The 57,063-nt window shown below is 39.6% G+C and overlaps 2 protein-coding genes and 1 long non-coding RNA gene across 3 annotated transcripts; all 3 read left to right on the top strand.

The window, feature by feature from the left end:
• The first annotated feature begins 15,045 nt into the window (after positions 1–15,045).
• Positions 15,046–15,638, top strand: LOC105440683. Its single transcript, XR_971760.2, has 2 exons — positions 15,046–15,088; positions 15,567–15,638. It is a non-coding gene; the product is annotated as an uncharacterized LOC105440683 (long non-coding RNA).
• Positions 15,639–27,380: 11,742 nt separating this feature from the next.
• On the top strand, positions 27,381–33,850 carry LOC100890943. The gene is made up of 6 exons (XM_030986015.1): positions 27,381–28,152; positions 30,744–30,865; positions 31,396–31,788; positions 32,521–32,881; positions 33,289–33,638; positions 33,815–33,850. Exons 1-6 carry the CDS (start codon positions 27,846–27,848, stop codon positions 33,848–33,850), a joined length of 1,569 nt encoding a protein of 522 aa, XP_030841875.1. The 5' UTR covers positions 27,381–27,845.
• A 199-nt stretch (positions 33,851–34,049) lies between these two features.
• On the top strand, positions 34,050–36,499 carry LOC115924162 (the record flags this gene model as incomplete). Its single annotated transcript, XM_030986014.1, has 2 exons — positions 34,050–34,314; positions 34,772–36,499. Coding segments are annotated over 2 exons (642 nt in total), but the record flags the coding sequence as incomplete, so codon positions are not given.
• Positions 36,500–57,063: the final 20,564 nt, after the last annotated feature.

Genomic DNA, 57,063 nt, shown 5'->3' with positions numbered 1-57,063 from the left:
CTACAACCTCGAGTCGTGTCATTGTGTTCTGGTATTGCATTCTTCCTGACAACCGCCCCCCCCCCCCTTTCTCTCGACTTACCAAAATACTACAGTGGTGTCAGAAGTGGGATTGAACTTGAGCTACAGCGACGAGCATCGGAGGGAAGATTCGCTGAAGGAAGATACGACTTGGAAAACCTCCAGACTACAGGCGATGTGGCAGTAAACCATTAAATACGTTTATCAGGGATGTAAGCTTTTTACAGTAAACGTAGTTAAAGTTTTTGTATTGAAATATTGTTGTAAATGGATTTCTTTTCACAACTGTAAGCCAGCAGGTTCTGTCAATAGATTTCTTTTCACAACTGTAAGCCAGCAGGTTCCAATTGTTTTGAAGGGTAGTCAGCATTCAACAAAATTGACAGACGTACACAAGACGCAAGATGCCAGGTGGTGTTGAAGATGACCCAACTACGTCGGCAGGAGCTTCAGCTCAACCTCCAGGCCTCGCTGAGATGGTGGCAGCCCTTACAGGGGCCTTTCAGAACTTGTCGTCCCCAAGAGGTCTGCCAGCTGTGAAGTTAAGTAGGTTTAGTGGATTTCCCCATAAACAAGGAGACCCGACAATCAACGAATGGCTGCAGGAATTTGATGAGTACTGCAGTTACTACAAACTAGGAAGCAGAGAAGAAGCGAAGGTTCTGCTAACCCATCTTACAGACTCAGCCAAAGATGAAGCAAGATGTTACGACTCTTCAGTCAGGGAGGATAGTAAGGCTTTAAAAAAAGCATTGAAGTCACGTTATGGCCTGAAGGAAACGGTACAACCACTCAGCACAGAGTTACATGCTAGGGTGCAAAAGTCGGGGGAGACCTTAGCGGATTTCAGCAGTGGGCTTATTCGCCTTTACGACCGTATGGAGTCGGCAGCAAGCGGAGATGAAAGAGCGGCCCTGACCATGTTGCGGGACAACACCCTTAAGGAGCGATTTGTCACTGGAGTGAGGGACAAACAAATCCAGAGGGAACTCCGTCGCATACTGTTTTCTGCTGAGGGCAAGCCCTTCATTGACATGCGGAAGGAAGTTCTCCAAACGTTCCAGGATGACGACACAGTGACGTCAAGGCCCAGTATCAGAGAGTGTGAGGTAGAGACAGCGAGAGCATCAGTGACGGCTGAAGACCAAACTATCAAAAGCATGAAGAGTGAGATCACTGAGCTAAAGGAGACTTTGAAAGAGGTAGTTCAAGCCATGAGAGGAATGACCAACAATCCTAGGCAGAGTTCCACATCATTCTGCTATAACTGCAACAAGAAAGGGCATCTAAAGCGAGAATGTAATTCACCTACTCTCTGCTACGGATGTAAACAGACAGGGCATATGAGGAGGGATTGTCCAAGGGAAGTAGGGGTTCGACAATCGCCAAGCACTCCACGGATACAAGACACAACATCTCAAGAGGACCAGATGCAAGGGAATATAAGGAGCTTAGACGCTGGTGGGAGCAACAAAGTACCTAGCTTGGTGTCTACAAGTCCCAAGTCTGTAGTAGGAATAGCAGGAGTACCCACAGGCTGTATTTTAGACACCGGAGCAGAGGCTAGTTTAATTCCTGTATCCTACTATGAAGAGCAGTTGAAGGAAGTTCTTGGTCCCCTTGATGGTAGTGGGGCTGGAATCAGAGTTGTCGGCATCAATGAGAGCAGAGTGCCAGTGATTGGGTACATCCACACCTTCATCACTTTGAATGGGCAGTCCATTGATGTTGGGTTCCTAGTGATCAACGATGAAATGCATACCAAGAAGAAGACCGACTATCCTGTTCTCCTTGGATGTAATGCCCTCCGGCCAGTAATACGAAGGAGAGCTTTTAAGGATGATGACGAAGATTGGAGACTTGTCGAGATGACCCTCAATCTGGCACGTGAAAACGAGAGCACTGCAACTCAAGACTCACTCTTGTCATCCAAGGAAAACAAAGTCCTTCCTCCACTGACGGTTCATCGAGTGGAATGTTTGATAAATGATGCACCCTCCTTCAATGAGAATATTCTGATAAATAGGCCAGATGAACAGGACAGCAGTGTAAACCCTCTAGTGCAGAAAGGACTGGATGTCTATGACACATGTACCAGAGTTGATGGACCAGACTTCCAGGTTACTGTTGTAAACAGATCCACCCAACAATTAGAGATCATGGAAGGTATGGTTTTGGCGTCTGCCACTGAGGTTAAGGAACGCCATGAGATTATTGTGCAGGAAAAAGATGGGGTCGTTGAAGTCGATGTAATGAAGATAATGATTGAACCTGGTGCTGAGGTAGCTAGTAGTAGTACACAGAATGACTCTCAAACTCAGACTCCCCAAGAAGGCATGGAGCACACCTGTATGGATGGCGAGAGCATTGAATTGCCAGTAGGTGTGAAACTGGATCATCTCTCGGGAGAAGAAGCAGACTCCATAGCCCAACTTTTAGCTAAGCATCGATCAGCCTTTGCCAAGAGTGACATGGACCTCGGAAACTGTAAGGTGATCCCACATCAGATCCGAACATCGGATGGACCACCTATTCGCCTGCCCTATCGTCGAATTCCCCCTAACCACATGCCAGAACTGAAAGCCCTGCTGCAAGAGATGCTAGAGAAGGGAATCATCAAGCAATCATGCAGTCCCTATGCGAGTCCGGTAGTACCAGTGCGTAAGAAGGATGGATCGATGAGAATATGCATCGACTACCGGCAGCTGAATGCTCGTACAGTACGGGATTCCTTCCCCCTTCCGAGGATTGAGGAGACTCTGGAAGCCCTTGGAGGAGCGAAATTCTTTAGCTCTCTTGACCTCGCTAACGGCTATTTCCAAATAGCAATGGATGAGAACTCCATCGACAAGACAGCCTTCAGAGTTCCATGGGGTTTATTTGAGTTTTTGAGGATGCCCCAAGGATTGGTAAACAGCCCAAGTACCTTCCAGAGGGTAATGGAGCTAGTATTAGGAGATCTCAACCTGACCCAATTGGTGATCTACCTCGATGACATTCTTGTGTTCTCAAGTACACTGGAGGAGCACTTGACTCGACTGGAAGCAGTTTTTAGACGACTAACAGAGTATGGTCTGAAGCTGAAAGGAAAGAAGTGTCAGTTCCTTCAAGAAGAAGTCCACCACCTCGGGCATGTCGTCACTGCCTCGGGCATATCCGTTGACCCTAAGAAGATAGAGACTATCAAGACATGGTCCGTACCCAAGACTACTTCTGAGTTGAGATCCTTCCTTGGACTTGCGTCCTACTATCGTAGATTTGTTCCAGGATTTGCAAGCATTGCTACTCCCATGCATGCTTTGATCGGTCATTGCCAGCCTTCCTCTAAGAAATCCAAGAAGCGACACGGAAGCACTTCTAGTCACACAAAAGAGTTTGTTTGGACAGAAGAGGTGGATAAGGCGTTTTGTACGCTGAAGGATGCTCTAACGACCACACCAGTCCTTGGATACCCACAGTTTGGCAAGAAGTTTGTGGTGGAGATAGATGCCTCCCTCAAGGGACTAGGTGCATGCTTATCACAACACGGAGAAGATGGGGGACTACACCCACTTGTATACGCAAGCCGAGGACTTCGCCAGGCTGAGAGGAGTTATCCCGATTACTCAAGTTTCAAGCTAGAGCTGCTTGGTCTGAAGTGGGCGATAGCTGATAAGTTCCGGGAGTACCTTATAGGAAGTCAGGTCGAAGTACTCACTGATCATAACCCTCTAGCACACCTAGGAACTGCAAAGCTAGGAGCAACAGAGCAAAGGTGGGTTGCTCAGTTAGCCCCATTCGACCTACAGATCAGATATCGACCAGGAAGAACTAACAAGTGTGCTGATGCTCTCAGCCGTCGACCAGTTGAGTCAGAGCATGAAACCATGGAGCCATTGGTTAAGCAGGTTCTTCACTGTTCAGTGATGCCAGTTGAAGTAGAACAGAACATAAGTAATGATCAGCCAGTATCAGAGATGATGACACCTGGTGTGCTCCCATCGTATGACCTTGAGCAATTGTCAACACTCCAGCAGGATGACGGAGGGCTGAGCGTTGTGTTGAGTCTATGGAGAGCTGGATGGAAACCAGGGGAGTTGATACCAAATAACACAGCTGAAGTGAGAGGTTGGCTTCGAGAATGGACACAAATAGTGGAGAAGCAAAAAGTGTTATTCCGACGAGTTATGATACAAGGGGATGTTGTTGATCAACTCCTTGTCCCAGTTAGTATTCGACAGACTATCCTGCAGGCCGTGCATGAAGGATGGGGCCATCAAGGTGTAACTCGGACTCTAGGCTTGTTGCGTTCAAGATGCTTTTGGCCAGGTCTACAAGGCGATGTTCGTCGACATATCAAGAAATGTTTCAACTGTACAGTGGTGAAAGCACCTACCCCCACAGTAAAGACACCAATGAGGCATCTGCTCGCATTCAAACCACTAGAGGTCCTTGGAATTGATTTTCTCAAGATGGATCGGGGAAAAGGAGGTTATGAAAACATACTCGTCATGTCAGATGTATACACCAAGTACGCGCAGGCTATCCCTTGTAGGGATCAAACGGCCCACACAGTAGCTCGAGTCCTCAGAGACAGCTGGTTCGTCCACTATGGAATACCACTACGGCTCCACTCAGATCAAGGGAGAGATTTCGAAGGAAACTTGATCCAGGAACTATGCGTCTTGTATGGTATTAAAAAGTCAAGGACTACGCCTTACCACCCAGAGGGAAACGGACAAGTGGAGCGTTTCAATAGGACATTGTGCAGCATCATCCGATCGATGGAGCCATCAGATAGGAGGAAGTGGCCCGAGACATTGTCCCATCTAGTGTTTATTTATAACACCACACCACATCGATCCACTGGATATTCTCCATACAGACTGATGTATGGGAGAGAACCATCTCTACCCATAGATCAACTACTGTCTCGTACTGAGCAATCATGGGATGAAGACTTTGTCGAGACACAGGCAGCTGCATTGAACAGGATGAACAAACTTGTTGAGAAGAATCTTAAGGAGATAGTGTTAGGGAATAAGATCAAGCATGACAAGCAGGTGAAATCTTCTCCCTTGGAGGTTGGGCAGCAAGTATTACTGAAGAGGATGGCCTTCACGACGAGGCATAAGCTAAAGGACAAGTTTTACCGAGATCCGTATGTCATTGTTGATGTCAATAGAGAAGGTGATGTCTATAGTATTCGTCCAATTCATGGCGGGAAGGTAAAGACGGTAAACAGAAAACTACTGATCCCTGACCCAAGGAGTAGTAACGCAGTAGTTGAACCTCCCATTCAGATATGGCATTCGAATGATGAAGATAGAAGCCAGTCCAGTGATAGTGGAACTGATGAGTCCAGCAGTGAAGAGGAAGGACATGATATATTCCAATTTTATCCTCTATCTTTAAATGAGCAAGAAGCAGCATGTCAAGTACAGGCTCAGAATACTCGTCGTTCAAATAGATTAACAAAGGGGGTACATGGGAATCCTTACCATCTTCCACGGTCAACTCTTCCTAACAGTTGAGATATATATCACTTGTGAAGCATGATTTTGTACATTGTATAGTTTTTGTGCTATGTTTTGATATTTTGTGATATTCCAGCTATATAATTTTTGCTTGTATAAATGATGTATTATTGAGGGCAATAAGTGTTTGTCAGGATGGATTGTGGTATAGTGAGAAAAACTTGATTTGTTATCTTTAAGGCCACCTTAGACTAGACAGAGAGGGGCCTGTGTACTTTGCCTCATTACACATATTCAGAACTCACATACTAAATAGTTCAAATTGAGAGAGTTGTAATTATACTGAATCTGGATTGTTTATGGAAGTGTAGGTTATTGATAGTATGGTTTGTTAAACATATCTTTGTTTAGACATATTAGGTTGCAGAAAGACTAAATAATTGATTTAGGCGGAAGGATATTAAGAGAGTGATTAGGCAGTTTGGGAAGAACTTTCTTGTGTCTACAGAAAGTTTAGTGCATTGTTCAACCAACTCGGTGAGGAGAGCTGATTGGCAATCAGAGTTTCGGAGTAGAGTATTCAGAATATTTCATGTTTCTGTCGAGGTATGTTAATTGATTTTTGTTATAGTGTAGAATAAGGACTATAGTCATGTTATTCTTGATATTGAGTAGAAAGAATGAAGGAAAATGAAGTATTAATAGTGAAGGGATCGCATCACTGGTTAGAGGTCATGAGCACATACAGTGTATGGCCTAGTACATGATACACAATGTACACACGTGTAGTTCGTTGTGCATGAATGACCATGCGTCATCTCGTTGTAGTGGCTTTGTAAACGATGTAAGGCAGAGGATCTTATGTTTATTATAATGTTGATGAGTGTAAATACACATTTAATTTACTTGTATAGCTAAGTGTTATTTAGTTATGGTATTGAATAGTGTAGCTTGAGTATAGTGCACTGAGGGAAGTTTGGAGGGATTTGATTAGATAGAAATGTTTGGGTAAAAGTCAGTTAAGACTGTGTTGTGCTGTGTAAGCAATATTCTCAAATAAGAGGGGGTACTCCATTGTAAACAAATAAGATGGCAGCCTCCATGGGAAGGGTTTATGGTGCAGTTAGTTAAAAATAGGAGTCTACTTATTTCAGTAGATTGGTGTTGGTGCTTGATATAAATTATATCATACTATTATTAGAGAGTAGAGTTTATTAAGAGTTGGTGTATTATTCATTTAATTGATAGGAGTTCCTTTCGTGGATGGAGCTAGAGGTTCAACAGTTGTCGAGGTGTCGCTGATTGACCACATTTCTGATTGAGAAATATAGTTCTGGTGCTTGTTGGAGGTATGACAAATTGAAGCATTTGTTTACATTTCTGTTTCTCTTAATCTAGATTCTTTAATACTCAATGTCTGAAGTTGAAGTAATATTGTCATTTTACTTAACGTTTGACTCTTTTATTTCATTGGTTTGAGTCTTTGATTTAATTGGTTCAGTTATTTTATAATGAACAGTGACAATTTTAGTAGAGTATAGATACCACATTATTCATCTGTGTATTGATATACTTGATGCATTTTTACCTTTATAAATAGGACTTAAATTGTCATGATTACATTATCGCATTATAATGGTTTTGATAATAACAATTTGATGATATATAGTTGACTAGTTATTCATGGCAAGTAGTGATATTGTCTTTGTTCTAGATTCCAGCGTTTGAGTTGAAGAAGCTGGTTCCATTATTGTGTCGTCGTAGCAACAAGTAGTTGTTTAGCAGTCCTAGTTGGGTGAGTCAGGATGGTAGAGCGTGATAGATAGTTTTGAACACGAACACTGCTTGTTATATTACTTCTGTTTCAGGTGTTGATAACAATGTGTTATAACGAATTGTAGGTAGGCAGTCAATGTACATTAATTAGACATTAATTAGAATGAATATCCATGACTATGCATATTTCAGGGGATTATTTTGATGTTAATCTTTAATAGAGTTGATGCTTTCATATTTTGGTGACCTGTATTCATACTTTCAGTGAAGAAATTAGTTCGTCATATTTCACACCAAATAGAGGGAATATTTTGGAATGATAAGAAATACATTTTCTTCTTTTACATTGAATTACTCACTCGATGAATATTGAAGTATCATTGACTTGGTGTTAAAGTGATGTACATTATTGTTGACTCTAAATTGTTGCATGAAGAGATTTTGAACATGTAGTTACTGATGTTCTTTCTTTCGTTGTTTCTTTTCTGCCTTTGCAGAGGTTTTTCTTCTTGTATCACACTTTATGCAGATAGCTCAAGTGGGAAATAAAATCCCGCTCATATCCTACAACCTCGAGTCGTGTCATTGTGTTCTGGTATTGCATTCTTCCTGACAACCGCCCCCCCCCCCTTTCTCTCGACTTACCAAAATACTACAGTGGTGTCAGAAGTGGGATTGAACTTGAGCTACAGCGACGAGCATCGGAGGGAAGATTCGCTGAAGGAAGATACGACTTGGAAAACCTCCAGACTACAGGCGATGTGGCAGTAAACCATTAAATACGTTTATCAGGGATGTAAGCTTTTTACAGTAAACGTAGTTAAAGTTTTTGTATTGAAATATTGTTGTAAATGGATTTCTTTTCACAACTGTAAGCCAGCAGGTTCTGTCAATAGATTTCTTTTCACAACTGTAAGCCAGCAGGTTCCAATTGTTTTGAAGGGTAGTCAGCATTCAACAAAATTGACAGACGTACACAAGACGCAAGATGCCAGGTGGTGTTGAAGATGACCCAACTACGTCGGCAGGAGCTTCAGCTCAACCTCCAGGCCTCGCTGAGATGGTGGCAGCCCTTACAGGGGCCTTTCAGAACTTGTCGTCCCCAAGAGGTCTGCCAGCTGTGAAGTTAAGTAGGTTTAGTGGATTTCCCCATAAACAAGGAGACCCGACAATCAACGAATGGCTGCAGGAATTTGATGAGTACTGCAGTTACTACAAACTAGGAAGCAGAGAAGAAGCGAAGGTTCTGCTAACCCATCTTACAGACTCAGCCAAAGATGAAGCAAGATGTTACGACTCTTCAGTCAGGGAGGATAGTAAGGCTTTAAAAAAAGCATTGAAGTCACGTTATGGCCTGAAGGAAACGGTACAACCACTCAGCACAGAGTTACATGCTAGGGTGCAAAAGTCGGGGGAGACCTTAGCGGATTTCAGCAGTGGGCTTATTCGCCTTTACGACCGTATGGAGTCGGCAGCAAGCGGAGATGAAAGAGCGGCCCTGACCATGTTGCGGGACAACACCCTTAAGGAGCGATTTGTCACTGGAGTGAGGGACAAACAAATCCAGAGGGAACTCCGTCGCATACTGTTTTCTGCTGAGGGCAAGCCCTTCATTGACATGCGGAAGGAAGTTCTCCAAACGTTCCAGGATGACGACACAGTGACGTCAAGGCCCAGTATCAGAGAGTGTGAGGTAGAGACAGCGAGAGCATCAGTGACGGCTGAAGACCAAACTATCAAAAGCATGAAGAGTGAGATCACTGAGCTAAAGGAGACTTTGAAAGAGGTAGTTCAAGCCATGAGAGGAATGACCAACAATCCTAGGCAGAGTTCCACATCATTCTGCTATAACTGCAACAAGAAAGGGCATCTAAAGCGAGAATGTAATTCACCTACTCTCTGCTACGGATGTAAACAGACAGGGCATATGAGGAGGGATTGTCCAAGGGAAGTAGGGGTTCGACAATCGCCAAGCACTCCACGGATACAAGACACAACATCTCAAGAGGACCAGATGCAAGGGAATATAAGGAGCTTAGACGCTGGTGGGAGCAACAAAGTACCTAGCTTGGTGTCTACAAGTCCCAAGTCTGTAGTAGGAATAGCAGGAGTACCCACAGGCTGTATTTTAGACACCGGAGCAGAGGCTAGTTTAATTCCTGTATCCTACTATGAAGAGCAGTTGAAGGAAGTTCTTGGTCCCCTTGATGGTAGTGGGGCTGGAATCAGAGTTGTCGGCATCAATGAGAGCAGAGTGCCAGTGATTGGGTACATCCACACCTTCATCACTTTGAATGGGCAGTCCATTGATGTTGGGTTCCTAGTGATCAACGATGAAATGCATACCAAGAAGAAGACCGACTATCCTGTTCTCCTTGGATGTAATGCCCTCCGGCCAGTAATACGAAGGAGAGCTTTTAAGGATGATGACGAAGATTGGAGACTTGTCGAGATGACCCTCAATCTGGCACGTGAAAACGAGAGCACTGCAACTCAAGACTCACTCTTGTCATCCAAGGAAAACAAAGTCCTTCCTCCACTGACGGTTCATCGAGTGGAATGTTTGATAAATGATGCACCCTCCTTCAATGAGAATATTCTGATAAATAGGCCAGATGAACAGGACAGCAGTGTAAACCCTCTAGTGCAGAAAGGACTGGATGTCTATGACACATGTACCAGAGTTGATGGACCAGACTTCCAGGTTACTGTTGTAAACAGATCCACCCAACAATTAGAGATCATGGAAGGTATGGTTTTGGCGTCTGCCACTGAGGTTAAGGAACGCCATGAGATTATTGTGCAGGAAAAAGATGGGGTCGTTGAAGTCGATGTAATGAAGATAATGATTGAACCTGGTGCTGAGGTAGCTAGTAGTAGTACACAGAATGACTCTCAAACTCAGACTCCCCAAGAAGGCATGGAGCACACCTGTATGGATGGCGAGAGCATTGAATTGCCAGTAGGTGTGAAACTGGATCATCTCTCGGGAGAAGAAGCAGACTCCATAGCCCAACTTTTAGCTAAGCATCGATCAGCCTTTGCCAAGAGTGACATGGACCTCGGAAACTGTAAGGTGATCCCACATCAGATCCGAACATCGGATGGACCACCTATTCGCCTGCCCTATCGTCGAATTCCCCCTAACCACATGCCAGAACTGAAAGCCCTGCTGCAAGAGATGCTAGAGAAGGGAATCATCAAGCAATCATGCAGTCCCTATGCGAGTCCGGTAGTACCAGTGCGTAAGAAGGATGGATCGATGAGAATATGCATCGACTACCGGCAGCTGAATGCTCGTACAGTACGGGATTCCTTCCCCCTTCCGAGGATTGAGGAGACTCTGGAAGCCCTTGGAGGAGCGAAATTCTTTAGCTCTCTTGACCTCGCTAACGGCTATTTCCAAATAGCAATGGATGAGAACTCCATCGACAAGACAGCCTTCAGAGTTCCATGGGGTTTATTTGAGTTTTTGAGGATGCCCCAAGGATTGGTAAACAGCCCAAGTACCTTCCAGAGGGTAATGGAGCTAGTATTAGGAGATCTCAACCTGACCCAATTGGTGATCTACCTCGATGACATTCTTGTGTTCTCAAGTACACTGGAGGAGCACTTGACTCGACTGGAAGCAGTTTTTAGACGACTAACAGAGTATGGTCTGAAGCTGAAAGGAAAGAAGTGTCAGTTCCTTCAAGAAGAAGTCCACCACCTCGGGCATGTCGTCACTGCCTCGGGCATATCCGTTGACCCTAAGAAGATAGAGACTATCAAGACATGGTCCGTACCCAAGACTACTTCTGAGTTGAGATCCTTCCTTGGACTTGCGTCCTACTATCGTAGATTTGTTCCAGGATTTGCAAGCATTGCTACTCCCATGCATGCTTTGATCGGTCATTGCCAGCCTTCCTCTAAGAAATCCAAGAAGCGACACGGAAGCACTTCTAGTCACACAAAAGAGTTTGTTTGGACAGAAGAGGTGGATAAGGCGTTTTGTACGCTGAAGGATGCTCTAACGACCACACCAGTCCTTGGATACCCACAGTTTGGCAAGAAGTTTGTGGTGGAGATAGATGCCTCCCTCAAGGGACTAGGTGCATGCTTATCACAACACGGAGAAGATGGGGGACTACACCCACTTGTATACGCAAGCCGAGGACTTCGCCAGGCTGAGAGGAGTTATCCCGATTACTCAAGTTTCAAGCTAGAGCTGCTTGGTCTGAAGTGGGCGATAGCTGATAAGTTCCGGGAGTACCTTATAGGAAGTCAGGTCGAAGTACTCACTGATCATAACCCTCTAGCACACCTAGGAACTGCAAAGCTAGGAGCAACAGAGCAAAGGTGGGTTGCTCAGTTAGCCCCATTCGACCTACAGATCAGATATCGACCAGGAAGAACTAACAAGTGTGCTGATGCTCTCAGCCGTCGACCAGTTGAGTCAGAGCATGAAACCATGGAGCCATTGGTTAAGCAGGTTCTTCACTGTTCAGTGATGCCAGTTGAAGTAGAACAGAACATAAGTAATGATCAGCCAGTATCAGAGATGATGACACCTGGTGTGCTCCCATCGTATGACCTTGAGCAATTGTCAACACTCCAGCAGGATGACGGAGGGCTGAGCGTTGTGTTGAGTCTATGGAGAGCTGGATGGAAACCAGGGGAGTTGATACCAAATAACACAGCTGAAGTGAGAGGTTGGCTTCGAGAATGGACACAAATAGTGGAGAAGCAAAAAGTGTTATTCCGACGAGTTATGATACAAGGGGATGTTGTTGATCAACTCCTTGTCCCAGTTAGTATTCGACAGACTATCCTGCAGGCCGTGCATGAAGGATGGGGCCATCAAGGTGTAACTCGGACTCTAGGCTTGTTGCGTTCAAGATGCTTTTGGCCAGGTCTACAAGGCGATGTTCGTCGACATATCAAGAAATGTTTCAACTGTACAGTGGTGAAAGCACCTACCCCCACAGTAAAGACACCAATGAGGCATCTGCTCGCATTCAAACCACTAGAGGTCCTTGGAATTGATTTTCTCAAGATGGATCGGGGAAAAGGAGGTTATGAAAACATACTCGTCATGTCAGATGTATACACCAAGTACGCGCAGGCTATCCCTTGTAGGGATCAAACGGCCCACACAGTAGCTCGAGTCCTCAGAGACAGCTGGTTCGTCCACTATGGAATACCACTACGGCTCCACTCAGATCAAGGGAGAGATTTCGAAGGAAACTTGATCCAGGAACTATGCGTCTTGTATGGTATTAAAAAGTCAAGGACTACGCCTTACCACCCAGAGGGAAACGGACAAGTGGAGCGTTTCAATAGGACATTGTGCAGCATCATCCGATCGATGGAGCCATCAGATAGGAGGAAGTGGCCCGAGACATTGTCCCATCTAGTGTTTATTTATAACACCACACCACATCGATCCACTGGATATTCTCCATACAGACTGATGTATGGGAGAGAACCATCTCTACCCATAGATCAACTACTGTCTCGTACTGAGCAATCATGGGATGAAGACTTTGTCGAGACACAGGCAGCTGCATTGAACAGGATGAACAAACTTGTTGAGAAGAATCTTAAGGAGATAGTGTTAGGGAATAAGATCAAGCATGACAAGCAGGTGAAATCTTCTCCCTTGGAGGTTGGGCAGCAAGTATTACTGAAGAGGATGGCCTTCACGACGAGGCATAAGCTAAAGGACAAGTTTTACCGAGATCCGTATGTCATTGTTGATGTCAATAGAGAAGGTGATGTCTATAGTATTCGTCCAATTCATGGCGGGAAGGTAAAGACGGTAAACAGAAAACTACTGATCCCTGACCCAAGGAGTAGTAACGCAGTAGTTGAACCTCCCATTCAGATATGGCATTCGAATGATGAAGATAGAAGCCAGTCCAGTGATAGTGGAACTGATGAGTCCAGCAGTGAAGAGGAAGGACATGATATATTCCAATTTTATCCTCTATCTTTAAATGAGCAAGAAGCAGCATGTCAAGTACAGGCTCAGAATACTCGTCGTTCAAATAGATTAACAAAGGGGGTACATGGGAATCCTTACCATCTTCCACGGTCAACTCTTCCTAACAGTTGAGATATATATCACTTGTGAAGCATGATTTTGTACATTGTATAGTTTTTGTGCTATGTTTTGATATTTTGTGATATTCCAGCTATATAATTTTTGCTTGTATAAATGATGTATTATTGAGGGCAATAAGTGTTTGTCAGGATGGATTGTGGTATAGTGAGAAAAACTTGATTTGTTATCTTTAAGGCCACCTTAGACTAGACAGAGAGGGGCCTGTGTACTTTGCCTCATTACACATATTCAGAACTCACATACTAAATAGTTCAAATTGAGAGAGTTGTAATTATACTGAATCTGGATTGTTTATGGAAGTGTAGGTTATTGATAGTATGGTTTGTTAAACATATCTTTGTTTAGACATATTAGGTTGCAGAAAGACTAAATAATTGATTTAGGCGGAAGAATATTAAGAGAGTGATTAGGCAGTTTGGGAAGAACTTTCTTGTGTCTACAGAAAGTTTAGTGCATTGTTCAACCAACTCGGTGAGGAGAGCTGATTGGCAATCAGAGTTTCGGAGTAGAGTATTCAGAATATTTCATGTTTCTGTCGAGGTATGTTAATTGATTTTTGTTATAGTGTAGAATAAGGACTATAGTCATGTTATTCTTGATATTGAGTAGAAAGAATGAAGGAAAATGAAGTATTAATAGTGAAGGGATCGCATCACTGGTTAGAGGTCATGAGCACATACAGTGTATGGCCTAGTACATGATACACAATGTACACACGTGTAGTTCGTTGTGCATGAATGACCATGCGTCATCTCGTTGTAGTGGCTTTGTAAACGATGTAAGGCAGAGGATCTTATGTTTATTATAATGTTGATGAGTGTAAATACACATTTAATTTACTTGTATAGCTAAGTGTTATTTAGTTATGGTATTGAATAGTGTAGCTTGAGTATAGTGCACTGAGGGAAGTTTGGAGGGATTTGATTAGATAGAAATGTTTGGGTAAAAGTCAGTTAAGACTGTGTTGTGCTGTGTAAGCAATATTCTCAAATAAGAGGGGGTACTCCATTGTAAACAAATAAGATGGCAGCCTCCATGGGAAGGGTTTATGGTGCAGTTAGTTAAAAATAGGAGTCTACTTATTTCAGTAGATTGGTGTTGGTGCTTGATATAAATTATATCATACTATTATTAGAGAGTAGAGTTTATTAAGAGTTGGTGTATTATTCATTTAATTGATAGGAGTTCCTTTCGTGGATGGAGCTAGAGGTTCAACAGTTGTCGAGGTGTCGCTGATTGACCACATTTCTGATTGAGAAATATAGTTCTGGTGCTTGTTGGAGGTATGACAAATTGAAGCATTTGTTTACATTTCTGTTTCTCTTAATCTAGATTCTTTAATACTCAATGTCTGAAGTTGAAGTAATATTGTCATTTTACTTAACGTTTGACTCTTTTATTTCATTGGTTTGAGTCTTTGATTTAATTGGTTCAGTTATTTTATAATGAACAGTGACAATTTTAGTAGAGTATAGATACCACATTATTCATCTGTGTATTGATATACTTGATGCATTTTTACCTTTATAAATAGGACTTAAATTGTCATGATTACATTATCGCATTATAATGGTTTTGATAATAACAATTTGATGATATATAGTTGACTAGTTATTCATGGCAAGTAGTGATATTGTCTTTGTTCTAGATTCCAGCGTTTGAGTTGAAGAAGCTGGTTCCATTATTGTGTCGTCGTAGCAACAAGTAGTTGTTTAGCAGTCCTAGTTGGGTGAGTCAGGATGGTAGAGCGTGATAGATAGTTTTGAACACGAACACTGCTTGTTATATTACTTCTGTTTCAGGTGTTGATAACAATGTGTTATAACGAATTGTAGGTAGGCAGTCAATGTACATTAATTAGACATTAATTAGAATGAATATCCATGACTATGCATATTTCAGGGGATTATTTTGATGTTAATCTTTAATAGAGTTGATGCTTTCATATTTTGGTGACCTGTATTCATACTTTCAGTGAAGAAATTAGTTCGTCATATTTCACACCAAATAGAGGGAATATTTTGGAATGATAAGAAATACATTTTCTTCTTTTACATTGAATTACTCACTCGATGAATATTGAAGTATCATTGACTTGGTGTTAAAGTGATGTACATTATTGTTGACTCTAAATTGTTGCATGAAGAGATTTTGAACATGTAGTTACTGATGTTCTTTCTTTCGTTGTTTCTTTTCTGCCTTTGCAGAGGTTTTTCTTCTTGTATCACACTTTATGCAGATAGCTCAAGTGGGAAATAAAATCCCGCTCATATCCTACAACCTCGAGTCGTGTCATTGTGTTCTGGTATTGCATTCTTCCTGACAACCGCCCCCCCCCCTTTCTCTCGACTTACCAAAATACTACATCGCAATAGCAAAAAGTAGGACGGATGGACAGACAACCCCAAAACATATTTTATCCGGCGCCACCTTTGGTGGGTGGATGTATAATTACAGTTATCATAATGGGATGACGCAAAAGAATATATTTTGTTTGTAGAACATGTGCACATTAAGAAAGTTGGCATACATTGATTTCTGCTATCACTAAAAGAACTTGAACTATATTGGTGTCCAGAAAATATCTAGGATTAACAAAGTTAAATTAGGGAATTGTAAAACATGAATGGGGTCTGATAAAAAAAAATTATTTCTGTAAATTGTGGCAAATGTACATAGAAATAGAGCACTCACTATCTCTAGTAAAAACTTCAGTTTTATGCACAGTTTTCTATATATCTTCTGGTGTAGAAATAATTAGTATCTGTTTACCTGTGCTGTTGGGAGTTAGAGGTTCATTGAGTAATCTGTCCGATAAGCCACCCAAGTCAATCTCTCGAAGTGCATCTGCCAAAAGCTGTCGTCTGTTTGAATGTGGAGGTTGCTGCTTGACCTTCCATTTCATGAATACTCGCAAAAATGCATTGGAATAGTTATTCGACATCTGAATCAGGATTGCCTGTATCTGAGCTGAGGGGATCCCTAGAGATATCCCTACAGCATCGTAGTAAGATGGAGGGATAGCATGGGCCAGCTTCAGGAACTCCATATCACTGACAGTACTGTAAAATGAATAATAAATCAATTGGGAATGATAGGATATTAGCTAGAGAGCATCCTATTGGCTGATAAGCTATCATGTGACACTTAACAATTTTTATTATGTGCTCGAGCGTGCAATAAAACAGCCGAAGGATATCAGAATACATTGACGGTGATATTAACATTTGAAACAGTTTGGCAACCTTGATTTCACTGAGTCACAACATGGCGTATATTCTTTTGTTTTGTGCTTGCCGAACAAAGCAGTAGTCGTCATATTGTGTCCCAACTCGAATCGGGTTGGCCAAACTCTGTGTATAGATGGCTCTGGCAGTGTAATACAATAATGATGGTGATATAAGAAGAAAAGGATTACTAAGTACTTTTAAGAATAATAATAATAAGGCCAAATAACAAAAATAACCTGTTTCTTTTCCGACTTTTCCCGCAGTATACTATTTACTATTTTGCGATTTTTTGCTTTTTTCCCAAGATGGCTGTCATGCTAATTATAGCTGGCTAAGCCTATTTATTGACAGATATTGTGCTTTGTGAGTATAATAATGATGCAATGTATGAAAAAACAAATGATTTGTATCACTTTAGAAGCTTTTAAAACAAAATGTATATATCCCAGGCTTCTCTTTTGTGAGTGGCTTTATTTGTGTGGCTTTTTGGGGGGTTTTGGGGGCCGTTTTTCTTCTGAATAGTAAATAGTAAAAAATAAAGGAGGCGGCGGGGAGGAGACGAGAAACACTTCATTTTGGTTACTTGGCCTAATAATAATAATAATGTTTAAATTATTATTATTACTAAATTAGATGATGATAATCATGATATCATCATCATCATCATCATAATTATTTTCTGTATCAAACATAGTCAATGTAATTGGCTTACATGTACTCTGAATCATCAGGTCATCGCGACAGGTTTGGTTAAGGAGCCGACCTTTTGTGAAAACATGCCTCTTTTTATTTACAAAATGTCAGAGACTAATGTGAAATAAACCCCTCTCATGTATAAATAGTCTGGTTTAATTTGCCAGACACTTTGTGAAAACCCTACAGCAATGTACGAAAGATTTCATCCTGAACGTGCACCTACAGTCCTACATATGATCTTTTGTTTCACGAAAGGTTGTGTAACGTAATCACCCGACCAGATGCGACGACCCGATGAATCGAAGTAAGCCAGTACATGCATACCTTTCTGCAGTGTCAGGACCTGGATTGGTCTCTACATCACCAGATCTCATCAAGAGGATCAGGAGCAGATAGAGAAGGCAGAATCCATCCATGGTGTAAGATATCCTTCTCATTCAACAGAAGTTTAGTTCTCTGGAAAATGGTGCTGACATAGGCTACAGTACCTGAAAATAATATTCAGAAATATCTACATTATATACATAAAACAGATTGAATACAGATTCTTGAAATTTGCAGCCGTATTTTAAACTGTTACTGTCAATGGATGACGACATCTTCCTTCATGCGCAGTAACAGTTTAAAATAAGGCTGCAAGAATTTCAACACGGAGATCAATTTTGACGAAGGAAATCTGGGAAAAAGACCCTTAAACGCATCGTACAATCAACCTGGTAAGTGGAAACGGTGTAGTTTAACCCAAAATCATAAATATTGGAGTATAAATGCATCGGATATGCATCCGCTAAATTGAGTATTTTGGGCAGTTTTGTGGCCAGATCTAGCCACAATGTTTGCACATTCTGTCTCTAAAGAGAGGAGCGTACCCTACCCAAATAAGTGGCTAACAAACGAAAGAGACAGAAATTCTCTGTCTAGGGGAGACCAAGAATCACTTTAAAAGTATGTTGCTGGTACCGGCTGCCAGAGCTAAAGCCAGGGTAGGGCATAGGGAAGTATATCCATGGCTGTAAACTTTGGGGAACTGCTTGGAGGAATTTTGTTTTCTTCGGACGAACAGCGCTCTATATCATGAATATTCATATTTGCTGCGCTAATACCGTGCATGCGTACTGTCTCTTCGCTATGTTGAATCGAATCCGGGCTAACTCGCCCCACGGGACATCTCGCCCCGGCCTCAAAGACTGGGGCGAGATGTCCCGACAAATTTAATCGATCGAGAGATACCAATGTGTATATGTTTGTGCTCATTGTGACTTAATAATGCCATTTCCAACCACAATCTGTAATGTAATTGTGTTAAATGATACTATTGAAGACAATCTATAACTTCTCTTTAGGTAAAATGACCAAAAAATGGCATTTCGGACAATTTACTCACAGCTCGCAAATCGCATTGCCGCACGTACATTAAATGTGCGTTGTATCGACTCGGACCACTGAAATTCGAGCAGTGTTTTTGTCGGTAAATCACTGCAAAAATATCATTTTTATCTCGTATGAAGGTCTATTTTTATTCCTGACACAGATTTCATTATTGAGAAGTCGAATATAGTACATTTTAGACGAGATGGTTGATGTTTGTTCACATTCTTTCGTCCTGGCCGTAAATTAGCAGACTACTGCCTAGTGCTACCGCAGCAGCTCAGCTCAGTGTGCAGCTAGCCGTACAGCGCCGCCGGCCGGGTCGGCGGGGGAATTCACTGACTCGTGCCGGGCTGCTGCACTGCATTGCATGATTGTACTGCCCAATTTGATCGAGTGATGTGTGAGTATAACTAATCAAACTAGATCTATATCTACTGTATTATCATTATTCATTCCGAGTAGAATATCCAATTTGATTTAAACTAGACCTAGACTCTAGATCTATCATATACTAGATTAGTCATTCAGAGTAGACCTAGAATATTCGATTAATAAAGGAATGGAATTTTTCTTTTTCATAATCAGATAATCATATTTTACTCCTAAAAGTTACCCCCCCAAAATGTATTTGGTGGATCTCAGATATCATTGAGACCCCCAAATATTTTGGTGGGACTCTGATATCATTAGACCCCCAATTATTTTTGGTAAGGCTAGGATCACGGAGCCCCCCGATATTTGTGAGGGGCTCAGATATCATTGAGCCCCCCCCCCCCAATATATCTGAGACCCCCAATATTTTTTTTCAGATGCAGTGTTGAATTGTCGTCAAGCTGAGGCTCAATACGCCTCAGCTTGACGACAATTCAACACTGGATCTGAAAATGCTTACAGCTTAGTTATATTCTTATATAATAGACTGTTGCATAGGCTTAGGAACCGGGGTGGCTTGGGGGGGGGGGGGGGGCACAGCCCCCAATAAAAGTATTGGGGGTCTCAGATTTCATTGCGCCCCACCCCCTAATATTTTTGGCGGGGCTTAATATAGATATCATTGAGCCCCCCAATATATTGGCTGGGCTCGGTTATCTTGAGCCCCCCCCCTAATATTTTGTTCGGGCTCGGATAGGCTATCATTGACCCCGCCCTCCCCAAATATATTTGCACACTTATGTTCTGGGCTGGAAGCTTCATGCGTTTCTATAATCTACTGATCGACTTAGTATTCAAATTATTATTAAAACTGAGAGTTTATGAATTTTGGAAGATTGATTGAGGGTGGCTCCTTTGTCAACAACCAGTATTGTCTCGACACACGTACTGCACACCAGCCAGAGGCGGCCCTCCCGGGGGGCAGGGGGGCACAATGGCCTTCCACTTTTTCAAGCACCCGAAAAGTGCCCCTTTAACTTTGTAAAAAGTGCCCCTTTTTACATATGAATAGTGCCCCTTTAACTTTGACAAGTGCCCCTATTAATTTGTAAAAGTTCCTCTTCCCCTTTTCAACTCTGATAAGTGCCCCTTTTATTTGGACACGTGCCCCTTTTCCTTCGACAAGTTCCCTTTTTCCTTTGAAATAAGTGTCCAATTTCCATTCTCATAAGTGCCCTTTTCAATCTCTAGTAAGTACCCCTTTTCAGGTACGAGAAGTGCCTCTTTTCACTTTTGATTAGTGCCCTCTTCACCTCTGATAATTGCCCTATTCAAATCTGAGAGGTGCCTCTTTTACTTTGACAAATGCCCCTTTTCCTCTGTAATAAGCGCCCCTACCCCTTTTAATAACTACCCCCCATTTTAACTCGGATAAGCGTACCTTATATTTTCACATGTGCCCCCTTTCCCCTTCTCATAATTACCACCTTTCGTCTTTGATAAGTGCCCCGTATATTTTAACATGTGTTTCTTTTTTTTTATAATAAGAGCCACTTCCTCTTCTCATTACCCTTTGAACAATATGTGCCCAATTTCCTTTCAACATCGTCTCCATCCCTCCAATCAACTGCATCACTAACAACCCTCTCATCATCTGTATCTCTTATCAACAAACATTATCTCCATCCCTCTCGTCAACATCGTCTCCACCCCTCTCATCATCTGCATCGTCAACATCCCTCATAATCTGCATCTCTCATCAACATCGTCAACACCCCTCTTATCTCCATCCCTCATATCATCAACATCGATCGTCTTCATTCCTCTCATCATCTGCATCTCTCATCAACATCGTCTCCATCCCTCCAATCAACTGCATCACCAACATCCCTCTCATCAACAAACATCATCTCCATCCCTCTCGTCAACATCGTCTCCATCCCTCTCATTATCTGCATCGTCAACATCCCTCATCATCTGCATCTCTCATCAACATCGTCTCCATCCCTCTCATCATCAAGGCAAAGTATAATACACCTGAATTACTCATAACTATAGGATACAGTCCATGAAAATCAAGATATCAAACTTTGATCGTCATCAGTGGCGAAGCTATAGGGCACCGGCATCATTATGGAGCATCAGTCTTTCTCGGAAATAATTGCAAATTTAAGGGACCGAGGATGATGGAGAGATGTTCATGGCCCTGGGAAGCGGGGGTGCTGCAGCAAAATCATATAAAATTACCCCTCAAAGCGTTTTTTAAATTTTTTTTTATACAAAAATAAAAAAATTGTGGTAATTGGTCACCAAAAATGACAGACCTTACCCCACGCCAATACCGATCGACCAAATTTTCAAATTATGGAGATATTTTGCGAGATTTTGGGGACCAAAAAAAATAAAAAATGTCCTCTTACCCCCCCCCCCCCCCCCCCCCCCCCCCCCGCTTATTCAACGGCTGGCTGAGTCGTTGCGAAAATTGCGCAATATATATATCTCAGCGGCTCCGGTGAAAAAATCGTTCCCAGGACCCTAAGCACCCCCGGTGAAAAAATCGTTCCCAAGGCCCTGGAGATGTTGCGGGAAAAATAAAGGTCCGGACGTCAACTATTCTCTCCCCCCTCCCCCCATAATCTGTTTGTCTTTTCTAACCCTCCACTCGATTCTACGGGGTATAGGTGCCCCCTAATAACCTACGCCCAGGGGCGGCCGAGCGACTTCAAAAGTTGGGGGGCACCAAAAAAAAAGGGCACTTTCTGGAGGAAAAAAAAGGTCACCTACATTGGGAAATCTCAAAGCGAAAATATACCATTTTTTAGACATTGGTATATACCCCTACATAGTGATTTCATTATTATGGATGATTTCATTATTTTTTTCTCTTCATACATCATACAAGATATCGCTTAAGCATCATACTGCACAGTTGGGTGTGATGTCTGAATATGCATTTACGAGCGAGCGAAGCGAGCGAGAAAAATTTTAAAGATCTGTGAGGTCGCAGTGCGAAGAATTACATCTTATAAAGAGGAAAAAGCCAATCGTGATGAGGTTATAAGCACATTCTCATTACGGAAGACTGAAAAGTAACATAATTATATCATCTTTAAATGCGAGCGAAAAAGAGGAAAACGCCAATCGTGATGAGGTTATAAGCACATTCTCATTACGGAAGACTGAAAAGACCTTTGATAAGTAACATAATTATATCATCTTTAAATGCGAGCGAGCGCAGCGAGCGAACTTTGGGTTCAACGGCTGGCTGAGTCGTTGCGAGATTTTTGGGACCAAAAAAAAAAAAAAAACGTCCTCTTACCCCCCCCCGCTTATTCAACGGCTGGCTGAGTCGTTGCGAAAATTTCGCAATATATATATCTCAGCGGCTCCGGTGAAAAAATCGTTCCCAGGACCCTGAGCGCCCCCGCTGAAAAAATCGTTACCAAGGCCCTGGAGATGTTGCGGGAAAAATAAAGGTCCGGACGTCAACTATTCTCTCCCCCCTCCCCCCATAATCTGTTTGTCTTTTCTAACCCTCCACTCGATTCTACGGGGTATAGGTGCCCCCTAATAACCTACGTCCAGGGGCGGCCGAGCGACTTCAAAAGTGGGGGGGGGGGGGCACCAACAAAAAAGGGCACTTTCTGGAAGAAAAAAAAAGGTCACCTACAATGGGAAATCTCAAAGCAAAAATATACCATTTTTTAGACATTGGTATATACCCCTACATTGTGATTACATTATTAGGGATGATTTCATTATTTTTTTCTCTTCATACATCATGCAAGATATCGCTTAAGCATCATACTGCAAAGTTGGGTGTGATGTCTGAATATGCATTTACGAGCGAGCGAAGCGAGCTAGAAAATTTTTAAAGATCTGTGAGGTCGCAGTGCGAAGAATTACATCTTTTTTTTTTCTTTTTTTTTTTCCATCTTTATTTCACAATTCACAAGTTTTACATGTCAAGAAAATAATTACATGCATGAAACATCAAAATTAAATCAATCATAAAATATGCAAATATAGAAAACAAACATTCAGTACAGGAGAGATTAAAAAAAAAATGAACACCTACTTTTTCAGTCTCTAAACACTTGCCATTTTTTCTCATGGAATTCGAGACGATTCTTTTTGAAAGCAATAATACGTTCTGTTCTTTCTAAATGTCTAACAGAAACTAGGAAAGGCTGAAACTTGGGAATCGTGTTCTGTATCTTACAAGAGAAAATGAAATATTTAGCATGGAGTATAACTGTGTTTACTAAATAAAAATTATTAATCATTAAAGTCCCAAAGCAAATTTCTTCCTCAGAGAACATGTTTTGTCGAAATTGTTTATCTTTAAGCCAAGAAAATATTTCGTTCCAGAATTTACACACAATCTCACACTTTAAAAAGAGATGTAATAAGGTTTGTGGATAGGTTTCACAGAAATTACAATCAGGAGATTCATGAATCCCCATTTTACATAGCAAATATTCAGTCGCAATTTTCCTGTGAATGAACTTAAATTGGAAATTTCTCATTTTATTTTCATTTGAAGATTTGTAAATCAAAGAGAAACGATTTTTCCATATTAACGAGCTGTTCAAATTACATCTTATAAAGAGGAAAAAGCCAATCGTCATGAGGTTATAAGCACATTCTCATTACGGAAGACTGAAAAGTAACATAATTATATCATCTTTAAATGCGAGCGAGCACAGCGAGTGAACTTTGGGGGAAATTGCTCTTAGTCGCTTTAAATAAGGGGCACGTTTAATGATTACATGAAAAGGGGGCAATTATCGAAAGGGATAAGAAAAGGAGCACGTGTCAAAGTACAAAGGATAATTATAAGAGGTGAAAATGAGGCATTTTTTCACCTGAAACGAGGCATTTACCAGTGATGAAAAAGAGGCGTTTACGAAAATGGGAAATAGGCATTTGTTGACGGAAAAGGGGCACCCATCAGATTTTGATAGGGGCATTTATAAGAGGTGAAAAGGGGATAGGTCCCTTATTAGAAAGGAAAAGGGGCACGTATCATTATTAAAAAGGGGAATTATCAGAGGTGAAAAGGGACACTGACCAGATATGAAAAGGGGCACTCATGAAAATGTAAAAGGGGCACTTATAATAAAGGAAAATGTGCATTTGTTGAATGAGAAGGGGGCACCGTTCAGATTTTTAAAACGGGCAGTTATGAGGAGAGGGAGCTCTTTCTTTTTAATGGGGGCACTTATCATAAGGAAAAGGGGCACTTATTAGAAAGGGAAAGGGGTAGTTATGAGAAGAGGAAGTAGCTCTCTCTTTTTAATGGGGGCACTTATCATAAGGAAAAGGGGCACATGTTAAAATGAAAGGTGTGCTCTTCCGAGTTTATAAAAGGGGTAGTTATTAAAAGGAGAAAGGGCACTTCTTACAAAGGAAAAAAGGGGCAGTTGTCAAAGTAAAAGGAGCACCTCTCAGTTTGGAATAGGGCAATTATCAGAGGTGAAGGGGGCACTTATCAAAAGTGAAAAGGGGCACTTCTCCTACCTGAAAAGAGGCACTTACTAGAGATTAAAAATGGCACTTATTCAAGATAATTTCAAGATTTATGAGAATTGAAAATGGACACTTATTGCAAAGGAAAATGGGAACATGTCAAAGGAAAAGGGGCACGTTTCAAAAATTAAAAGGGCACTCGTCAGAGGTGAAAATGGGGAAGGGGCACGTTTACTAAGTAATAGGGGCACTTGTCAAAGTAAAAGGGGCACTTTTCCTATGTTAAAGGGGCACTTCTTACAAAATAAAAGGGGCACTTTGCCTATGTAAAAAGGGGCACTTTTGGGGTATCTGAAAAAGTGGGGGGCACTGTGCCCCCCTGCCCCCCCCCCCACCCCCGGGAGAACCGCCTCTGCCTACGCCACTGATCTTAATTGAAATATTAACTTATACAAGTAAGTTTTATGAATTCAGATAGTTCTAATTCACAAATGACTGGAAACAATTTCTACTTTAAGTCAACAGTACTGTTGAAACAGTATAGTTTCACCATTCTGAATAAAACACTTTTTGTTACTTTGATTATTTTATATTCTATGCTTATCGCATTGTGGATGTATTCACGAACTGCTCGACGGCAGCTACTATTATACATCAATCAATTTGCCAAGTGACTGACAGGTTTCTTTAAATTTGACAGTCTACTAGCCTTTTCGAATCCGGGAGCTAATGTCCAGATTGGTCTATTGTCTCTCATCTGATAAAGTGTGATCGCCACCCAATCACTCATAGAAGGCGCCGCGAATGACCGGTCGCATCAAAAGGGCGCGATTGGTATAGGGTATTGTTCAACGTCAATGAAAGAGATGATGATGATCATAGCCTATTGTTTCGTCACCCAGATTGCTGATTTACAATGTGTCGTGCCAAATTAAGTGGCAGGTAAATGGTAGACCTGAGCGATATGGGATCATTTAGCTAATTCAGTAAAATTCATTTTTAAAACCTAACATCACAGTCATCAGTATCATGATATACAAATTCTTAAAGTACAAGTCCACTCAATGACATACTTTCAATAGAAGCAGAAAATCGTACAACCAATCAAAAAAAGTTTGAGCAAAATCGGATTACTGATAAGAAAGTTATGAATTTTTGAAAAAATTATGTAAAACTATGGAACAATGAAAATCACGACACAAATTGCCAATTTGGTTATCGGTTTGTGACGTCGTGTCCTCACTATTTAGAATTGTTTTATATAATTTAATCCCATTAATTTCGCTTTTTTGCGATTGGGGTCACGTATTCCCGTAGCTAACGTCATTGCTATTTAATCATATCAGTGTAGCGTAGTAATTTTTGTTGTTTTAGTTTTATTTTAGTTAAGAAAGTTATATTTTTGTGATAGTAATATGCAGCGCCATGAGCGTCAGAGCCTGGCGGATATTGGCGCTATATAAATTCTCATATTATTAATATTATTGGAACTATTAACTTACAAAATACTAGTAAATCGAATATTATGATTTCAAACAGTTCTATTTTACATAAATATAATTGGCATTAATTCACCATCCCGTAAAAACACATTATTTGTTACTTTGATTCTGTTTTCAAGAACTGCTTGACGACAACAATTTGCCTAGTGAACCTGATCCCTGGTCAAACAGAGATGATTTTGTCATTTAAATTGTATGTTTTCTTTTCACATTTGAGACTCAGTTTTTCATTATCTCATAAACAAATTATTTTGTGTAGCCCTCTGTTTAATGTTTAAAGACGCATTTAAGAAACATTGGGACAATGAGTGGTAAAACAAAAGAAAGATAAAACGAATAAAGATTTCAAGTTGCAATGAGAATACTTATGTTCAACCTATTTCCTTTTCAATTTCTCATCTAATATTTTGTGTTTATAGTGATTTTTGTTTTAGTTTGTCGCCTCATTTTAATTATAAGATTCATATTCACTCCCCCCCCCCCCGAAAAAAAAGAAAGCAGAAATTGTCTATTATTTGTCTTTGCCTCTTATTAAAATCTTTCAATTGACCTCATCAAATGCAAAATGGTGTCTTCTTTATGGAATGTTACATCTCCCTTAGTTGTCCTCGGATATAGGCCTACTAAAAATACAAATATATAAAACATCTCAGCTGTTAGCGAAATAGCGCTAATAGCGATTGTGATTATTTGTTAACCTTTTCTCTACCCACCCAGTATAATAAGGGTGTCGGGATTGGGTTAGAAAGTTTTCCACCTTATCACCTTATGTGGGTCAAAAACATCCGTTGTATAGCTCTGCTGCTGGTTTTTTTCTACATTATTATGGCGATGTATTTTTGTCATGCATTATAATCTGATTGGATATTATGCCACCTCTCCTTCTCTATCTCTCCCCTTTCCCTTTGAACCATTAACAATTCTCCCTATATTTATCTCTCATTTATCAGTCCTTCGAGCTTGAGCTTTCTTTTTCTTTCTCTTTCTGCTCGTATTTCTATTGTGATGCTGCTCCTACTACTTTCATGTTCACATTTATATTAATACCTGAATTTAATCATGATGTGATTCAGAATTGTATTTAAAATTATTGCTATATATCAGTCATATAACTGTCTTGTTATGTTATGTGCTGAAAGCTGGAGGACCGAACCTGCTCATCATAGACCTTTTCTTATAGAGTCTTGACGCCCTTCTGGCTTTCAGCACACGTGACACCATGTTTTTGACTTATGTTTTACATAGTATATGTTACACCAAATACAAATTTCTGTATTATATATACATAGACAATAAAATCTTGAAATCTACATCCAATAACTTGGTCCGCTTAGAGTCTATGAAAGTCAAGCGTATACAGTATTTAATTATCAGCTTTTTAAAATCCACTTTTTTGATTGAATTGGATAATATGCTTTCAGAGTGATATATTTCCCAAATATAAGTGGAAATAATGTTATGATTAATATAAGTGGAAAATAAGTATACTTTCCTCACATAGCACACTATTTACTAATATGTTTTAATGTTCTAGGTCTAATTTTCATCGTAAATGCTTGAAAGAACTGCTCTACGACAATACACCAATCAAATTGATAATTGAATGACAGATTCCTTCAAAAGTGACAGTTTATTTGCCTTTTGAAATCCCCGTACCTAATATCCAGATTAGTCTATCTGATGTTCAACAATGACAATGTAATCGACACCTAATCACTCAAAGAAAACGCCGCGAGTGAGAGTTGAATGCGTTCAGCGCACCGTCGATTCAAAGATCGGCATCATAGGGCGTAATGGGTATTGTAATGGATATCCTTGGTATTGTTCCACATCAAAGAAAGAGATGGGACGCAGGATGATCATGGCCTTTTGTTTCATCACCCAACCTGTAACGATTATGAGGAGTCGCATCGTCATGATAAAAGGACAGAGCAATGAACCTAATTCACAGATTTACATCTTGAATTCTCGTGAGCAACATCCTATTTATCCGATTATCATCATGTCCGTGACTACCCGCACGCGTCGACGCCAGGAAGAGAAGGAGGAGGAGTTCCCATGTTTACAGTGTGGACGGGAGGTTCGCCCGAGACAACAGGCTCTGGAATGCGACAGCTGTTCCAGATGGCAACATCGGTTATGCAACACAGGTGAGGATGAGGATCATAAAAGTTACTCTTTTTCCTATCCTCTTTGAACTTTATAACTAGTTATTATGGTCAGTCCAAACACAGTTTGAGTAGTTAACTTGTGAATGGTAAAAGTGAGATAGATATTCCTCCAATACAAATTCGTAGGCCTAATTGCAAATAGAAAAAAAATCACTTGAAAACCAAAAATAATTGTTTACATAAAATTGTTAGTTCAATTAAGAGTTGTTAATTCTGGCTCCATTGCTGAAGCTTAATCAATTCCTTTTCTTGTTAATGTTGTAACTGTAACCCCCCCCCCCCCCCCCCCCCCCCCTCAAGAAGAAAAAGGACCAACATTTGTCTTTGATTATTATTAAATTCTTTACATTGACCTCATTCAATGAATAATAGTGTCTTATTATTACGGAATGTTACATTTCCCTCTGTTGTTGTGAACGGCCAAGTCCACCGTCCAAAACAATTCAGTTTAATCATTAGAATACAATTAGAGGGCAAGTGTTTTTGTTGGATGCACTAATATGGAGTAATTTTCTTATGAAAATGTGAATATTGATAAACGATTACCGGTAATATACAAATCCATGATTGAGAATAAACAATACTCAGAAAATTGAATCGATTCTTCAATGTTAAAAAAATAGAATACACTTAGAGGGCAAGTCCACTCCAAAAATGAATTACTTTCAATAGAAGCATACAAATCAGAAAAACCTATCAAAAAAAAAGTTTGACCAAAATCGGATAACTAATAATAAAGTTATGAATTTGTGATGACATGAAAAAGTTTGAAAGTCACAAGACAAATTTGCAACTCACTCATGAGTCTGTGACTTCATTGCCTCACTATTCATCCATTTATATCGATAATATAAATTTACAATTTCCCTCCTAAAAAATCTGATTTTCTCACACCAGCATTCAAGTTATATTGACATTACCGGTAATATGTTTTTGTTGGATGCACTAATATAGAGTAATTTTCTCATGAAAATGTGAATATTGATAAACGATTAATATACAAATCCATGATTGTGAATAAACAATACTCAGAAAATTGAATCAATTCTTCAATGTTCGAAAAATAGAATACAATTAGAGGGCAAGTCCAATCCAAAAATGAATTACTTTCAATAGAAGCAGAAAATTCAGAAAAACTTATCAAAAAAAAGTTTGACCAAAATCGGATAACTAGTAAAAAAGTTTTGAATTTATAATGACATGAAAAAATTTAAAAGTCACAAGACAAAATGGCAACTCACTCATGAGTCCATGACACCATTGCCTCACTATCCATTTATATCGTTAATTTAAATTTAGAATTTCCCCCCTAAAAAATATGATTTTCTCACACCAGCATTCAAGTTATATTGATAGTCCCGGTAATACCTTTTTGTTGGATGCACTAATATAGAGTAATTTTCTTATGAAAATGTATATATTGATAAATTATTAATATACAAATCAATGATTCAGAAAATTGAATCAATTCTTCAATGTTAAATTTTTTTCTGTGAAATCACACAATATACATTCAATATGATACAACCTGGGCAAAGGGGTGTGAAAATCAAGTTTTGGGGAATAGAAAGGGAAATTAAAGGGATCATAATATATAAATCAATTGATAAATAGTGAGGCAATGACGTCACAAACTGATTGGAAATTTGTGTGGTGATTTTCTGAATTCTATAGTTCTTTATACTTTCCTATTGGTTATCTGATTTTAAAGGTAATACAAAGTTTTTGAAAATGTTGAAAATTTGGTGGATAGTGATTCCTTACAATTTGGATATATTTGGATGCTCCTGTGGATATATTATAAGCACTAGAAAATTTAGCCCCTAAAACACTTTTGCTTTCGAGAAAAATTGAATATAAAAATTTAGCGGTGCTCCTGGTAAATTTTGATAATGATTCGTCCGTACAATGGTAGCTGCGACCATGAAAATCTCAGAATACGTAGTTGTGATACACAATTTCCAAACAGAAATAGCTAATCAGTCGATTTTAGTCAAGAAACATTGTTTTATAGCTTAATTAATATCTTGACCTTGAGAGGCAGGTATACAACATAAAAAGCGTACTATTTACAATTCCATAACTTTTGACTCAATTTCAATGGTGACAACGATCACTGAATTTTTTAGGATCGCATATGCTTCCAATATGTTCATTTGAACAAAATTCAGGACCCCATACCAAAAATTTGTATCTCCCTCTGTTGTTGCCAAGAGGTCAATAACGAAATGCGCGGGACTTCAAAGAAAAAGCTCATGCAACGGCGTATCGTGATAAGGGGCGGTTGCGCAGTAATCCAAATTTAATGCTGGGGGGGGGGGTCTGAAATTGAACCCCCCCCCCCCCCCCCAGTTGGAATAGGGTATATATTCATACAACTATTCAGAAGTTTGGATAACAAGATTTTCCAGGTTTGAATGTTCATTTCAAATACTATATTTTTTTTCTGCCAAATCGGATCGCAGATGGATCATGGAATCTGGTAAACATAAAAAGTTCAAATTACATTAGAGATCCAACAGGAAAATGGTAAATGAATGAATTATAATTTGATGTCATATCTTTAACAGGTATTACACTTCAGCAGTACAGGGGAGCGATGAAGGAAGGTATTGACTGGACTTGCTCAGGTTGCAGTTTACAGGCGATGAACAGAGATGACGAAGTTGCTTCCATTGTTTCCCAATTTGAGGTAATACTAATATGTCAATTGATTTTCATATGTACATGTAGACCTATATCTACATTCATATCAAAGTGATTAGTTTAATCCAAAAACAAAAAACTTGTTTTAGAATTCAAAGCTACATTAAAATTAAAATGGCTGCAGGACGCCACATACCGGTAAAAAAAATGAGCCCTTTTAGGGCGTGACATGACTATCTATCTTTAATCTTTAAAACATAATATACCGGTATATATTTTAATAGAAATACATCCAACAACAAAAAATTGCCCATGCACACTCATTCTGTTGACCAGGAAGCTACAACCAACTTATGATATACAGGTTAGAATTACAAATTTTGTTTATTGGTTGTTAATTTACCTCACTGCTAAAGAAAGTAAGCAACCAGAGGACCAACTGCTTCAGGTCCTTTTCAAAAGAGGACATAAATCACAGGTGAATAATCATATGTAACTTATTTTGCTTAAAACTATAGAAATGTAGGAACATAACTGTCAATGTGTTTTCTTTTCTTTATGTGTTTATCCCAACAGCCCATTGGGGAAAGCAGTCGTCTGTCTTCCATAGAGCCACTAAACCTCACGAACGACTCATTGATCGTCGAGCAGTCTCTCTCGTCCGATGAAGGGCCGCCACCAAACCCCACCAACGACTCATTGATCGTCGAGCAGTCACTCTCGTCCGATGAAGGGCCGCCACCAAACCCCACCAACGACTCATTGATCGTCGAGCAGTCACTCTCGTCCGATGAAGGGCCGCCACCAAACCCCACCAACGACTCATTGATCGTCGAGCAGTCTCTTTCGTCCGATGAAGGGCCGCCACCAAACTTCACCAACGACTCAGCAGATCAGTCATCAATCGTCGAGCAGTCTCTCTCGTCCGATGAAGATTCGTCGATCATCGACCAGGCCACCATCTACCAGGTTGTATAGGGTTGCTCCCAACGAAGGAAAAAGTTGCTTCTTGACAGTCATGGCTACAGCTATGTGGAAAAGAGGACGAATGCCAACAGAACAGTCTGGAGGTAAGACATACAAATATAAATATGGATCTATTTTATCACAGAGATGTTACAGATGGAACTTCCTTCCTCGATAATGCTCGCTGACATAATGAATAAAAGATGTAAAATCAAACATAATTCTCTTAAATTATCTCTTGCATGCATAAATGCGCAGATATATTTAATGATATTTGAAGATTTTAAAAAAGCTAAAAAGCTAAAAAATTAGAGGAACGATCTTAACACAGAGAAAAGATTAACTTTGAACAATATACACTGTTTTTCATTTTTATAAATTTTTATTTTATTTCAACTGTTTGAGACTCAGAGTTGTTTTAATAAATTATGTTCGGGGACTCAATCCATCCATAACATCTTCCTAAGCTTATTATATATTACAATTATTTTTTTGACAAACTTTGTAGAGCGTCAGATCTGACGGACACTATACAAAAAACTGTTACTATTATTTAACTTTACTTTGTCAAATTTTGTTTAAACTTTGTCAGATTTAATATCATCTTGTTCAAACTTTCAGCTTTTCATGAAAGCTACTTCGTAATGCAGGCGAGACCGCCAGGGGCGTTTCACTTCTTTACGAAATGAGGAAAAATGTAATACATGTCTTAAGTCATAATGCAAATAAAAACGAATTCTCACTATGTCTCTTTCAAATCATAGGTGCTCTGTCAGGAACAGTGAGGTAAAGTGCTCCTCGACCGTGATCCAGCAAGGGATGGTCTACACGCCTGGTCTCCATCGCCACATCCACCCTCCTAAACATGCTGAGGTACATCGAAGGCTGCTGCACAAAGAGCTCAAGATCCAGGCCAAGAGGCAGCCACTGGCTGGAGGCATGGAGATAGCTGAGGGCGTCCTGCTCCAGCGTGGTCTGACCTACCCTGCACGGACAGCGACACTGAAAAGGATGGCCAATCGGGTCAGGGAAGCTGACAGACCGAAAGAGCCAAGAACGCTGGATTTCGACCTCAACGAAAACTTCCTGCCCGATGGTAAGAAATAAAAAAAAATAATAAAAATGATACGCTTGCCAAAAAGGAAATGAAAATTCATGGTGTGAAGTAATGAACTTTTATAAACGATAGTGATAACTATTAAACATACAAATCCAATGGAATTTCATTACAAATCCAATAGAATTTTATTGGTTATAAAATATAAGAATAAGGGCAACAAAATTGTTCATATCAGGTTAAATAAAGCAAGAGCACGAGTCAGTACCTACCTGTGCTAAGCTAGATCATATTCACAATTATATCTGATCTTTTTTTTTTGATTTTTTTTTTTTTTTTTAATATCAGTTGGTCCATCATACGTTCACAAGAAAATATTTTTGTTCTATATTATTAAATAATAATATTTATATTCCCTTCTTTCTTGCTCTTTTCACAACTTACAGATTTCCTGGTTGCAGATGTAACCCGTGGAGGCCACAGGAGTCTCATTTATGCTACCCCTCAACAGCTGCAGCTGCTGAGGCAGGCACAGACCTGGTTTGTAGATGGTACATTTAAAGTGGTCAGGCTCCCATTCTATCAATTGCTGGTGGTGCACGCTTACTACGAAGTTGGAGCTTCCATCAAGCAAGTTGCCCTCGCTTACATCCTGATGTCGAGCAAGAGGAGTGGTGCATACAGGGAGGCCATGCAAGAGCTACGGGATGCACTGCCAGGACCAGCTGCTGTGGAAGAAATCATGGTAGATTTTGAGGCAGCTCTCTGGAAGGTTCTTCCACGGATATTCCCACAGGTAATTAAAAAAATATTGTACTATAAGGAGTCATTAATGTACATAAAATATTACAAATTTCTGTACAAACATGTATATACTACTCCATGGTTCAAGGACACTTTCATGTTCATACAATACCTGTGTTGTATACATTTATTTGACATATGGTGAACATTCACCCATCTTCTAATCAGGAACAAGTCTGTTTATTGCCAGCTAGGGTCAATTAAATTTGCCAGGGTCAGGATTCAAGTGCATCTTATTGCCAATTCTAAATAATTTTGATGCATTTACTGCAGACAAATTCCAATCAAGATTGAAATTTCGTTTCAAACTCATATTTCCCTGAAGGATGAAAAATGTAAATGTTTTCCATTACAGTAATACACTATACATTTTCTCTTCTCACTTTAAATCTTGTCTTCACAATTTTCATTTCAGGCACGATTGGTGGGCTGTAACTTTCACTGGAAGCAAGCCGTCTTTCGGAGAGTACAGGCTGTTGGTCTGACAGCAGCGTACACAACGGATGATGCCACAAGGACGCTACTCCAGAAGGTCATGGCTCTGCCATTCCTGCCACTAAACGAAGTGGTGCCAGCATTCCAACTGCTTCGGCAACAGAGCAGTACGCCACCACTTGATGAGGTAAATGTGCATACCGATATAACCTGTAGAATAACAATATATGCTTGTATGTACATGATACAAGGACAAATTTGTTACACATGGTATATTTACAATTTACGGTACTCATTGCTGCTTGAATTATTATCTAAAATATGCACTATAAGAACTGAAAAGATTGAAATCACTGAGAACATAAATTAAAAATGAGAAACAAATATTAGGCATTAATTCACCTGCACATGTATATTTTCAAATTATTTTCCTCATTATTTTGATGACAAAAACAAATGTATCTACTAATAGCACCCCATGTATATGACCATATTTTGAAGTTATTGATATAATTTGCCCTTGATATTAATATACTTTTATTTCAAAAGAGGAACTAGAGGAATCAAATTTTACAAATTATCAATTGTCATAGAATGTTTCATTGGATTTTTTTTTTATTGTATTACTTGAAGGCAAACCATTTTATACTCATCAATAACAGTTTTATTTATTAATTTGTTGTTAACTTTATATCTTCCAGCTCTTTGCCTATGTAGAGACTACATGGATAAATGGGCGTACGTGGCCTGTTGGGGCTTGGAATGTCTACGGCAGGTCAATCAGGACAAACAACTGTGCCGAAGGGTACAATCATCGCCTCACAGTTAGGGCTGGGGGGAAGAGCATGGGGCCGTACCAGCTGGCAGCACTGCTCTTCAGAGAGGCCCAGCTGGTGGACATGACCGTCAGGCTGGTGAATAGACACCTCATCACCAGGAGGCAACGGCAGATGACAAGGACACTACAAGCCCGCGTTTTTAGAGCGTGGGAGTGCCACAGGACTGGAGACATGACCACGCCTGAGCTTCTTAGTGTCTGTGCTCGCACATATGGGCAAGCACCATAGAAAAACGTTGATTGGCATTAAACCTGTATTACACACACTTGTATTATACATGTACATAGAGTGCATACCAAACAGTCACTGTAACTCTGTGACATACTTTTAATTGATATTATTCATTAATACAAAAGATTATTTTTGCTATGATACTTGATTATGATAGGCCTGAGGGAGACGAGCATGATTTGCATCATAAAAACATGTTCTTTTCTCTTTTATCAGTTTTTACCGTAACACTGCGACATTTTGATTCTAAATGGTCACTGAAGCGTAACACTCTTCAATAATTAAAAGTTGAACATATACCTGTTAATTATGAGTATGTGGATTCGTACATGTATGTAAGAAATCAAAGTTGGGCATTGTCTTGATCTAACTACTATTACATTACTTAACTATTGTCATAAATTAACAATATTTAATTATGCTAGTTATTTTAGCAGATATTAGCAATATTAGCAAATATTCAATATTTTGAATTTTGAACCTTGAAATTATCATGGGTTGCCCATTTGAGATTTAAAAATACTAGGTCCTCTAACAAGTCTCATCATTGGATTTATTTGAACAATGAAGCAAGACAGTTATTGTGCCACAGAGGCACAAAATTATTAAATAGTTTGAAATTGAGTGATTTAAATATTCAGTTTAATGATATTTGTATAAAACCATATGAAACATTTTTTAAAGATTATTTTAATTTTAATAAATGTATACAGGTATAGAAAATCATGTTTTCCAATTATGATTTTACTTTTTTTTTAAACATTTTTTAAAAAAGTCTTTAATATATATAAATATCAGCAATAGTACTACATTTGTAATTATTCTAACTTTTTAAATACAATATTTATTATTGCAATATCTTCGTATGTGCAATATTACAAGTTTACATTGAGCTTTCAATACCTTTTTCCAATCATTTATCTTATAAAATAGAATACCTATTCTACTTTATATTCTTGTAGTAACTATCAGTATTTCAAATCCATATTTATATACGTTTCTCTTATGTCTTACGTTAAGCTTTTAAGTTTTTTGTTCATCTCCTTTTATTACTTTGTTTTGTTACTATTTGAATGGATTGGAAATAAAGACTGAATTGAATTGAATTGAACCTTGCTTGAGACTCTTATTTGCAGCCCTGGCACTGAGAATTTTGACCAATCTGCCAATAGGCAATACCAATTTGTCACAATGGTTTGAACTGAACACGGATCGTAGACAGTATAACAGGCATGCATGGTAAAATTGGTAATTAATGAGTATCGAGACAGATTGGATGGGTCTCACTCAGAGTACTCAGTCCCTTTCTGCTGTGCTATACAATTTATTTAATACCAATTTATCTCTTTAAAAAATAACTTCAGGTTTTTATTTTTCCATATTCTCTTTTCCTTTTTTTGACATCCATGCCCCATGTAACTACGCCACAAGACCGAAGATCTTGAATACATGAATACAAACTTGCACTACATACAAGGGTCTCAACTAGACTTCGCCAGAGGCGGTGCCCCTTTTTACATAGGAAAAATGCCCCTTTTACTTTGACAAGTGCCCCTATTACATAGGAAAAGTGCCCCTATTCACTTTTTAAAGTGCCCCTTCCCATTTCTACCTCTGATAAGTGCCCCTTTTATTTTGATGCGTATAGAGGAGGGGGGGGGGTGGGGGTGGGGGCTGCGTAAATATACAAAAACTTGAAACCAACGCCTTTAATAATTCTTTTTTTGTAGAATTTTTGTGAGGCAGCTCCCTCCAAAAAAAAAAAGGCGATTCGTCAGCTCACTTCTCTGCTTTGAATACTATGCTAGACCCGTGTGCTAGGCATGGGCGTCAATCCAAATCAGACCGTGGGGGGGGGGGGGGGACACAAGTTCAGACAGGGCGGCACCAGGTTAATTTGTAAGGGGGGGGGGCGAATGGGCTCGCCACGCAGGGGGGTGGTGTCTGAGGGGATGTGCCCCCTCAGAAGTTGGATACTTTTTTAATTGATGCATAAATGGCTCAATTTGGTGTATTCTTTTTGCACATTAGAAAAAAAACAGTAGAACGCAGGGGGTGTCTAAGGGGGGTGGGGTGTGCCCCCCTCAGAAGTTGAAGATTTTTGTTTAAATTGACGGATAGATGGCTTGATTTGGGGCATACTTTTTGTCAAATTAAAAAGAAAACAGTAGAACGCAGGGGGTGTCTGAGTTGAATCTTTTTTTTTTAATTGATGGATAGATGGCTTGATTTGGGCCATACTTTTTGCCAAATTAAAAAGAAAAAAGACTTAAGTTCAACTAACGAGAAACAAGAACGCAGGGGTGTCTGAGCCCCCTCAGAAGTTGAAGATTTTTGTTTAAATTGATGGATAGATGGCTTGATTTGGGGCATACTTTTTGTCAAATTAAAAAGAAAACAGTAGAACGCAGGGGTGTCTGAGGGGGGATGTGCCCCCCTCAGAAGTTGAATCTTTTTTTTTTAAATTGATGGATAGATGGCTTGATTTGGGCCATACTTTTTGCCAAATTAAAAAGAAAACAGACTTAAGTTCAACTAACGAGAAACAAGAACGCAGGGGTGTCTGAGCCCCCTCAGAAGTTGAAGATTTTTTTTTAAATTGATGGATAGATAGCTTGATTTTGGGCATACATTTTACCAAATTAAAAAGAAAACAGTAGAACGCAGGGGGTGTCTGAGGGGGGATGTGCCCCCCTCAGAAGTTGAATCTTTTTTTTTTAAATTGATGGATGGCTTGATTTGGCCATACTTTTTGCCAAATTAAAAAGAAAACAGTAGAACGCAGGGGTGTTTGAGGGGGGATGTGCCCCCCCTCAGAAGTTGAATCTTTTTTTTTTAAATTGATGGATAGATGGCTTGATTTGGGCCATACTTTTTGCCAAATTAAAAAGAAAACAGTCTTAAGTTCAACTAACAAGGAACAAGAACGCAGGGGTGTCTGAGCCCCCTCAGAAGTTGAAGATTTTTTTTAAATTAATGGATAGATGGCTCGATTTGGTGCATACTTTTTGCCAAATTAAAAAGAAAACAGTAAAACGCAGGGGGTGTGGCCCCCTCAGAAGTTGAAGATTTTTGTTTAAATTGATGGATAGATGGCTTGATTTTAGGCTTAATTTTTGCCCAATTAAAAAGAAAACAGTCTTAAGTTCAACTAACAGGAACAAGAACGCAACGGGAGGGGGTAGATAGTTGAATTTGTCGTTTCCATTGAACAATCAGCCTTAAAGTTGGGAAGATACAAGGGATTAATTTGATTTTTTCAGTTGGTGAAAGGATTTTCATCGTAAACCAATGTTTGAACTTCCGGTAATGTGAATGTAATATTAATGACGCTTCTAGTTTTATTCATAAAATCTGATCGCCTGATTTGGCTTGATTTTTCTCAACACAAGAGAGAAAGAGAGGAAGAAAGAAAAAAAAAGAAGATTTTAACCCCGAATCATGGGGGGGGGGGGGGGGGACATTTCGCCACCTGAAAATTCGTGGGGGGGACGTGTCCCCCCGTCCCCCCCCCCCCCCAGGATTGACGCCCATGGTGTTAGGCCCTAACGTAAGATATAGCTATTTATTAAGTCTTTAACTTTTAAGAGTAAAATATGAATATCTGATTATGAAAAAAGAAAAATTCCATTCCTTCAATTCATTAATCACCATCATGTTAATCAGAGATTCTACCCTGAATGAGTAGTAAAGATGATGTAGCTATAGTGGTCTAGTTTACTCACTCAATCAAATTGGATATTCTACTCTGAATGAATGAATAATGATAATATAGTAGATATAGATCTAGATGAATGTAGGAACCTACTGTAGTTTGATTAGTTTACTCACTCGATCAAATTGGGCAGTGCAGTGCAGCGGGTACGGATGCCGAGTCAGTGAATTCCCCCGCCGACCCGCCTGGCGGCGGCGCTGTACTGCTAGCTTGACACTGAGCTGAGCGATGAGCTGCTGCGCGGTGCACAACAGTAGTCTGCTAATTTACGGCCAGGACGAAAGCATGTGAACAAACTTCAGCCATCTCGTCTAAAATGTAGTACATTCGACTTCTCAATAACGAAATGTATACCAGGAATCAAAAATAGACCTTCATGCATTATGAAAATGATATTTTTGCAGTGATTTACTGACAAACACACTGCTCGAATTTCAGTGGTCCGAGTCGATACAACGCACATTTAATGTACGTGCGGCAATGCGATTTGCGAGCTGTGAGTAAATGGTCCGAAATGCCGTTTTTTTGTCATTTTACCTTAAGAGAAGTTATATATTGTCTTTAATAGTATCATATAACACAATTCCATTGCAGATTGTGGTTGGAAATGGCATTATTAAGTCACAATGAGCACAAACATATACACATTGGTATCTCTCGATCGATTAATCATGTCGGGACATCTCGCCCCAGCTTAAAAGGCTGGGGCGAGATGTCCCGTGGGGCGAGTTAGCCCGACCCCGTTGAATCGACGATACAACGTTAATGAATCGTCGGGTAAGGACGAAGAATCACCCTTTTTCGCATCGAAGACCTCTTGAATTATAATTTTCAATTGGTTGGAAAGATGCCCAGAGGAGTCGAAAAACATTGTAAGTCAAAATTGTAATTACTACCTCTTTACATTGCGAAAAAATGTGACCCAACCCGGTGTTTGAATCGTTTTCAGAAACGGGCTCTGGAGCTCCGACACCGGAGCTCCTGGGAGTTTAAATGCTCGAGGTGTTGCCGTAACAGGTACCTTACTCGGCGCTAGTGTAGTTCCGTATCCATTTTTTTAGCAGTTCCATATCCATTCTTAGCAAAGAAAATTTAGCCCAATTTTTTACTAATTTTAATCATAATCATATATCACAATTTCCACCTGAATTTGGATCACATCCGAAATCGGGAAGCCTCTGTTTAAGGCTTTGATGTCAACATCGTCGCTCAGTACCGTCTCTAAGCTATAGCTTTGCAACTCAAACTGAAGCTATCAGTCCAAAATTATGCAAACTTCTTGTATTGTTTATGGTATCGTGCATGCGCGTAATACCATAAACCATACGAGAAGTTTGCATAATTTTGGACTGATAGCTTCAGTTTGAGGTGCGGAGCTATAGCGTAGAGACGGTACTGAGTGAAGACGTCGACATCGAAGCCCTAAACGGAGGTTTCCCGATGTCGGATGTGATCCAAATTCAGGTGGAAAATGCAATATATGATTATGATTTAAATAAGTAAAAAATTGGGCTAAAATTCTTTTGCTAAGAATAGTACTGCCAAAAAAATGGATACGGAACTACACTAGCGCCCCTTCCTTATTAAATATCGAAACCACCTTTTTTATACAAAAGCGAAAAGGGGGGAAAATAACTGATCTTTACATTAAAGGGATCGTTTAACAATGTTAAATCTGAGATACACGGCCCTACATGTTATAGGTGTCTGTGATATGGTGTAATATTGAAGCCCTACAAAAATTGCGCTTCAAAATGATCAAGAAGTGCCTCAAAAAAGTAAAAAATCTTTGAGTGACCGGTTTTACCATACTCGTTTTCCCCAATAGACTGTAGTGTTATGAAAACCGTCAGGCGAACGGTTTTCAAATTTTGTAATTCCAATCATAAATATCTTGATAATCAGACAGGCGATCGGCTTGTTAAAGTCATGGGGTTCCTGACTGACCTAAAGGTTTATAATTATCATTGCATCTGAGCTAAATCCAGAATTTTGTTTCAGAATCTGAGACGAAGTTACCGGATCCCTTTAAGTGCAAGAATTTTTTGAAACATCACACTATTTACAGTAGAAAAAAGGAAGACAAAAATTAAAATAACATCGAACTTGAGCCTGAGGCAATGTGTACACTGCACTAGCTGACACTCACTGTCACACCTCGAGAAGGAAGATGGACCTTGGAAGAAAGATAGACCTGGAAACTCAACTGCAAATCTCTGCAATTTATCCAGTACATCCGGTAATAAGGTTTTAAGGTAATAAAGAAGGTAGAAAATGAGATCATTGCCATCAATACGCATTAGCATTGACCCCTGGCACAATGCGTTGCTGGTGTGCGGACACCCAACCCACATCATACAACTAACATTTCATTTGTAATAAAGGAATTAATGCAGTACACAGTAGCCATGCAGTAGGCCTACGTCTACGAGGATATTATTTGAAATAGACTAACCTTGTTTTAGTCTTTAGAAAACTACATGGGGTATGGACTATGTTGCGTGTTAACTAGTAATCCCACATAATTCCCTTTTTTAATTAAACTACTAAAAAGCAGTATCCCTCCAGACAAGAAAACACTTAATAAATGATCACATCCAGACAAATTGATTATGGTTAAAAACTGGTTCTATATTCTATAATTTCACATAAGATACAATGATTACAGAATTATCAGAAACCTCTTCTGTCTATCTCAACAGTGACAGACAATTAAACTATCACTAGGTCCTTGGTAGTTACTATTAATAATCAAACATAGATAACTTCCAACAGCACATTAATGTAAAGGAGACTCAACTTAGTCACTATGGTATTAATGATTACCGCTGAATACAAGTCTCGAAATATCAGGAGTCTAGCTGTTCAGTACAACGTAAAACAGTACCAAAACAAGTCAGTTAAATATCATTCACACTGCATGAATAATAACAGTCAAGAAAATACTACTCAAATCTAAGCTAGACAGCGTTTAGATTTACTTACATAGGCACGAAATATTGTGGTTCAAGAAACCGCTAAACAAATCTCTACTTGTGTATGTGTACGGAATGCACAACACGAGAATACAACAATATATCGGTGGATCTAGACTATAGCAGATCTAGATCAGTAGACCAGGCATAGGCCTAGAACTAGTGCAATTATAAAGATGTAAAATATGTGTTAGTAAGCGTACGCACTCAACAACAGGCACTCAGTCAGTCAAAATAAGGCCTCACAATGATAAACAATGCAAAGCATAAATCACAATATAATTAACGTTACGTGAGTCATTGGAGTTGAATTCAGAGTAGATCTTCTTCAAGTTCTAGATAGATGTAGAAACTAGCTAGACTAGTCGAAAACGGTGGTCGATGAGCTGGTTGTCGATCGCGTAGGATATGCAGACGATGATCGACGCTAGGTGAATACCACGATGATGAAGACGATGTTGAAGACAACGGTGATGACAACAATGATGAAGACGACGCTGGTGAAGACAGCGATGATGAAGTCGACGATGAAGACGACGCTGGTGAAGACAGCGATGATGAAGACAACGGTGATGAAGACAACGATGATGAATCAGTTAACAGATGAATACAATGATGATGCAGTCAATGTCAATAGATCAACTTCAGTGACTTGCGATGCAGGTCGAAGAATCAAATGTCGAGACAATATATATGAAGTCGATGATAAAAGGTTGTCAAACAATAATGCAGGTGAGAAAAACGTTAGATCATATTAAATGTTCTATTCTCACTGCTGGTGAATTAAAGTGTCGTCAATGTTGAACATCGAGAGAGTCAAAATATATCTTGCAAAACGTACAAGATGTAAATAGGTGAGCACGTCCACCGGGAATGGTCCGGGGACGTAGCAGTTCAATCCTCGTTGGATACAATTTTCTAGGTACAAATATCAACACAATGACAGCATGTGTGTATACCAATATTAAAACAGCTCACTGATTCCCGCACAGGAAAATCAGAAGAGCGCCAATCAACTACAGCGCGATTGGTTCAAAACAAGCGCACATGTATGTTAATAAGGCACGTGATCTAAATACTTATGAATAAATACGCGTACATCTATGTTAATTGGTCATGTGATCAAAATACTAATGAATAAACATCGTTATATAATAAATCGAGTTAAAACCAGTTCTGAGGACATGGCGTAATACCAAATCCTCGAACTCTCAATGACTTCTAAAGCGGCCATTTTGGATTAAAAACACAATATGTATACCAGTGAATTATAAATGAATGCACTGTAACATTTGTCGCTACAAGTCTTATCAGGTTTGCAGAGGCAGCATGTCGTCGTCGACAGACTTCATTCTAAATCTACTCCAAACTAAAGAAAGATCGGATCTTAACATTTAGTAAGATCAATCACTGAATCGAACTCGGAAGCGAGATGACGCGGCAGTACGTACTCTGGCAGCAGAAAGATGGCGATTGGGTGGGTCGCGGGGGAGCGATTGAAAGGGGGAATCCCCGGCTGCGCGTTTTTGTATTTTGTCCGCAATACAGCCTATAGAGGTCTAGCAAAATAACTTCTACGTTCGCGCGGGGTACACAGTGTTAGGCAGCCTTCATATCTCATGTTGTGTAGATAGACCATATCTCTATACGGTAGTTGTAATCAGCCATATCTCGTGTTGTGTAGACCTATATTGTAAGAACGCTTTAAAGGGGAATCGCGCATTGACTATGATGTTATATTCTTGAAACAATTAAAGAAGCATGTTTTTTTTCTCTCAAATGTTTCTTCAATTTTTTTAAAGACTTTATCTAGATTCTTTTACGATATTATTAATTTGCAGAAGGCCGTTACCCCCCCCCCCCCCCCCGAGGACAATTACCCCCACCCCTCGGAAAATTACCCCCATCCCCCACCCTGATAATAAGTCAGTGGTTTTGATAAAAGCAGATTTTTTTTCGGGGGGGGGGGGGTAATTTTCCGGGGGGTGATTGTCCATAGGGGAATTGTCGTAGAACCCTAATTCCTATATAGCACTAGTAAACCCCAAGCCCTATCCCATACACTGCCATCCAGTATCATAATTATAACCAGTTGAAAAGTACGCTTTAATTACTTGACGTTTTATATACAGATTGAAATACACATACCTCTAATTTAAGATCAAGCAAGTTTAAGTCGCTTAAAAATTTGCATTAATCCCTTGTTTTAAGCCCCAGTCCCATATAAAGCCGGACCAGCACGGACGAGCACGGACCACTCCGGACCATCCCGGACCATGGTCTGGGGTGATCCGGGATGGTCCGGGATGTTTTGTTCAAAAAAGTGTGATGCTTTTAAGCTACAGTCCCATATACGTCCCGGACCGTCCCGGACCATCCCGGACCCCATCCGGGGTGATCCGGGATTCGGTCCGTGTTGACACCGTGTTGGCACCGGGGTGGTCCTGGATGGTCCTGGATGGTCCTGGGCGGTCAATAACTCACTCCCGGACTGCCACGGATCAACACGGACCGCCCCGGCGCCACTACGGATGACCCCGGACCCAGCACGGTGGCTACACGGATCACCCCGGATCAAACTATTGTCCCGGACCGTCCCGGACCACCCCGGCAGTTTTTGACCGTCAAAAACATCCGGGGTCGACTCCCGGACCGCCCAGGACCATCCAGGACCATCCAGGACCATCCAGGACCACCCAGGACCACCCCGGTGCCAACACGGTGTCAACACGGACCGAATCCTGGATCACCCCGGATGGGGTCCGGGATGGTCCGGGACGGTCCGGGACGTATATGGGACTGTAGCTTTACATATTTTTGAATATCGATTGAAACAATATCAAGTTGGATGCATGGCCCCAAAAGGGATGCCTCAAAACGGCGGTTAGGTAGAATGAAATTGAGAAAGAGAGAGAGATACATATGAGGGAGGGGCGTGAGTGAGAGGGGGTATAGTGAGGGCGAGGGGAGAGAGAAACTGAGAAAGAGAAAAGTCGAAAATTTAGATAGGCAAATCAAGAGAGAGATAGGGAGAGAAGACAGAGAGGCCAAGATAGAGAGAGAGAGAGAGAGAGAGAGTAAAGGAAAGAGAGAGAGAGAGAGAAAGAGGGGGGGGTCGATGGAAAGCAGTATACATTCTACATGAAAGAGAAAGAAAAACTAACTTTTGAACACTATGAGTAATCTGATTCCTTTTTTTTGGTCACATCTCTCCAATCTAATGTCCATGCTGCGTTGCTGGCTGAAGGATGTGGAAAACATGAAATTTCCTTTGTCAATAAATAGGTCTCCTCCCCTAAATTCTAATACACCATTCAACATATAATTATTGTTTCTTGGGTCTTGTAACTTTTAAGATGAATTAATTAGAAACTTAAAGAATAAAACATGTGAACATTAGGATCTCTTCCTGTCCCCTGCATTATGGACTGGACATGCTTGAGGGAGTGAATAATAACATTTCGGACAAGTTTGCAGACCTTTGTGAAAAGACGCGTAGCCTATACAAGGGGTTGAACTTTAAAGTGTTTTTGTTGACTTCAACAGTGTTACAAAATGAGCTAGATGCCGTTGATGGGCGTGGCCGACAACCAAACTATGCCGCCACAGGTTATTGAAACCGATGCTTTAGTGAGTATAAAGTCTTCTCATCTTAAGCTGTATGATATTTCATTCGGTGTCACGATTGAACTCCTTCAGTATTCCTCGTTTGTAGGATTAATAATAATAATAATAATAGTGGGTTCTTGTATAGCGCTCATGTCAGTCAGATTTGACCCTCCTGGCGCTCCCGATTATTACCCTGGCTTTAGCACGGCTGCCATACGTCGCTCTAGCATTTCAAGGAATAAATTCCTATTTATGTATCATAAAATTATTCAATCCAGTGATAAGTATTGTTTAAAATTAAATTCGATGTGTATTGTGTATGTTGGTAGGAACACTGGTCTCTGATTGAGTGTTACCATATCATTGGCGGATTCATTGTGCACAGGGGGCACGACCGACCCCCCCCCCCCCCCCCCCCAAAAAAAAAAAAAAAAGAGGAGGAACTTGAGAGCATGGCTGGTATCCTGATTTTCTTGCTTTCCGTTTCTTTCTTTCATTCTGTTCTTGCTTGCTTGGTAAAAAGATGTAGGACTTGTGCCCCCTCCCCTCCCTCCCCCTGCATGAGAATTGTGGAACCCCAACTGCCGGTCTCGGATCAGTGTTTATCCATGATAAGATCCTCCATCCGGGTACATAGTTACAGTATAACAGCCCCAATGCAAATATCAATTGAATAAGAACTTACGCAACTCAAGCACCGAGTTTTTAAATTAGTGGTTTTCTCCTTTTATATAGGGCACAGTTAACCACACGCAGAACCTCGAAGGGAATTAGATCATCGTGCCTTTTAATTGGCTTCATGCAGGGCAAAATTTAGCCAGGGGATCGTCTCTTGCTCCTTTACCTTTAATTTAGCGAGCAATTCGAGAGGCCATGAATTTTAGATTTAACCGCTCATAGCACATTGGGTATCATAAAACTGTGCCCCTGCCCCCCCCCCCCCCCCCCCCCCCCGGGCCGCCTCTGGCTCAACCGTTTGAAACAGCTGAACCAATTATAGCTTCTCAGTAGCCAATTGTTTATTTATAAATGTGTCCAATAATTACGAAACACTGATTAGCAATTTCTTTTCGAAAACAGTACATGTCTAAGAAATTTTTGATAAGGGTTCCACTGTTCAAACATTTTCAGCATTAGTGTACGTAATGTGGAAATTTTCTGTGACATTTTGTGTCATTATCTTATGCTAAGATAGACAGATATTGATATCAATTAATGAAGTTCATTTTTTATTCATTTTTAAAAGATAAGTTTTTCTGATTTGTATTCATCCATGCTGGAATTTATCTGTGTGTCTTCAACACAAAGCTGAATTGAATATATGGGTTGTATGGAATAACAATAGTTATATTTGTATTTTCATAATCCAATTGTTTTGGCTATCTTGTATATTGTGTACTAAATGAAAGATTAGAGATATTGAATTGTGAAAAAAAGAAAAGAAAGTTCGGATGAGAGGGGAGGTAAGGGGAAATTAGTGTTTTACAGCAATTGAGAATACTTCGCAAAAAGATACTTTTATTGAAGAGTTGAATGGGCTAAATCAAATTCACCTTATTATCCTATTATCTCACACCTCTCTCTTTCTCTCTCCATCTCTGTATTTCTCTGTTTTCCTCTGTATCCCTATCTCTATAGAACCAGAACTCTCTATCTTTACTTTACATCTCTCTCTTTCTCTTGCTCTCTCTCTCTCTCTATTTATATCCTTCTCTCTCTGTATCGATGAACAGGGACACCCCTTGCTTTTGCTTCTTCTATCTTGTTAATGATTACTGAACTATTCTTTCAACTCTCACATCATTTCTTTATGACTGGAATGGAAATAACATAAAATAACAAGACATAAATACAACATTGCCCAACAAAAATAGAATAAAAAGCATAAACAAAGAAGTAATGTGTGTGAGAGAGAGAGAGAGAGAGAGAGAGAGTGAAAAATACAAAAAATAATGGCAGTCACTTTGGTAAAATCTACAAAAATTCCAAAATTCATAAAGGGTTAGTCCAATAAAATATATTTCCTTTATGTTCACACCTATTTTGTAACTCATTTTCTCTTTCATCTCTCATTCTTTTATCCATACTTCGCTGATACTATTTTCCAAATAATCACCTATAAGATAAATCATATTTCATTTGATTTTCAAATTTATTCAAACTTCCCACTCGAATTTGAATCTTATCAAGCTTAAATTTATCAATTGAGTATATATAGATTAAATGAAATATATAAAAAATATCCCGAACCAGATACAATGAACATTTCAATAAGATGAATATATGCTTGTATGTACATGCATACAGTCGTATTTTACATAAAAAGGATAAGCTTCCCTCACTTTAGAATTAGCATAGGCACTTGCATATATGAACTGAAAATTCAGAATTTCCCCGAGTGATGTTGTACTTTACTGAGGCCATAGGCTGAAGATGAAATATAACGGCACGAGGGGAATTCCAAATTTGGAGGTGAATAAATGTTACACTGAACAATGAAATGCATGCAATATATCGCGTAGAGAACTAGAAGAGATGTGCCCAGTCTAATTCACTTATGCACGCGTTATAACCTGCAAAATAATAACGAATAAATATAACAGAATGTCGAGTGTCTCGTGACACCATTTCAGCTATAGGATACAAATAAACCATAATCAAACTACACCTAGCACATTCTTCCGTCTCATTTGTACATCACAATGTTTAGATATCTAAGGCAACGCAAAATATATTTCTGAAATTCATGATCATCCAATACACATAGAAAGACCGTCTCCTTTGTACATCAAAATGTTGAAATATCTAAGGCACTAAAAAGTAGTTCATGATCATCCAATATACATAGAAATGTTTAGTACATCCTTTTGCATGACATAATTCAGAATAAACTCACAGATCTGAGCGATTTGCATTGTCTATTACGAAAATCAGAGTGGATTATGAAAATGACATCACTTAATCAGAAGAGGATGGTGATCAAAAGGCAAGGTAATGGAATGCTCATGAGAGTAGTGTCTATGTTTGTATCTTATAAGCCAATCAGGAATGCAAACTTACTAAAATATAAAACATATGTACAAGGCAAGTATGGCAAACATATACAAGTTCAAAATATACATGTATCATAATCTGGAATATGTATCATAAAAATTATTGAAATCCGGTACTGAATACAATTAGAATACACATGTATGGTAAACAATATATAGCAGCATATTTACATGTACGCTGGAATGATGTAAAGAAAATCCAGGAAAATATTTCCTCAAATGGATTTAATATATAAGTACTGGTGAATGTAGTTAAACATGTACAAACAATAATCCATCTCAATTAAATATCACACTGATAACTCAGGCATGTTAGATTGACAAAAGAGACATGTTTCTTAAAATTATAGCAGCATATTTACATGTACACTGGAATGATGTCCCAAAAAATCCAGGAAAATATTTCCTCAAACGGATTTAATATAGTACTGGTGGATGTAGTTAAACATGTACAAACAATAATCCACTTTTAATTAATATCACACTGATAACTCAGGCATGTTACATTGACAAAAGAGACATGTATCTTAAAATTATAGCAGCATATTAACATGTACACTGGAATGATGTAAAGAAAATCCAGGAAAATATTTCCTCAGATGGATTTTAAAATCTAAAACTGGATGTAGTTATTTACAAACAATAATCCACGTCAATAATACACTGATAACTCAGGCCTATATTCATACACCCTTACCAGACAAAGCTAGTTCTCGACTATCATGATGAGTTCTATCAAGTTCATAGACAAGATAACTAGAGCAATATGGCTATTAACATCTGGGTCATTTCTAGTAGCAAATTCACTAGTTAATTTAGATTCTACTTAATTATATTTTGTATTGAACATGTGCAATGACATCGACAAATACAGTGACATTCCGATAAGATAATTTAAACAATTACATACTTTAACTCATAACTCACTTTGTGAAAGTTGAGTGGTATTTCATACATTGCATGCAAATCACTAAAACAACATGGTTAAACTCTACAATACACATATACTTGGTACATGCACTACATGAACTGTCTAATACACTAACATCCTTGACAAGGCATTAATCAACATTTGCCACTCTCCACCCAGGTATAAATTGGCACCCGATATGCCAAAACATGATATATTCGGAGGCCGCCTAGGACAGGGTAATAATGTTTGGGCGCAAGAAGCAGCATGGCTTGACAGCATCACTATATCAGAAGCCACCGTTATTATCATTATAACAACTAGTTGCTGGCCGTGTCACCTTCTATTCACAGGCATAATGCATTGCTGAGTAAAAAATGACCCCCTATTTAGAGTATTTTCAGAAAACATTTACACATAACATGACCCCTTTCAGCATAAAACAGGTACACAATTGGCTCTTCATTCAACTCTGTGTTGGGCTTATTAAGTACACATTCACAAAACGTATTCTATTTTTGGAATCACTTTCTACAAATACCTTTCACATGTTTTGAACATTGTGACAATATTATGATCCCTTTCTCTCGAATTCTTCATTCTAACACCAGATAGGGGACTGCACTCATCTACTGGTAGGTGAAGAAGAAGGAAACAGCCTTTTTACCAAAAAATTACTCGAACATTTGCAAACCTCACCAAAAATTACCCCCTCATTTTACCACAAATTTCTTGCTATCAGTCCAGGGCTTGAAACTAACAGGCTAGCAGAGACACATGGATGCCCAAAATCTAGGTCCGGACCCCCAAAATTTGGAAGTTTTTACATAGGGCTAATGCATACAGACTGTAACAAGTTAAATCTGAACATCTTTTCCAAATAACAGTTAGTGTGGAGCCCTGTATCATACATACACGTACATACAAGATGAAGTGTTACCAGTGGGACACTGTCGTACTCTACCAATACCATTGCAACTAGACTTCATACTTTGATTGTTTCTCTGGGATTTCAGGATCATCCTGTGGAACTTACAAGTAGCTTGCCTCTTGTAAGGCCTGCTCAAGCTACTGCTACCCTCTTATCTGTGTGTGCCTGAGATAACTGAAATACAGTATCCAATGTATTGCCAACATGCTGTTGAGGGTGGTCTGATAAGGGTAATGTCCTTTGTGGATAGTGTACATCGGCCATTGGTTGCTGTTAAGGGTGGTCTGATGGTGGTAATGCCCTTCTTGGATAGTGTACATCACCCATAGGTTGCTGTTGAGGGTAGTTTGATGGTGGTATTGTCATCCTTGGATAATGTACATCACCAATGGGTTGCTGTTGAGGGTAGTTTGATGGTGGTATTGTCATTCTTGGATAATGTACATCACCAATGGGTTGCTGTTGAGGGTAGTCTGATGGTGGTAATGCCCTTCTTGGATAGTGTACATCACCCATGGGTTGCTGTTGAGGGTGGTATGATGGTCGTAATGCCCTTCTTGGAGAGATTACATCACCCATGGGTTTCTGTTGAGGGCGGTCTGATGATGGTAATGTCCTGCTTAGATAGTTTACATCACCCATAGGTTGCTGTTGAGGGTGGTCTGATGATGGTAATGTCCTTCTTGGATAGTTTACGTCACCCATGGGTTGCTGTTGAGGGTGGTATGATGGAGGTAATATCCTTGGATAGTGTACATTACCCATGGGTAGTTGTTGAGGGTGGTCTGATAGTGGTAATGCCCTTCTTGTATAGTGAACATCACCCATGGGTTTCTGTTGAGGGCGGTCTGATGATGTTAATGTCCCGCTTAGATAGTTTACATCACCCATAGGTTGTTGTTGAGGGTGGTCTGATGATGGTAATGTCCTTCTTGGATAGTTTACATCACCCATGGGTTGCTGTTGAGGGTGGTATGATGGTGGTAATGTCCTTGGATAGTGTCCTTCACCCATGGGTTGCTGTTGAGGGTGGTCTGATGATGGTAATGTCCTGCTTAGATAGTTTACATCACCCATGGGTTGCTGTTGAGGGTGGTCTGATTGTGGTAATGCCCTTCTTGGATAGTATACATCATGCAAGGGTTGCTGTTGAAGGGGGTATGATGGTGGCAATGTCCTGCTTGGATAGTGTAAATCACCCATGGGTTGCTGTAGTCCGGGGTATGATGGTGGTAACGTCCTTCTTGGATAGTGTACATCACCCATGGGTTGCTGTTGAGGGTAGTCTGATGGTAATGCCCTTCTTGGATAGTGTACATCACCCATGGGTTGCTGTTGAGGGTAGTCTGATGGTGGTAATGTTCTTCTTGGAGTGTGTATATCACCCATGGATTGCTGTTGAGGGTGGTCTGATGGTGGTAATGTTCTTCTTGGATAGTGTACATCACCCATGGGTTGCTGTTGAGGGTGGTCTGATGGTGGTAATGTCATTCTTGGAGAGTGTACATCACCGATGGATTGCTGTTGAGGGTGGTCTGATGGTGGTAATGTTCTTCTTGGATAGTGTACATCACCCATGGGTTGCTGTTGAGGGTGGTCTGATGGTGGTAATGCCCTTCTTGGAGAGTGTACATCACCCATAGATTGCTGATGAGCACCTAACCCCCTTGGAAGGGTGTCAAGGGAAACACTGGTGTTGGCATGTACTGGGTTCACACGACTAGTGCTTGCCATGGTTTCTTGGTACGTTGCTCTTGATTGCTCTGATGAGACATTTCCTGTGTTGTATGTGTTGCCAGGGTAACTACCTCCTAATAGTTGGTGAGGTGACCTGAAATAAGGATGATAAGGACTGTAAGGAATGATAGGAAACTGAGTAACGTTAAAGTGGTCCAAGTCGGCTGAGCTATAAAGGAAATAGTTTTTTCTTACTATCTGTTTGCAAGATGAGAAATAAGTAATGAACTACTATTGGTCTTATTGAAAGTACTATTCTTAAGAAACATTTTGATCAGTGGATGAAGAAGAAGAAAAAATAAATAGAAGAGACAACAGAACCCCCCCCCCCCCAAAAAAAAAAAAATATATATATATATATATATAAAAAGAACACAAAAATTCATCAAAGTTAAAGTTGATTGATTCCACTTTACAGTAGAGAATTTGTTCAATAAAGCTGTTAATGAATATTAAGTTCTGTGAGACAAGAAATCTTCATTGTTTTTAGAGGTATACAGTACCACAATATTGCATGCTCCCAGCAGGAGTATCAGCATTGTAGCTTTCCTTGGTATGCTATTAGAGGCTCTTTGAAAAGTCTACAGTAGTAGTAAATTTTATTGGATAACTTGTTTAGCACAGGGCTAATCTTCCACAAGGTCCATCTGGGTATACTGGTATACTGGGGTGTGCAGGAGGCCCACCACACCGGGGTTTCCCCCTACTCTTATACAAATAGTGCTGTGAGTTCTTAACATGCAAAGGTGGCGACTCTCCTCTACACAGGGCCTCCATTTGACGTCCTATCCGAGGGACGGATTATTTTTCACTTATAGCCTGCGTCTCTGAAGCAAGGGGAGGGGCAATTTAACACACAACGCAGGCATCAGTCATCCGCCTGGGTGGGATTCGAACCCGAGATCTTTGGTTCAACAGGCAAATGCTTTACTGACTGAGCCAACTCGCCTCCTCAGATACATGCTGTTATCTGAATTTTATTTTAAAAAATCACATTTATTGTACTGACCTTTGCAAACATTGGAGGGTGTGAAAAAATGAGTTCAAGTCATCTTGAGCTTCTCCATTGAACCTGAAGTTTCCCTTCTTGATCTGTGGAAAACAAACCTGTAACATATAATAGCAACATTGCTTATAAACTTTGTATCAGTTTCAAGTAAGTGGATCTATTTCATTCTGGCATATAATCTATTTTCTTGGGAATATACACTCAAGGGCTACACTTACATCCCTTAAACAAAATGAAAATAGGAAGAAAAAAGAAGTTTGGAGAATTAAAAAAGGTACAGTAAGAAAAATTATGTGCAGTAGATAAATCACAGGCATCATCCTACATGAAATATTTCGGGAGAAATTAATGATTTTTTTTCATTGCAGTACCCCCAAAAGGCTCGTTTCTACATAGAAAATATGACCCCTTTTCCTTCTCCTTTGTGATTTGACACCTGCCCCTTTTCTTTTGACAAGTTCCCATTTTCCTTAGCAATTAGTGTCCATCTTCCATTCTCATAAGTGCCCCTTTTCACTTCTGATAAATGCCCCTTCACCTCTGATAATTGCCCCTATTAAAATCTGAGAGGTGCCCCTTTTTCTTTTTAATCATAAACAATTCCCCTTCTCATCAATGCCCCTTTCCACCTATGATAAGTGCCCCTATTAAAATCTGATAGGTGCCCCTTTTCTTTCAAGGAATGCCCCTTTTCTTATATACATTAGTGCCCATTTTCTATTCCCTCAAGTGCCTTTTTCATCTCTGGTGAGTGCCTCTTTTCAGGTGCGAGAGTTGCCACATTTTCACCTCTGATAATTACTCCCAGTACAATTACCCCCTAGACAATAACTTCCCCAGGGCAACTACTCCCAGAATAACTGCCCCTAGGACAATTACCCATGGGACAAATACCCCCGGCCAACACAACTACTCCCATGACAATTACATGTTGCCCCAGGTCAATTAGGGTATGTTGACTAGGGATGATGGGGATTTCCTCAAGGGAACAGGGGATGGTGGTAGTCTGCAAGCACAGACCCTAATATGACACTTTATCAACAAATCATTGTGCCTTGAGAGAAGCCTAGCACAGCTACCTACTGGTTGTGTCAATAGTGTCAGGAGCAGCTACAGTGCATTGCCTTTGGTAGTCTTATAGTGCAGACTCACTTTTTCGACTGACCAGGGTTTGTGCTTGCAGATTAGGGTGGTGGTATGTGGAGGGGTTCCCACAGAAGAACTTCTTTAATTCAATAAACTTAAATCATACTTTAGTACAATGTAGAAATATCAATTGAAAGTTCCTTTATTCAACAGTTATGTAAAACAGGGGCGGAGAAGCATCCTTCAAAACAAAGGGGGAAATAACAGAAAAGGGCAATTTACAAAAGGTGAAAATGAGGTGGAAACTACCTTTCTAAGACATTATTATATCCCTACTATATTGTTCTTGAATAGCAGCCCACAACAGCCCATATATATATACCTGCATGGATGATGCCTTTGCTTTCAATGCAGAGTAGAAATCCCCAGTAAGGGCTATTCCAAGTGTCAGGTCAGACAGGTTGGGCATAGAACACAGTGCTTCTGCAAAGTGATGTAAAAGGGCTGGTGTGGGAAAGCAGAGACCATCAAGCTTGAGAGTCTGGACCTGCATTGTGTGTGAATATATTTAAGCATCACGTCTATACATGCATATGTTATATTTACTAATTTCTGTCTGTATTCTTACATTTTATACTGTGAGGATCTTATTCAAATTAGGTAGTTCTTTGTGAGCCCATGTAAGTTATACAAGGATCATATGCAAATTAGATGTTCTTTTGTGAGCCCATGTAAGTTATGCGAGGATCGTATGCAAATTAGATGTTCTTTGTGAGCCCATGTAAGTTATACAAGGATCATATGCAAATTAGATGTTCTTTTGTGAGCCCAGTTATGAACAGGTGCTTAATGTAGATTTCCACTTCACTAGATGAATAGCTAAGTGTATTCAAGTGTACACAATATCTAGGTTCTGTCAGGTGTATAGAATTGCAGACTAAACGCTAAAGTTTCTATGGAGAGGATGATTTAGAAAGAGTGATTTAAAAAAAAAAATTCTTTATGTATTCTTTATAGAGTACCAAAGCTGTGACATCATACAAATCTATTTTTAGAATTTCTCAATATTTCCTTCATTTTGAGAAAGAGCATCAAGAAAAATGTCCAAATGTCGAAATCCAATTGAATATGTTAAGTATTGGATGAGATATGACCATCTAAATAGATTTCCTATAGGAATCAGTGTTATTGCTCTGGCTCGTAATGTTATGAGCCGGAGCAAACTACCAGTTACACTGAGTGCCATAGGAAATCTATTTATTCAGATGGTCATATCTCAGCCAATACTTAACCTATTCAAGTGATTTTCAACAGTTGTACATTATTTTTTGTCCTCTTTTGGAAAACGAAGTTAAAATTGAGAAATTCTCATAACAGTTTTTTGATGACATCACACTTCACCGCTCTATGAGGCTTCCAATCTGTTTTCATTGATAAGTCCTTATCCTACTAACACTGACACTTATAAAACCAGAAATATGCATTTGCTATTAATGTATTAAAGGTATTCATAACTCTGGATTTCATGTGCACAATACCCTTAAGTCAGAAGGTTTTATGCTATGGTTCAGTGAGGTAAATTCTAGCATTTATTAAAATTGGTTCTTTAAAAAAAATGACTTATTTTGTTACTATCAATTAAACTTGTGAAAGGTTAGATATTGATTATTGATCAAAACAATGTCAATCTTTCAAACATTTGAATTTCAACTGAATCAGTACATGTGTAGTTTGCTTTATTCCATGTTTTATAACTGTTCCAAAGGGTGATTGGAGAAAAAAAAATATATAAACTGGTTTATACATGTGAACCATATAACTATTACTGCTGTTTCTGTCATTCAATGACCCTCCATGACATTCTCATTAGGACACACATACCTGTATGGATGATGCCTTTGCTTTCAATACAGAGTAGGTCTCCTCATGGAGAAACTCTCCAAGTGTCAGGTCAGTCAGGATGGGCATAGAACATAGTGCTTCTCCTAGGAGATACGATGAAGCTACTGTGGGACACTGGAGATAATCAAGCTCGACAGTCCGGACCTGCATTGTTTGTCAATATATTTAAGCATCACGTCTATACATGCATATGTTATATTTACTAATTTCTGCCTGTATTCTTACATTTTATACTGTGAGGATCTTATTCAAATTAGGTAGTTCTTTGTGAGCCCATGTAAGTTATACAAGGATCATATGCAAATTAGATGTTCTTTGTGAGCCCATGTAAGTTATACAAGGATCATATGCAAATTAGATGTTCTTTGTGAGCCCATGTAAGTTATACAAGGATCATATGCAAATTAGATGTTCTTTTGTGAGCCCAGTTATGAACAGGTGCTTAATGTAGATTTCCACTTCACTAGATGAATAGCTAAGTGTATTCAAGTGTACACAATATCTAGGTTCTGTCAGGTGTATAGAATTGCAGACTAAACGCTAAAGTTTCTATGGAGAGGATGATTTAGCAAGAGTGATTTAAAAAAAAAATTCTTTATGTATTCTTTATACAGTACCAAAGCTGTGACATCATACAAATCTATTTTTAGAATTTCTCAATATTTACTTCATTTTGAGAAAGAGCATCAAGAAAAATGTCCAAATGTCGAAATCCAATTGAATATGTTAAGTATTGGATGAGATATGACCATCTAAATAGATTTCCTATAGGAATCAGTGTTATTGCTCTGGCTCGTAATGTTATGAGCCGGAGCAAACTACCAGTTACACTGAGTGCCATAGGAAATCTATTTATTCAGATGGTCATATCTCAGCCAATACTTAACCTTTCAAGTGATTTTTGACAGTCGTACATTATTTTTTGTCCTCTTTTGGAAAACGAAGTTAAAATTGAGAAATTCTCAAAACAGTTTTTTGATGACAT

The sequence above is a fragment of the Strongylocentrotus purpuratus genome, unplaced genomic scaffold (genome assembly GCF_000002235.5).
Source record: "Strongylocentrotus purpuratus isolate Spur 01 unplaced genomic scaffold, Spur_5.0 spur5_scaffold_15, whole genome shotgun sequence".
NCBI lineage: Eukaryota > Metazoa > Echinodermata > Echinoidea > Camarodonta > Strongylocentrotidae > Strongylocentrotus > Strongylocentrotus purpuratus.
This window is presented reverse-complemented; position numbering and strand designations above follow the sequence as displayed.

What these genes read in the sequence shown, in the direction of transcription:
- LOC100890943 (XM_030986015.1), top strand. Translation starts at nt 27,846, where the DNA reads ATGGGACGCAGGATGATCATGGCCTTTTGTTTCATCACCCAACCTGTA. An exon ending in CGAAAACTTCCTGCCCGATG is followed by an intron (nt 32,882 to 33,288) that starts GTAAGAAATAAA and finishes CACAACTTACAG; the next exon opens with ATTTCCTGGTTGCAGATGTA. An exon ending in TTCCACGGATATTCCCACAG is followed by an intron (nt 33,639 to 33,814) that starts GTAATTAAAAAA and finishes TCTTCTAATCAG; the next exon opens with GAACAAGTCTGTTTATTGCC.